The sequence below is a fragment of the Coffea arabica genome, chromosome 1c, assembly GCF_036785885.1.
Source record: "Coffea arabica cultivar ET-39 chromosome 1c, Coffea Arabica ET-39 HiFi, whole genome shotgun sequence".
In the NCBI taxonomy this organism is placed as follows: Eukaryota; Viridiplantae; Streptophyta; class Magnoliopsida; order Gentianales; family Rubiaceae; genus Coffea; species Coffea arabica.
Window position 1 is genome coordinate 58868317 of NC_092310.1, and position 53939 is coordinate 58922255.

Genomic DNA, 53939 nt, shown 5'->3' on the forward strand with positions numbered 1-53939 from the left:
TGATTTGTAATATTTTGTCATTCATTGGACATATAATACAAAAGACAAATTTGGTAAAAAATTCCAATTTCACTTCCTAAAACAATATTTTAATCGTTTGGACTGAATTTGCAAAGGATTAGTAACCTCAGGGGAGGTTGGTGTAATTTTTCAAATTGTAGGGGAGGTTAGTGAAAATGTCAGAAACATCAGGGGAGGTTTCTGCAATTATCCCTAAAACAAGTCAAAAAAATTGCATAATGGGAAAATACCATTGAAATGGTTGCTCAAGAAAGCGACAGGTTCCAAATGGGCTGTCGTTTTGGACAGTGTTGGCTGAGAGTGTGAGGATTATTGTTAATTGTTTATAATGCCTGTTGGCCGCTGACCAAATGCGCATCCAATAAAAAAAAGGCTGGTACATCGACATTGAAATCGATGGCGGATTTGAAACTTCCGGTCCGCTTGTGGGATAAGACGGGCAAATTTGATTTGGGTTAGCGAAAATCTTCAATCTTGCATTAATTTTTTTTTCAATAATAAAATTTATATAATATAATCTATTAATATCCTATTTCATAAGAAGTTTAAAGAAATTGTATAAGGAATTAATAGAAATACTTTCAAATTTTTTTTTATTATAGGTGAGATTCAAACTCCCCGGCGGTTTCAATCTGGCACTAACACGTTGTCCACTTTTTGTTGTGTGTGAATAAAGATTAAAGATTGGTGGAGCCAGACGGAGGGCCCCCCAGCCCCTGATGTTTTAGGTTCTCTCTGCCTATTGTATTGCCCTTGGTTTCAATTTTCAAATACTTCTCCAGGATTTCGTTTTTGTATACCTCCACAATCATTCAAAAAGCAAAAAAAAAAAAATATATATATATATATATATATATATATATATAGAACTTGTTAAAGAACTTTACTACTATTGCTTATTCCACTCTGGATTCTGGATATCATTTTTTTTTTTGAGCTAGAAAACCTAAATTGAGCTTCTCTTGGCCCAATTTTCAAATTTATTTGGCAAATTTAAAAAGAGTTGAAACTCAAGAGCAATAGCTGTTGATTTAAGTGGTAATTTCTTATTTCAAGTTGTACGCGGGATGCCATTCTCTTTCCTCTCTCTTTTTTTTTTCCCTTTTCCTTTTCTTTGTGTGCGTGTGCGCACGTGCGTGCGTGTTTTCTTTCCTTTAAGGGATAATTTCAGAAACCTCCATTGAGGAGGTTTTTTGACCATTTCACTCGTCTCTCTAGAGGTTTCAATAATTACATAGACCTCCCTCGGTCCAATCAAATGACTAAAATGTCCTCCAATTAATAGTTAATTCATAAAAGGACATTTAAAGTCAAAAAATACATCTTATTATTCTACTTGTTATTTCCTAATCTCAAAAAACAATCTCCATCAATTTTCTAATTTTCATTTCTTCCCCTCTTCCTCTCTCCCTCTTTCGTATTTTCCTTTTTTTTTCTCATACAACCGCTTCTCTCTCTCACCAAATATCACACTCCATTATTACCAATCACACAACTATCAATTTTTTTATGATCTCCAAAATTTATTTATATTTTTTGTCTTCCTGTCTCTTTCTTACTAAAAAAATTTTAGACACTTTTTTTTCAATAGTTTTACTCTTTACAAATGTTAGCCAATTGAAATTATCAAATTGACAAGGTGTAGACTGTGAATTTTATTGTCAAATTAGGGGAAGATAAAAAAGGTGGTAGTGATATAGGGAAAAAAATGAAATTGAGAGTTGGAACATAAAGAAATGACTATTATGTTTGTTAAGCAAAAAAGTCTATCAATTACTCATTGGTTCTCTCTCTTTTATTTACCTATTGATTGTGGTTTTACTATAAAAGGTAGAATTTTGTCTCTATTTCTAAGAGTACTAGAGCAATGATGAACTATATTTTTAGGGACACGGAGGTATTTCTTAGTTTAGTATTGGAAGTAGCAGTAGTGAGTTGCATTAGGCAAGAATTAACAAGTAATAAATTTTGAGATGAGTTTGACTCGCGGGTGTTTTGTTTTTTATAGTGAGTATGACACATACAAGAAATTAAAGATTAAAATCTTGTTTTGTTTTGTCTTGTTCTCTAAAGAATGGTCTTTTAGGATATTTGTGAAAAATTATAGGCTATTGGGTCTATGTTGTTACATAAACCTTAAAAGCAAGAGAGGTACGTGTAATTTTTAAAACTTGAGAGCAGTTATCTATAACTGCTAGAAACCTGAAGGGAGGTTTCTGAAATTATCCCTTGCTTTAATGCACTCTAAGTGCAGATGCCTCCCCGGGAGCACCCAACAGCTTTATATACATCAACGTCAAATGTTATACTAGCATTTACGCCGCCCTACAATGGCACATTGGAGAGTCCCCTGATCCACTTACATAACTATAATATTAGCGTATCCAAAGACATCACACGCAAGAAACTCTCTATATCATCATGCCTGAGCTGAGCAAAGTTGGAGTTTTTCTACGTAGCAAATTAGAGAAACTCTGTGGGATGCGTTTAATTGTCCCAGATTAGTATGAAAGAGATAGCATAAACCACCATAGAAGTTTAAGACAACATTAGTTTAAATGCTTGGGAGGGGTTGACCGAATTACATGCCTATCTTCCTTCTTGTCATATCTTTTTCCTTTTAATGCTTATGTACTTACCATGAGTGGAACTTGAATTCCCATACATTTTATATGCATTATTATTAGTCTTAAAAGTGACAAAGGTGGAGAATGAATAATTTATAAGGCTAAAGCTGAGCACCAAGGAATTGGTGGCCTTGGGTGCAATTAACAATACGGAATCAACAAGGAACTATTCTTCGACAACGATCTACTTGAAAATTCAAAGCATTACGCAATGACGAACTGAACTCACAGAGAAAAGAAATTTTAACATTTCCAATTCCATTATATATATAAACAGGATTGTCTGCGAGGTTCTTTAAACGAGTATAAGAAATGATAGAACTTATACTCAAATGGGGTGCAGAAATAGAGGAAGAAGGCCTCAAGGTGCTCAATGACCAGCCTGCAGCCATCGCAAAACCAGTAGAGAATGATTGTAGGGCATTTTGTTTGCCCCGTTTTGTAAATTCAAGATCTTAAACTCCATATTTTGCACTGGATCTTGTACTGACTATTTGAATTTTAGTAACTTCTTTCTTACAAAAAAAAAAAAAAAAAAAGAACTTATACTCAAATAAATTCAAAGAGAAAAAAAAATCAGAGAAAGAGAGCGAGGGACGGAGAGGTAGTAATTCTACAACTAGTAGAATCTAACAGATCCTTAAGATGATACTATATTAATGAACCTTGTTAGGCTAATACTAATAATAAAGCCAAGGACTTTCGCAAAACATGAAATGTTTGTGTTTGAATAGGAATTATTTGCCAAAAGTTTATTTGCTTACATCACAAACACATTTTTTAATACATATTTTTATCTTATCGATCACATTTTTATTTTACATACATCACATCATAAAAAGCGTTACAATAATTATTTCAAATGATCTCTATCCAAACACGTCTTTTTTTCCCTTTTCTTACTCAATATGACAAATCTTAAGAGTTAGTTTGGATTGCTATTTTTAGAAATATATATATATATATATATAAAGTATACTCCAGCAATTTGTTAGCATGTAAAGTTAAAAAAAATGATTGAAAAATATGTTCACTAAAAATACAAAAAATTTTCTCCAAAAAGCACTTCTTTTGTCGTACCAACCGAACAATGGAGAGAGAGAGAGAGATAACACTAATGTGAAAGTTGCAAGCCAATGTACCCTTATCTTATATATCTAAAATTAAGCACATCGCTGGGAATTAAAAATGCTCGTGTTTTCTTCGTGGCATAGAATCTCTATCGTTTTATTTGCAGTAGGGTAAGAAGATAATTGAGAAGAAGCTAAATGCCAAAACCAACATGCTAAGAGAGAATGATGAAACAAGAGAGTAATTCACTAATAATAGCCGCCGTGGATTTAGCTTCATGCTGCTCCAATTCCTCAATGATTTACATCAGTCTCAAAAAAGTATCACCAACGTGATAAGAATGTAACCTATGTACCGCCAAACGTCATCAGACTAAAACTTGCCTAGACCTTGATGTGAATTCCTAGAATAGGCATCGCAGGCTGCAATGTTAAACTGTCGGCCGATATACAAGCTTGAAGATCCTCAAGAACCAGTGTCATGAAAAGAGGACCTTGCTAACGGGTGTGAAAACCCAGTAATGATATCCGCATCAGGATACTCCAATTCCACTGACAAAGTGAACATGTATCACAGAGAAGAGAGGAAACTTGACCACAAATTCCCTTTCCTCACCTTTGACCAGAAAAAGCAACAGCCTTGAAGTAGAATGTTGATGCCAAATGAGCTGATGAAATGTTTATATCCACATGGTTCCTCACGATTTGCCTCGTATCATCTGAATTGACATTGCCTTCACTTTACGCGACTTGAAGATAGACTAACTAGGTGCCTTGTGTGTCTGTGTTTTCCCTCTCATTTTTTCACATCTGAAAGAGAGCAAAACACCCTAAGCTGTTACATGTCTGATATTCAGGAGCAATTTATTTTTAACGGTATTGAACAGACTTTGTCTTTTATTACATGGCTATACAAATGACTCAATTAGAGCAAAGTCGGACAATTTGAGCATAATGATATCAAAGACAAGAGTAGAAGCCATCAATGAATACTATGCTTAGAGAGGCAAAAGAGTATAACTCAAAGGAACTTATGGCATCACATATACAAGAGAAAAGATAAAAGACTTCAGATGGCAGAGGGTCTCTTCAAATATTTTCTCAGCTTCTATTAGCCACAGTTTTTTTAAAGGGTCACTTACTACAAAATAGGATTAATTCTATGTATATTGAGCTGTTATTAAGAATAAAGAACTAACACATTTAACTGTAGCCAAGAAAGGAAATCAGAGAATAAACAGTCAGAAAAGCAACTAACTTCTTAACAATCGAAGGATGCAGAAGCACATTCACTCCAATTACATGTGCTTTATGCCTTATCTCCACTAATGAAAACAGATAGAACAGAAGTTATACTCTACCTAGAAATCTGTCAAAAGGTTCATAACACGCTAACCAATTTTCCCTGTTCAGTGTAGATAAATTACAAAACCAGATGGTTATTCATGTTTGGATGAATGGCTGTTTTACCAAGGTATACAGCTGTTTTACCAAGGGAATCAGTTAGTGTTCATAGTTCTTTTCTGCCTTTAGTCCATAACAAGAAGAATGTTCAAGCATTTTCTGTTCAAGATGCAAATAACAATTCCTCCACACAGGATAAAATAGAATCAAATGTTATACTTGATGAAAAAGACAGAAACATTAAAATTTTTTAATAGCTTCATTTAAATACAATAACCTTGTAGGTCAAAAACAACACAAGGTTAACAGCTAACAGCATTACCTTTGTCTTTAATGCCAGCGGAAAAATTTGCATTCCCGGTTAAATTATTCTCCATTGAGCTGCACCTTATAGGTGCATTAGATGGTCTAATTTGGGGTGGGGAGCATGGGTCAGTCCTACTTGGGTGCTCATTTGGGAACTGATGCCCCATCTGATGGTTTAAGTAGACGTCCAAGCTAGTCGTTGGCATCGTTCCTACCTTTCTCTTGCTCTTAAACCTTCATCTAACAGAATTATGAGGAATGGAGAAGAGAATAGAGTGCTTGCATTTCTTATCCCTTTCTGGTAAAGTATCAAATAGTTATCTACAGTACCTGTCTTTCCGCTTCTCAAGATATCTTTGAACTGAAGCCTTTCTGCTTGCTGGGACATCTGCTTCATGAAAATTTAAAAGTTAAAAAATAAAATAAAAATAGGGCTGAATATTAATTCAAAGAATAGATGACAAAGCTTTAGTCATTTTTAATGCATTTTAATCTAGTATGTGGAACTAATTAATCCAAATGCTTGCAAGAAAAGTTCAATCTCGTGAACTACATTAAGACAAACTTGGACCAGAGACCAAGGTAATTGGCTTCAGCACAATCTCAGCTAAAACAAATTTAAGCAGTTGCAAACCCATGATTTAACAATAGTATGCATTGAAGATGAGATGTTAGGACAAGATGTCTGAGCACATGTTTAAAAGGAAAGTCCATTTTCTAGGTTGAAGAGAAGCATTGGAGCTGGGGTCTCTTTCTATTATTTTTGCATATTCCATTGTACACACTTCCTCCTCAATCCCTGCTGAACATCCATGCGGCCAAAACATCAGAAGGTTAATTGTATTTCTTTTGGCTCTAAACATAGGTTTCTTTTCTCTCTCAACAGTCAAAAAACAAAACAAGTAGTACTCCTGGTGAAGGTTAACTAGATAATATCAAGATATCAGGACAGAGGAAAATCAAACAGAATTATTCAAAAAAACTGAAAACAAACCAAAAAGTGCAAGCAAATTTTCCTTCCACCCAGGTGGGTGGACGAGGAGATTCAAGTAATATGGCTGCAAGAAAAAGTTATTTCTCATGTGAGATGGAGCTAGATAGAGAAAAACCAAGTAGTAAAAAATTGTCACCCATGATATACTGATGCTATATACCATGTAGTGATCTCAAGATGGACATGGTATAAAGCTACTAAAAGATAAAATTGCACTGCATATCAACTATGAACAATGTAAAGCACAAGGATAAGTAAACTGGTTTTTCTTGTTAATTGAGAATGAAAACTATTTGCTTCAGAAGTTTTACTGTCGTGATTAATCACTCAAAATGTCCCAATGTTCCATTCACAGAGAAGAGAAGCTCGCGTAGCTAAAGGCACCTACCAGGATTGTCTTCAGGAAACTTGTATTCTTCTCCATGCAGCCGAGTGCTCTCATTCATTTTAACTGTATAGAAAATCAAGACAATTAAATCAGGAACCAATTTAGCGTGATCCATAGTTTATTACTTTATTACATAACTATGACTTGCATTGGTTTCACAGTCATAAGTCAACTCAAGCTGTTTGAAAAGAAGAGCTATTGAAACTTTGTTTAAGCCCAATTTTCAGGTCTGTGTTGATTTGATTTGTACAAGTCATAATCATGTAGCATTAAATCACACTCAACTACCAGAGAATCTATAAAGTCCAAACCAACTAAATAACAAATAAATTATAACCAGGATGCTAGAATGACAATATAACCTGTTTGTGTATTTGGCAGTAGTATAACAGCAGAATCTGGACTTGCTTTTACACTTGTTGCCTGTAGGTGGCGTGTAGAAAGCAGCGCCAGAGAACTGTCAATGAGAGGTTCCTGAGGCAAATGAAGTGGGCTTGCAGCAAGATGCAAAAGTGCTTGTGCCTAAAAATGCATAATTAGGACAAGTCAGAAGCATAAGAATCACATTAACAACAAAAATCATAAACTTTCAGTGAAAAAAAATCTGAAAACCTTGTCAGCTGGGACATCATCATACACGTTCACTCTACCACAATAGAAGATTGTCATCTGTCCTACTGGAGTGTTTGAGGAATCTGTATTCCTGGGGATGTGGAGGTGAAATGTCTTAGGTGATATGCTAACAAGGATTAAAGAGCATTGATCAATTCAACTAAAGTTCATTTAGCCCATTGTGGATTCACATCACACAAGCTCAAGTTAAAAAATTCCATAACATAACAGATTGGTGTGAAGCTCTAGTAAAACATCTACCTTGACATAGTAGTTGAAATTATAGGTAACACAAGCTGTAAAAAGCCCAAATTAGACAGGCAAGAAACTCCTGAAACTATGACAGACTACATGGTGGGGCCCTTGTGTGGTGTTTTTTTTGGGGAGGGGGGGGGGGGGGAGGAGCTGCTAAGCACATTCATTTTTATTGCCCTTCTAATGAAGCAGTCTCAAATTTTCTAGCCCTCAATCTGACAGCAGGAACTACTCCTGGATTTAAGCAGCAAAATAACTTTAAGTTGAAGCAGGATGATGGGATGAGAATTAATGTCTACTCACAAACATCATCATTTTTAAAGGAAAACAGAAAGAAAACTAAATCCAGTTTCATAACAAGGGTTTACATCTTTGCAAGTTTCTGTCTGTTCAAAGACTTGATCTTTCCATTAGGCCTCGGATACAACACCTCATGTTTATTTTAATTTTCTTACCAAAAAAAAAGAAAGAACGAAAGTTTGCAATTAACCAGCTCAAGCCATCCTGCCATTGAATAGACCAAGAATGCACAGGAAAACCTTAGCTATACATAATCTGACTGTCAAAGCATCCGTGAAACTCAGATAGTACAGCAATGCAACCTACATATATGAAACCTTCCCAAGCCCCACAGGATGACAAAGACATTCAAGAAGATGAAAAAAGAAAATTAAGCAAAAATGAAAAATCCACTTGTTACTCAAAGAACATAGCCTCAAGCATCAAAATTGGCCGGCTATAAACAAGGAGTCGACCATGGAATTCCTACAAATGTGAAAGGCTAATAACCTTGGGGGAGTCGAGTCACTGTCCCCCACAAGGAGACGGCCAGAAACATCAGGCTTTTCTACATCCTTCCCACCCTCATACGGCACTGCTTCTTCCGCCGACTCAGAAACTTCAGCATCGGCGCTGGTTCCCCTGGTTGCCTACATTTGGTTTCGATAAGTCATTAAACAAATCGAGAAAACAATTAATAAGTGCAACTATGGCAGGCACTTTGTTTACTAACACAGTAAAGAAATACAAACAAAAGAGGTAAGAAGGAGCTAAGCGAATGATGCTTAGAAATAATAAAACAAATAATAGTAGTAATAACAATATTATACTAGCAGAGACAAGGAGAACAATGCAGTCCGGGGAAGAATTATTGAAACGCACACTGTTCAAAGAGGGATTATCATTTTTGTTGTTGTTGTTGTTGTTGAGATTATCAAAACGGGGACGGGGAATGTAGCGCTTCTTGCAGGTGCCAGCGGCGGAGTCTGAATCCGATGTCGGGGGCTCTAGGAGCGTTTTAAGTGATATAACTTGCTGGATCGCCTGTGATTTGTTCCAAGACGGCCGTCTCATCCCTGTATGGACATCATCCTCGTTCACGTGGGTCTCTCTTTTTTTTTTAATTTTTCCAAAAATGTATATTAAAGGGGGGAAAAAAAGAGAAAAAACTCATGGCACCATTACTTTATTATCCCACTTTCCACTCTACAAACATTTTTAAAAAATTAATAATAATAAACGCCTATCGTGAGAAATTTTCCACGACTACCTTTCTCCTTGAGGTAACGGCGGCAATCTTCTCGAGTGAGCTGAGAAATGTCGTCTTCGGTAAGTTGTTGGAGAGGCTTATCGAGAGGTGACTTGGAAAGGGGTTCTTCCGGTGGCATGGCGGAAGAAATTCCCCTGAATTTCTCACCCGGAATTTGTCCGATATAATGCTTCCTTGTTCTGGCGCAAGGAGAGATCGATCGACGGCTATGGTGAAACTCAGAGGCAGTTGCAGCAGCAGCAAGACTAGTGAAGAGAGTGAGAGTGTGGTTGGGTTGAACTTAGAATTGGTGGCTGAGTGAATGTTAGTGTGTGAGTGTGTGTGCGCCTCGGGAAATTGGCCGCGGCGTCGCCGCTATGTTTTCGGGGCTCTTTTATTCAAGGAATGGTGGGCATGGGGCTGGGGGGCATTCAAGCCTACAACCCCGGGACGCCACGTACTTGCGTTCCTCGATTTTACAATTTTCTCCTCCCACATGTCCACAATTCACTCATTTCTTGCTCTTCATAATAGCTTTCATTTTTTGCCTCCCTCCAATTTTTCTTTCCCACCTCCATACTCTCAACGTGTAGTCTGTGTTCACCGTCCGCTTTTTTTTTTTTTTTTTTCAATCAGGTACCCATACTCTAACTTATTTTAAGGAAGTCCAACTGGGTCATGAACTGATGAACGGCAACTAAAGTACCATCAGATAAATGAATACACTTTGCACTAGTATGGACTTGAAGAAGCCATGGTGACAACATTTTTTTTTTTTGTCAATCAGGTACTTCTACTCTAATATATTCTAGGGAGGCCTACCTAAATTATTCGAAAAATCGACAAAAATTAAACTAGCATCGCATCAGATGAGTGCACCATGCATTATATGAACTTGGAGAAGCCACGTACTAGTAGGGTTGCAAACGAGTCGAGCCGAGTCGAGTTTTGAGCTAATCGAGCCGAGTCTCGACTAAATTTTACCAAACTCGAGCTTGAGCTCGAGCTCGACGAGCTGGCAATTTTCGAGCTCGAGCTCGACTCGAATCAAGTCGAACCGAGCTCGAGCTCGAAAAAAATAAAAAAATTATTTTATTTTTAAAAAAAAATAAATAAAAAAATATTTTTTTCTGAATAAATAATAAAATATTAAGGATATATACGTAATTTCACTATGAAAATAAAAAAATAAAAAATATATATATAATATACATAATTTTATTATTAAATAAAAATAAAATATATATATATATATATATATATATATATATTCAAGCTCGCGAGTTTAATATTTTGAGCTCGAGTTTGACTGGAGCTGGTTCGAGCTCGACTTGAGCGGCTCGCGAGCGGCTCGATTCGTTTGCAGCCCTATGTGACAAAGGGATGGAAGGTAAAATTTGTTTCCTTAACCTCCCACCCCTCAAAGATTTAAAGTCTCTTGTGATGGCCAACAACCAACGAGCAATTGGTTCGTTCTATGTAGTTATTTACCTTTTTCCATATTTCAAAAAGAAGGGTCTTGTTCAGGTTGCTAATTTCACAAAAAAAAAAGAAAAATATTTAAAAAGTCCAGTATATTTTTGTCAAATGAAATTTTTATTCCTTGCATTGAAATTTTGATTTTACATTCTTACAAAATCAAGTCGATCAAATTTTGTCCTGACTGAGGTTTTTTATCATTGTTTAACATGAATACACAATGTGAACTACATGAGATTATTTTTTTAGTGCAAATATGTCGGATCTTATTTGCAGTTAAACAAATTATCCAACCCACATTTATTTTTACTCCTATAAAATATTTGCAACCAAATAAATTACCCAACTCATATCTATTTTTGCTCTTAAAATGAGATTTGAAATTTTTATACATAAAAAAAATCTCATGTGGACCACATTATAGATTTAGGCTAAAAAATGATTGAAAACCTAAGTTACGACCAAATTTGGTTGACTAAATTTTATAAGGGACAAAAAATCAGTGTTTTAAAAGTTAGGAAGGAAAAAATTTAGTTGGTAAAATGTAAAAAACATTTTGAACGATTTTTTTGAAATGAAAAAATAATAGCTATTTAAAGAAGGGAAGAAACAAATTACAAGAGCTCAACACAAATATCTAGTAAACCAAAACACCTTAGGTGAGTTAACCACCAAGTAAGGAGCATGATGCAATTTTGCCTGCAAATCAATCAATGATTCAAATATTTGCACTTCCAATTAAATTTGAAGGATGTATAATAATACACTCATCTAGTCTCATTTAGTTTAGAGATAAAAGAGTAGTCTTGATTGCAAGTCAAGGATTTAACTCTTGCACTTGCATGTATAGTACTACACCTTCTTATTTTGACTTTGGGGTAGGGCTCTTTGGTGTAAGAGTAGTATCAACTACAGCCTCTCTAGTTTGGAGGTGTAAGAGTGGTTCTTATTGCATGTAGAAGGGTTTAACCCTTGTATGCTAGAGGTGGTGCGTTCCTCTCCTTCTAAGTCCCCTAATTTATATCTATCTTGTATATAAAAAGAAAGCCAAGTTACTGTAGCTAATGATCTTTTTGACACATGTATTATATATATTTTTGACAAGTGGACCTTTGATTATTTTACCTAAATTTTTCCTTCCCTTTTTTGATTCAATTGGGCTAAAGGATTAAAATATTTTTTCTTCTTGAGAAAATCAACTCCATCTCTTCTTTTTCTTCTTGCAGTAACTGCTGTCATCCCTCACATTTTTTATTTTTTATTTTTTAAAACTAATCTAACTAAGATTGTTGCCATGTTCTTTTTTTTTTTTTTTTGTCAAGATGATAACTACTTAGCAAAAAGGATTCTTTATTATTTTTTATCCCATTTTACATTTTCTTTTCTTCCTTTTTTCTTCATCTATAATCTCGCATGTTTGCTCTATTTTTTTATCATAATGTTATAGCCAACTAGCATTTGTTTGTTAATTTTATAGGATGATGTTTTATTTGGTAGTTCTTCATGGATAAAAGGTGAAATTTTAAAATATGTAAAAAAAAAATTAGAATTCATTTTATACCAATGATCATTTTCTATGAATAATAGAACAAAAATTAAGTCTTTTATTTTCTTCTCATATGATTTGATTTCTTACTTCACATTTTGTTTCTTTTTCTTTGTTTTTTGGTTACATTTTGTAATTATCTACAATTTTGTGTATTTGTTTAGGAGAAAGATATATCATGTGATGTTTCCACCAAGATAAATCTAGTTAGGCATTCTTGTACCTCCGTTTTTCTCCATTTCTTTCTTTTTGCAATTACTCTATGGCCTGTTAAATTTAATTGAATGATCCAATAAGATTTTGTATATAATTAAACTAAAGTTAATTTTGTTTGTTTTTTAATTACTCAAGTGTTGTGGTATGAATTGGGTTGGTATACAAGGATTGCACTCGGTGGTGGAAATCACAATTGAGGCTTTCAGCCTGGAGTGTGAGTTGACAAAAAATTGTTAGAAATTTCAATTTTGATTATGAAGATGTTTTTGCTATAAAAAAAATAGTTCAATTCTAATTTGTATATGTAGACAAGAAAACATGGTAATTCATATTTTTATCTAACATTGCTATTTATATTCAGGAATAACAGGATAATATTGTTATCTTTAAGCAGAATTTAAATAGATGAACTGGATTATTTTATCAAAAGAAAGAAAAATATGAAAGTTTATAGTAAGCTATATTGATGTTGAAGATTGTGCCATGTTTTAGAAGTTTTCTAAACTTTTTCTCATTATCAAAGTACTAAAAGTATTATGACTGCTTTTGATTTAGTTTTAACTAAAACTATACTACTATTAATATACCAATGCACTTATAGTGTATTAAGTTTCTCTCCCTTTTAGGTATCATCATAATAATGGTTCAAAAATCTTTATTCAAATCACAATAAATAGAGAGGTTGACTTCATAGATGGAATTTCTCTTCACAACAAATTTTGAGAGAAATTTTATTTATACTCCATATTATGTTAATTGTGTTCCTACAATAAACAAAAACTATACGATAAAAATAATAATGAAAGTATGATTAACAAAAATGAGAGTTCAAATAATATTTGTCAAATTTAATTGCTTTAATGCTCAAATTTTCTCTTATATTTCTATTCATTCATCATGTGTCAAATAATTTGATGCTATGCATTCGACGGATAGTGGGCATTTTGGTCATTTTACACAGCGCGTAACTTTGATTGCACACGGCGTAACTTTGTTTGCACAACGTGTAATTTTAATACAAAAATTTACGAGCCCCACACACGTTGTGAAAATTGATATACAACTTGCAATCTGGACCGCACATTTTTTTTTTGGCCAAAATCTAGCCGTTGACTGTTCAGGTCCCTGCCCCTTATCCGCATTCGACTAAATTTCTAGGGGATCCAAATTGTGTTTTGCACAGTTCAAGTACCTCTAGTTACTAATACAGGATTAGTGCGTAGATACCCAAAAAAGATGACAAGCGTCTGGTCGTGGGACCATGTATACGATGGAATTTGGTGGTACATCCTGTTTCGCCACGCGTTAAGCTATCCGAATTCGATAGCGGTCTGACTCACACAAGAAGAGTGAACCGCGGAGTAGGTGATCAAACTAACTCTCGACCCTTGGGCTTTCCAATCTGTCATTTTTTCATTTTATGACCCAGGGGCCCACTTATCCGGCATAGCACGGGTAGATAGGGCCACGTTGCATCCTTGCAATTGAACCATCCCGTCCCACGGTCCATTCCTCGACCATAGTTCGCATCGTAGGGCCATTTTGTTGCTTAAATGAGTATTGTTCGTGTTCTTTCAAACCCCACCCAGGGCCCCACCTCCCTACCCCGCCACCAACCCAAAAAAAAAAAAAAAAAAAAAACCTCTAGGACTTTATCTTTTAAATTCACCTCAACGGACGGTCGAAGGATGTATGGCGTAATATGGAGTATAACACAAAAATGTTTTGAGCGGAAGATCAAATGCCAAAATTCTACTCATGAGATATCCAAGATAATTTTCATATGCATTAATAATTTTTTTTTCTTGGTGAAAGCAGGAACTCACATGCCTTGAATAGTACTTTAGTTTATGGTATTTACCCTTTTTTCTCTTGGGATTGGAATGCGTGGGAGGGGAGAACCACTTGAGATCCTCGGTGACATGTTTTCTATGTCAATCCAATGCCACCACTAGTGTTGCGCCAAGTGTTATGTTATTATTTACACTTGTGTTAAACCAAGCTAAATTGAATTATTAGAAAATTAAAGTGTAAATAATAACATGACACTTGGCGCAACACTATTGGTGGCATTGAGTTGGTATAAAAAACATGTCACCGAGAATCCCAAGTGAGGGGCGCACATGATGCACCATGAAATAAGTAGTGAAAAAGCTCGGATCTGACTGAAATTTCGGGATAAATCCGCAAATACAGCCGGGGCCAAAGGCCTAGGAAACTGAAAATTTGATAAGTTTTTCAGTTTGGACCGATATTTTTACAAATTTTTGTAAAAATATATATTATAGTAATTTGATATATATATGAAATAAAAAATACATTCCTCGCAATCCAAACAAGGGAATGAGTGGAACTCGCGGACTAAACATAAAGATGCTTGGGTTGAAGATACATCAATCTGTGTCACGAAGGAATGGCTCTGTAGCTACGCTGGGGAACTTTATGAATGGTAGCCCAAATAAGGTCAAAGTACAAAGGAAATTGGGCTATAGCAAACAAGGTGACGGGCAAGCAAGTCACTGCATAAACGGGGAAGGCCGCGAACTTGAGCTTATCTTTGAGCACAAAAAAGTGGCCGGAGCAGAATGAGATGAGAATGGAAGCTATGGATACAAACAGCGAAGTTAAGCCCAACAGAAGCTTGCTGGGCAAGCTGGTGCCAAAATCTTTTTCTTGGTACCTGGACGTGAGAATGGCTAGAAACATGACTAAGGAGGTGACCGAAAAGCAAAGTGCAACGAGGGATGAAATGGCGAAGCAGTCAAATGCCGGCTCGTTCTCCAGCGTTGGCGTACCGATGTCTTGCTTGACACCGCCTGGAACGGTGGTTGATGTTGCAAAGGCAACCGTGGCTATGAGTGCTGCCACGACGGAGCATGATTGGGAGGTGTTGGTCAGCCACTGTCCCCCGCTCTTCACGAGCTCCTGGTGAGTTTCAGTGAACACGTCCTTGGGGATCCTTCCTTCCTTGTTAACGCGTGCAAAGAAGTGCTGAGGCATGGACTTCTTGACATACTGCATCCACAACATCAATTGGATCAATTTCTTCGCAAAATAAATGTCTCTGGAATTTCGTATATGTTAAAAGAGAAGTTCGGGTTTCAATATCTCTTACCTCATACCACTTGATCTCCCATTGCATTTGCAACGCAGCACCTGGGATGAGCCAAGGTCGATATTCTCCTAGCCTTGCTGCAAGATGTAATGCAGTATTGCCATCCTTGTCAACTTTTCGGAATATGGAGTCTCTCATTATTTTCATGTCGAGTAAAAGCCGGTAAACATAGGGCTGTCTGTTCTCAACCGCTAACAGAACTACATTCTTCTTATCGGAATTCATGTCGTGAACTGCCACAGGAAAAAGTTGAAGAATTTTGTACACCATCTCAACCACACCATTCTTTGCAGCAATCAGTATAGGTGTCTCCCTCTTCCCCGTTTCAGTGTCTTGCCCATTCCCTCCTGCCCATAAAGATTTCTGTCTAGTCAGCTCACTAAACAAAGAAATTGCCTTCAGTAGTCCGAGTGCAATGTCTCAACAAGAAAATTATTTGTCTAAGAAACGATCGATGAAAAGTCTGTGCTGAGACTGTGGTTAATTCAATTCCATATCCGTTTTATTGCCAGGCAGAGTTGTGCTGTGGTCATGCCAAAAGAATTACCTTCTGCGGGTGGCGGCGGAATTAGCGCCCCATCCATTAATGAATAAGGCTTTGTTCCGTCGTCTTTGAGTAATTGTGCATCTGCTGGATTCTGTCCATTATCTTCATATTCATGTCTAGAAGTGCGCTTAAGAAGTTCATCTAAGACCTGGACCGACCATACGTGCTTCTGTTTTCTATTCTGCAGCTTAACTATCTCCATTGAACCTGTGCAAAATGCTCAAGCTAATGACTGGAAAGCCTTCAGAGTGCCAAAACACTTGGTAAGTGCATAATGCAAGGTTTTGCCTTATGTACCTAAGCCGAAGATAATTAGCATTGCCTTGGACATGAACTTAATTGCATCAAAGCAAGTAACATAAATGGCCGGAAAAGCAGGACGCCCTTCAGCTCTTTGCCTTTGATGCAATGCTGATAAAGAAGCGATACAACAAATCAGCGACTTGGGAGCAAGATTGGATCCATGAAGATCCTAAATTCACTGTATACGGATCCTTTTCAAGTTTTTATGTATTAGAAGCAACATATCAATTCATAATGTACTCCATTTGCTCAAGCACTTCATGTGCAGCTTCTTCAGTATCTGCAACAAAATAAGGAAAGTCCACAAAAAAGGTCCCTTTTTTCTTTAATAGATGCGCTTTCACGGATGAATACGAACAGGGGTAAATTAATCGTCAGTAGTTTGTCAAAATGTTGAAGAACTACATGAAGACATGGACAGCTTCTGTTCTTTGAAAAATGCTAGACTTTAGCGTGTCATCTTCACATGCAGCATAGAAGGTCTATATATCATCATGAGTTTCTCCTAAATACTTGACCTTTTTGTTCGCTGTGCTTCCCATCGGGGTCCTCAGCATCTGCTTGTTGGCCGCCATCATTCTTTCCCCTACCTAGTACTGTCCATTGTAAATGAAAAATAGTTTAGCTTCAGCATTTCGGGCATATAGATTCGGATGAATATATATGGACAAGTCTTTGGCAACATGTATGTTCAATGTTGCACTAGAAGCATCTTTTAAATTTAAATCACCATCGAATAAATGGAGTCAACAAAACGAGTTACAAAATTTGAATTGAAGATGAACAGCGCACTGGTATTTGATCTGCCAATAGATCCTCTACTCACCAAGTAACTGAAAAGCTCTCCCAATTAGCCAGCCAAAGTTGGCACAGCTTTGATAATTTTCTGGATATTTGGCATTCTCGCTGTATTTGAGCTCTGGAAACAGTGGTTGACGATAATGAGTCCGAGGCTCCAGCTTATCGATGATTATGACTTGAAAAATATTACTTATGTTAGTCATACAAAAGTATAACTCTGTTGCACAGATCTCAAAAGTAATGGAGCAGAGTTTTTCCCAACTTGCACAAGTTTTGTGAATCTCATATTTCAGACAGTTTTGCCATAAATTCACCATGGATTTGAGAGGGAGCGAAGAGAGACTTACAATGATAAATAATTTTGTAATATCCTCTGATACTGCTTCCAGTTTTGAAGGCTGAAGGCTTAGTGGCTAGAAGGTGGAGTGGGGATAAGCCTTGTTCGTTGACGCAGCTAACAAGATCCTCATATAGATGAATTATCTGGAAGGCCAACTCTGTGAACAACACCGATGAAAAACTCGATTAAGCTTCAGGTAGAAGTAGATAATACTACTAACTCAGCCCTCAAGGCATACTAGTACCAATACTTGAGTGACACAAATAGGGGGTGCAATATCGATGGATCAAGGAAATTGTTCCGCTGAACTACTATACATATATATATATATATATAGTAAAATTTGCTCCAGCTTACAAAGGTAAAAGCAGCAGAACGGAAAGTTACCAAAATACTCTCCTGCTATGGCACAGTGAAGAATGGTCTCGCCATCATTCCTTCTGCAGAAGGAATAGCCTTGATCGCTTCCGCAAAAGGAATGCAGACAGAGGAAAGCATCTTTCCTGCCGTGAAGAGCAGCTAAGAAGAATGGAGTCTCGCTATCATGGTTTCGACGGCCCATGAGTTTGGTGTCTCTGCTAGCAATGAAATGGCACATCCGAACATTTCCCAGTGATGCTGCTAAATGGAGAGGTGTGTTCCCTCGCTCATTCTCTGCCTTAAGGGCCTCCATTGCTTTTATCTCCGACCTTGCAACCATCAATTGTATTAGTCGTTCGACTGCGCGCTCTTGCCCGTCTGAGATGGCAATATGCAATGCTGTATCCCCTGATCCTGTTATTTTGGCCGTGTGAGTCTCGGGATGGTTCTTGTACATTTCTATGACTCCTTCCCAATCAGCTTTCATGGCAGTGTGGAACAAATTTTTCTTAATATCCTCGAGTCCGATGGGCGACCCTTCCGACGTAGATGTCATATTTCTTTCTGTGTATCGTTGATAGTGAATAATGGAGTGGTAAACGACTGCAGACCCGCGCACCTAAACTTAATTCGTTTACGCAAAGTCTGTGAAATATGCTTTTACTGCCCCAAGCGAGGAAGTATATTTGCAAATTCAAATCTGACTCTTTAAGTTTCTTTAGTTGCCATCTTTAGTAATGTCTTAAGCAAAGAAGATTCACAAAGTCTGGATATCTTTACTTTTAAGCTGAGATGAGAGACAACTGGAATGAGTTAAAAATAATTAAGGATATACATCTCGCCAAAGCATCACTATTCCTGTTTCCAGGTGAAGGGGTTTGCTATTTCTAGACTGAGTAATCAGCCATTCGATCGATTCAGATGCCTTGTTCCAGACGACAAGAGGTCTTCTGTTATACTTATACAATGGGGCATCACACACTCTAATAGAACACAAAATTGATAATGTAATATTTTTTATGATAAGATAATATAATCCTTCTTGTTAATTAATCTTTTGTGGTTCAACGATAAAATTGTTTATTATGAAAAAAAGATTTTATGTAATATATCAATTATGTAAAGAAATGAGTTCACAAGATCAAAATAATTTTTAAACTTTATTTTTTTAATGTATGACAAAATAATAGTTGCTCTTGATTAATCACAAGAGTCCGATCTTTATTTTTTTTTTCCTTCTAGATTTAAGAAACGAGGAGGAGACGAAGAGGGTATTAGAACTCAGAACCTTTAATTAGAACTCAGAACCTCTAATTTTTCTTGGTTTCAACTTTGGCCAATAGACCAAGGCTTCCTCGGCACTGTAATCTTTACTTGCACCTACTTTACTTCATAAATTCAGTTTAGTGTCTACCTAATCTCGGAGATGAACATCGAAGCGCCCACATGAAGTTACAAGAATTCAATCACCAATTAGCTGAAAGGACAAAGGACACAAAAGCTTAATCAGGAAACATAAGCTTGTAATGCAAAATTAATCAAATTGAAGAAACGAGGAAGTTTTTTAAGTAGTATTGCACCGCGCGATGAATTGTTCTGGACTGAAGGACATTTGCTTGCTTATTGCTCCCTTCATATTTTGTCGAAGATAATCAGGAATCTGACATGCAGAAATCAGATATACGTGGTTTCCGTGAAATCTAGATAGGGCCCCGTGAAATCAATATATAAATTGTTCAACAATTTAAAATTACGCAAATACATCCAGCCAGGAAACTCGCACGTAAATGCAACGATAGTGAAACATAATAAACACAAACAGCATTATTATTCTCCGGGGATTATGATCCACCCTTGCTGGTCTCGATCAGATTCTACATACATATTTATGTACGGCCGGAATATCTCAGGCGTTGACGTAAATGACGGGGTCAAGCGTTATGGGAGCGCTTTTGGGATTATTAATGACTGCCAGGAGATCAGATTCATTGTTTTTCAAATAAGACTCCATAAAGGCCACGACAATGCCGGCGACTGCCTTTCTCATCAGATACCTGGGCTGGGAGCCTTTCTTGCACGCGCAGTTTCCCAGCTTGGCAGCCCCGTCATCCAACATGCCCGTATGGCCATACTCCTTGGCAAGAAAATAGCAACAAGGGGGCTTACACTCGTTAAAGAACTCGGCATGGTTCACACCCTCGGGGGCGCATGGTGGTAGCAGAAAATTCTTTTTCTGGCTGCCCAAGCCTGTTCCGATAACGCCAACGGGAATTTCTAGATCGAATGATCGGGGGATGTAGGTCAGAATGTCTGGTTTGCTCCTCCATAGTGTGTTGACTCCTGCCACAGGATCAATGCCTATCAGTGCTTTAAAGTTGACGGTTGTTTCGGCCTTTCCCAGTGCCAGGCAAAACGCCACATATCCACCCCTGCCGTGCCCTGCAACGCCTAGATTGTCGAAGTTCGCGGTAACATTATCAGGAAGTAGGGCTTGAAGTTCTGTGGCCATCCATTTTGTGACCTCGGCTGCGTCTGTGATTTCTTGGGAGACCGTTGCAAAGATGCCGGGGTTAGTCTAGGGAACATATAATAATATTAATTGGTTAGCAAGCTAGGAATTAATAATCATCAAAAAAATGTTGCTTTCAAACTAAAAGTTTTTCCTATTCTATTAATGCTAGCTGCTTTCTCTTACACGAGCAAGCATGCATGCCCAGATGCAAGAAACACGTACGGAAGCAGAAGCCATTCTACAATATTTATATACTACTACTACTACTTGTGTGAGCAAATGCATATCGAGAAAGGGGAAGAGTGTATATAGTGTATGTATATGTATATATATATATGTAGAGAGAGAGAGAGAGAGAGATAGACGCGGGGGGCGGAAGATTCAAATAAAGATACACCTACCTGAGGAGCGACGACGATGAAGCCGTGGGTTGCAATGTGCTGCAAAAGCTGACGGTAGGAAGTATTTGAGCACATGAAGCCGTGAATGAAGAGGATAACAGGGTAGGTGTTTAGTTCGGTAGGTGTAAATACCAACAGCGGCCTACTTTTGGAAGAGACCGCTGATGACTCCACCGGGAAACTCTTAACACTCAAATTTCCCTCCTCGAAAACAGATGATACTTTCATTGCTTTGGAGGTAGGCATGGACTCCGGGACTACTACTGCTGCAGCCATTGCTACTGCTCTTACAGGTTACTAACTGCAATACGGATACTGAGTTTGTTCTGCTAGCTAGAATTTATGCATGACATGTTACGTTATATTTATTGGCAAACTTAGCAACTGTGAAAGCTGAGAGCATCGATCGGGTAACCTCCATCGGTCTTATATCGAATCGTACGACCAGACGTAGACATTGCAAGAAGGCCCTTGTTCTTGTCGTTTTGTCAACAGGAAATTTCCAGGTGAAAAAAAGACGCACTTGCGTATTTCAGGGACGAAGTAGCGCTATTTTGTTTGGATGTATACAACAAAAAAGAAATGGACGGACCGCTCGTCTTTTATTTTCTGGACAGAGGTCATTTTATTCGGAAAGGAAAAAGAAAAAGTTTTTTTCTTTTCCTTGCACGCCTCTTGTTCTAACGACCTAAAATTAGCTTCGTTTTATAATCACTTTTTCTTATATTTTAAATTACTTTTTTGTTTAATCCCACGTACATCTGTGAATTGATGTACAGTGCTACTCAACAAAAAAAAAATTTTAAATTATTTTCAACCTGAACAACATTTGACGATCGTGTCTTGGATGCATACGACAAAGAATAGAAACCCCGGGAAAGTCTACCTACTGACCATTTTGTGTATTGGGAGTGATAACTTCATTTATTCGGCCAAGCAGGTAACTAACAATTCCTTGATCATTTACTAGGAGCGTTTTACGAAATTAGATTCTACTTTCACAACTCATGACATATTAAATCAAGGTTCAAAATTAGAAATTTTCATATTATTATTTAGTAATTTTATTGAAATCAAATTATAATAGTTTTATTGTTTAAGGGTGTGTTTGATAAAATTGAAATTTGAAAACTAAAATCTGAAGTACGAATCCATTAAGTTATTGGATCGTTAACTATTAAATCCAATACATTTAAATATATATCACATTCAGTGATAAATGAATAGTTTATCACTTATTTTTTGAAACAAGTTTTACTAAGAAAATTCAATGCCATTTAATTAATTTAGATATTCAAATTTTGGTTATTAAACGCATCCGAACATGTTAAGATTTGAATCCATTAAATTCAAGTATTGAATTAAATTATCAAACATGGCTTAAAAATTACTATCTTATTAGAAAATATGTTATGATTATAAGACTTATTTATCAAGTCATCTAATTTATAAATAAAGAGTCATATTATTGTATTTAGTTGAGAAGAGAGAATGATTGAGAGTTTTGTTCTTATGATGTGAAAAATTATGGTTGGTATTATTTCTCTTCCCCCATACATATTTTTATATGTGTAAATTATCTCCACATATATATTAATTTTATGAAATATATCTCCTATATATTTTTTTATTCTACATTTGATATCAGAGTTTTAGATTCAAGATGTTGATTTTGAGGTGCCTGTAGACATTGAAGAATTGACCTGATTATGAGGGTTAATTGTGAATTTTTTTTCGCTGTCAGAGTTAGAGTATAAAAATTGTTGCGGAAAAATTAGTTGATCGAGTTAGATTACAAAATGGTCATTGAGTGTCTAATTTGTAAGGATTGGATCATAAAATTGATTCTAGAATTATCAAATTAATTGCTTGTGAATATTACGATAGAGATCGGAAAAGAATCCTATCAGTTAGATTGTGATTATGAAAATCACAAAGTGGATTGTTAATAAATTAACATCAAATTGGATGATGCAAACAGTCTATCCAAAAAGCATGAATAAGTTGAACGATGAGATAAATCTGTTCAAGTGCATGTAATATCGCAGCAACAAAAATCAAGGGAGATTATCGTGATAGTGATGAATTTGATTCAAGGGGAAGCTTGATTTAAGGGAGACACTGTTGACACACTAAATCAAGGCTCAAAATTATAAATTTTAGTAGTATTTTAGTCAAATTATGGTTTTAGTAATTCTATTGGAATCAAATTATGATAGTTTTGTTGTTTAAGAATTAGTATCTTATTAAAAAAAAATTTTATGGTTGTAAGACTTATTTATTAAGTCATCTAATTTATAAATAATGAGTCATATTATTGTGTTTAGTTAAGAAGAGTGGAGGATTGAGAGTACTGTTCTTATGATGTGATAGATTATTGTATTTAGTTGAGAATAGCGAAAATTGAGAGTTTTGTTCTCATGATGTGATAGAATATTCTTGGAATTATTCGTCTTCTCTCACACATATTTTTATGTACGTAAATTATCTCCACATATATATTGATTTTATGAAATATATCTCTTTGATGATTTTTTTTAATTCTACAACGACAAAGGGAAAAAAAATTCTTTTGTCGTGATGTGCAGGGCCCAATAAAATACTAGCGGTAGTTTCATTGGAAAGAGTTATAGTTGTTGGTACTGCAATCAAGGCCCATCAGGAGGCGGAGAAAGAAAAACACACATCACTGTCCTTACTACCGCCGAGAACCTATTCTGACCAAAGCCCTTAAGAATGGGCCGAAGGCGAAGCCCAATTCAATTCAATGCATTTTTGTCGAATTTACCAGGCTAGTCCTTACTCTTCCTTCTTCTTTCTTTCCTTGCGTGTATTTTTACGATTTAAGGAAAAAGAGTAAACTTGTTTACACACACACAGGAATCCTAAATTCTGGGAAGTCCAGAAGTTTTTGTCCAGTCACTCGACGACCGCAAAAATAATTTGTCTCGTTTATTTGGAAAGTCAAATCCTTGTGTAAATCTAAACAAGTACCGTGTCCAAATCAACTATTTTCTTGTCAAAAGTCTAATTTTTTTTTTTTTGGGATTCAAGGGAAGGCTCTAAATCTAGCCTCACATTTTTTTGTTGATTCATCAATAGATTCCACACCTAACCAGAAAAATGTACGTTTTGACCAGAATGAATGAATTCCACACCTAACCAGAATAATGTACGGGAATGAATCCCACACCTAACCAGAAGGCACCACTTAGAAGCCAAAAACCATTTCGAGTAAGCAAACAAAATCACACTTTTCGATTGAGGTAATCATAACATTTTGTTGAAGCACAGTATTGAACAGATAGTTGTGTCATTTGTAGTTAGTTTAGTGGATTCAAATGAAACAAGAATGAAGTTTTCTTTGATGACATGATGATGAGTTTTAGTAATAAACTTATATTTCTCATTATTAATTAATAAGTCTTTATCCCCTCTATTGCATCGCTCAATAATCCCTTTATACAACAAAAAAAAAAAAAAAATCTATAACAAACCATTATAGTTAGTATAAGTTATCATAGCAAAAGATAAAATTCATAACAATGTAGAAGTATAGTAATTTTACATAGAGTATACTAATTTTAATAGGACGAGTCATTTTTAAGGAGAAACTAAGCCCATGTTTGGATTGCTATTTTTTGGAATTTTTTTTTTACATACATTTAAAAATTTTATACACATTATAATATTCTGAAAAATATACTACTATAATAATATTTATTTTTTAAAAACTCTTAAAAAATTGCAATCCAAACAAAATCACGAGCATCTCCTTCCATTGGCCCATACCAATTAGAGCCGGGGATGAGGAACGCCTGAACAGCGTGGCATTTCGTTGGTAGATAATCGAACTTAGGAACGAAGCAAATCCCAACAGGCAATTAGAGAAGTCTCGAATGTGCGAGATTGGAATTGGATCATCTTTCGCATTGTTCCCACGTGCGAAGCCCTCTCCGCACGCTTTGCGATGGACGACTCGTGAAGTTTCTCATGCCTCCGAGCCAACTACTGCTCCCGTTTCGCCAGTCGCCACCCCCTTCAAAATAATAATAAAAGAAAAGAAGAAAATCCAAACTTTCCGCATGCGTATAAATCCTCCTTAAGTAGCTTCCGATCAAAACCGCCGAACGTTCCTGGTCTTGACAGTCTATCTTCGATTGGAAGGAAGAAAGAGAGATTAGTAAAGGTACTATGTGGACCCAACAGTACCGGAAAGATGACTTGGAGAGCGGCGCAAGGCCGTTGTACCCTATGATGCTGGAGAGCCCTGAGCTCCGTTGGGCTTTTATTCGGAAAATATACTCTATCATCACTGCTCAGTTGGTTTTGACCGTTGCCGTGGCTGCCGTCGTCGTCACCTATCATCCCATCGCCCGATTCTTCACAACCACCGGGGCTGGACTGGCTCTCTACATTGTTCTCATCATCACCCCTTTCATTGGTATGCCTCTTTTCCCCTCTTCTTCTTTTTCCCATCAAATTGTTTGGAATTTTGGAGTTTTTTTTCCCCTGAAGGGAAAAAAAAAAAAACCCGTCGGTTGGTTTCTTCTTCTTCCTTTTTTGGGTGGGAATATGGGTAGTTGATTCTAATTTTCATGTACTCCCTTTCTTGTCGATGCAGTTTTATGTCCCTTGTATTACTACCATCAGAAGCATCCGGTGAATTACTTACTTCTAGGAGTGTTTACTCTGACCCTAGCCTTCGCCGTGGGATTGACTTGTGCTTATACTGAAGGTAACGCATATCGTTTGTTTGACTTTATTCTCCTTGCTTATAATCTTATCCTGTTTGACAATTGTGGTTCATTTTCTCAAACATGTTGTTGAATTTGTGCAAAAATTGGTTATGAAAATGAAAATTGCGAAATTGGCAATGAAGCTCGAAGTTAACGCAGTTATAAATAGGGAGAAGAATAGTAAAGGATGAACAAGATGAATTGCTAAGAATGAATGCATTCGTGTGTAATACTGGTAATCCTTTTCGGGAAAGATGCTTTACTCAATGGACATTCCCTGTTCTTTGTGCGGCTACTCTACACTCATGCCATTTGAATCATCGACTGGAGAAATTTTGTTGCTTCGGAGGATAGTCATGCCAGTAACTAATGCCACGATAATGTATACTCAATATGGTGAATATGGTAAATTATCGACAGCTACTTGATTATACTACAGAATTTTTTTTTTAAATAAAAATGGGGTTTAAGCATCCTGTTTGATCCTTTCCGTGTCCACAATGCAATGTGATTGCGAAGCATGAGCAGTTCTCGGTTGGGAATAAACTTCAGGCATTGTCTTGTCCAATGAGGAATTTTGAGTGTGGATACCCATATCCGCGAGAGAGTTTTTGTGCATTTGTCTGAGTTATTATATACGATATTAACGTCTAGATGTTTATTGCACTTGAAAAATCCTCCAGGGAAAGTGATACTGGAGTCGGTTATTTTGACTGGTGCGGTGGTTATTAGCCTCACTCTTTACACATTCTGGGCTGCAAAGAGAGGCCATGATTTCAATTTCCTTGGGCCCTTCTTATTTGGTGCTGTTGTTGTGCTTATGCTGTTTGCAATTATTCAGGTTTGTGGATGTTCCTCACCTGCATTTCCTTTTCTTGAGTTGTCTAACCTTTTTGGGAGTGCTTTAGGGTGCTGATTTTAATTGTTTCCCTTTTGTAGATTCTGTTTCCTCTTGGCAGGATCTCAACGATGATTTATGGATGTCTCGCATCAATAATATTCTGCGGGTACATTATCTATGACACTGACAATCTGATCAAGCGCTACACCTATGACGAGTATATTTGGGCAGCTGTTGCATTGTACTTGGATATCATTAATCTCTTCCTATCTATACTGACTATTTTCAGAGCTGCTGATAGTTGAGATGATTGCAGAAGCTGAACCATTCTCATGTTGTAGTTCTACATGAAAAGTTCTTTACTTCCCTGTTTTTTTTTTTTTTTTATAGTTCTTAGATATTATCGTTATGGTACACAATTGTTAATTTTCTTGTCACGAATGATGGAATTGTATCTATCTATGATTTGAATTTCATTACTTTGTCAGTATCTCTCTCTTGCGAGGTTTATATATGCTCAGTCTTTATGTTCGGATATGAACCTGCCCTTTTTTTGTTTTTCCCCCGAGCTTGGAGTTCTTACCCGCCATCTTATATAGATTTTGGTTTTGAAATCAAAATTACTTCCAGGGTGAATCCTGCAAACATGGTGATCTGGCCTTCAAGGCCGCCTACTAAATAGATCTGTTCATCGGGCTTTGTTATAAGATGAGTATTTCAATAAATGTAGCCAATTCCTTCTTCTTTGTGGCTTGGTCTGCTATCGAAGCTGTATAAATGACCCTGGAAATGTCATTCCCCTGCACATAGGGGTAGATAAGATGTTTGGGAAGGATGCATATGTTGTTTTTTAGTCGTGCATGTCTTTGACTGGTATTCCATTGGGCAAAGGTTGTTTTCTCTTCTGAAATTTTGTACTCGTATTTTCATGTGCAATTGTTCTCTTTTTCTGCACTTAGCATAAAATCAGTTGCCAAACCATCCAGGAGCGGATTTTCTTGAGTACAGGGTCTATATTCTAACGCCGTTTTCATTTTCTTGATATAAACCAAAGTAGGACGTGCACAGTTTTCGGTTTCTGAACCGGCTGGATTCTTTAAACACCAAAAGTGAAGATGGAGTTACAAGTTACCACATTGTTTGCAGATTAATGTGGTACTTTTGCAGATTTTGGAACAAGTTTACCCTTGGCTAATGAAGCACATTCCACAAGGTTCCTGTTCTACCTTGATGTGAATTGAGCTGGTAATTAATTCTTCGCCCCTGCATCCGCTCCACCATTTATAATCTTGTTATCTACTTGTGAAATCTCTTTTTCGTCTCGGCCACAATAGATAGAAGCCTTGAAACACCTTGAGTCCAAATGTCATACTCCTTCTGATTCCTGCATTCAAACTCCACGATTCCACGCACTTCCGTCTTCAGGCCAAAGTACCTCCTTTGTTCTCCATCCTCGAACAGGTGCCTCCCTGGCCACGCCGGCATGTCTTTACAAACATCTAACACTACGTCTGCAGTCAGATTCAAAAGAAGTGATGTTCAAATTTTAGCATTCCCGGTTTGTGTTGCCCTGTAATTTAAAAGGGACCTAGTAATGCAGAAGAAGTTTACTTTTTTTCTTCTTGGTTATGGTGCTGGCTACGTGTTTGCTCTTCATTTTCAGCATCACCTGCCCCGTTCTATGAATGTAAACCGAGACAATCTTCCAGTGCAGATCCCCTGAACCATCAGAGAAAGGTCAAGCAACTTTTTATTTATTTAAAGTCCTTGCTCGTACTACATTCATACAAAACGACTGAGAAACTGGGGGTTACCCTGCCGGGTTCGCTTGAGAAGCTCTCTTCCCCGAGCAAGCAATTCTTGGTTACAAACGCCCAAAAAGTTCTCTTCTGGAACAAATCCTTCACCATAGCCACCGAAATTAACAAAATCGTTATTGTTGTTGTTCCGGACGCTACCGCCTATACCAATCCCTCTCTCCACAGGAATCACCGTTGCAATATTCCATACTTCCTTTAGAACTCTTGCCTTCAACGTAGCCACCCCTCGCAGAGCTGCAGAACCAACACATTTTACAACCACACCAAAAGAGAACAAGTATGATTTGAGAAAAATTGCAAAACTCGTTCATTCTGTTTAAAACTTTTCCTCCCCTCAAGTGGTTGGAAATATTAATCCCGTTTGTTATCATGCTCAAAAAGTCTCAAACCGCGTTCAACTGCCTGAGTAATGTTAAAGTCAGGTTGTGATGAAATTCACTGCAGTTAAATAAGGGAAGTGGGGCTTTCTGCTGGTGGTAAACCTGTGGCGGCAGCAGCAGTAAGAGTTGAGATATCTCCATGGGAGCGAACATTAACGGCAGAGCTAATTGCTGAGATCAAGTGTTCGCGGTCAGCTCCCATAGCTTCTGCGGCTTCCACGCACTGAGCAGCTACCAATGTTGCCGCTGAAGCAACAGCCATATCCGTTTTGGCGACCTGTTCGTCCTTTCCCGTGGTGGAAGATGCTGCTGCGGTGGCGGCTGCAATGGCGGCTACAGCTGCAGCCACTCCAGCAACTGATACAGCAGCATGAAGCTGAGCATTCTGGGTTCTGCTTTCTTCTTTCTTCTTCTCTCTCCTCTCCTTCAACCACCTCCCAACTGTCTTGCCACCAGGTGTGCTAGCACCACCACCACCACCACTATAACCATTCCGGGTGCCGCCCGTAAACAACGGTTGCAGACTGTTGTTTACGCGTAGATACTGCAAGCATACTTCTAAGTTAGCAACCCAAATTCTTTAATTTAATTATCAACCGTGTTTCTCCAACCAAAAAAAAAAAAAAAACAAACAAATGTAAGTAGGAGAATCGGGTAGGACTGATCAGTGAATAATGATGATATGATCTTCTGAAAATTGGAATTATCTGCTACTACTAGTACTCTCATTTATGATACTTGCCATACGGGTGGGTGTACAGCATTTTTAAAATTTTTTTTTTTAAACGACTGATAGATGAAATTTAAGAAACGGGGAGATGTAAATATAGTAACATCTTTGATTTTTGGAGCTTCGATCCTCTCATTAAAGCAGCGTAGCTTATCTTGTTGTGTCCCAAATCAACTCCTGAAAAAACATTCATGAACCCTGCCCAAGCCCAAGTCCAAGTCCAAGTCCAAATCCTTCTACTTTTGAGTTTTGAGTCCATACAATGTGATGGGCTTCCAACTCAAATCTTTTTTGTGCTGTCAGGGGTGTGTCCAAGATTTGGCCTTTTAGTTCAACGTTTTATGTTTTGTTACCAAAAAAAAAAAAAAAATTTGTTTTTTTTGTCAATAATGTGTGCGCGTGCCCGGGTAAAAAATAAAAACGTCTTAACATGTGAGGTTACCAATTTTTTCTTTTTCTTTTCCCGTTTCCACAGCGAATTGATATACTGCTAGTAGTGTACTTCCATTAGCTCTAGTGTCTAGGAAGTCAAAAGTTGGGGCATTTGGACGCCTAAAGCATTCTTGCAAAGAAAGTAAAGTATATCGGGAGTACCCAAAAAAAAAAAAAAGGCGCCCTGTGTGATCCCCACCTGTATTCTAGACGCTAGAGATCAAAAGTTTGATCCACAATCCCAACATCATCATCTGCTAACTTTTTAATGCATTAACAGACGCTGTGATTGACTAATGAGTACGTTCAGAAATCATTTCACACTAGTAGATTCTCCTAGCCGACTAGCCCCCGCCCCCCAAACTGTTAGTGCCATGCACAGTATAGAAAACAAAGAGAAGGAAGAAGAAACGGATCCAAGAAAACATTTGTTAATTATAGATGAGAATACCAGTGGTAGTAGTAGTAATATTACCTTAATGACGTCTTCGAATTCCTCAGAAGGTGAAATGGGAGGGCTGTCAGTTTCATCAGTCAGGCAAACGTTCAGAGGTCCGCTACTGTGCGATAGCCTTCCTGAAGTTAGAGGCGATACTTCCTGCACCCATGACATGCCCATTGTCAAGTTATTTGTGCCTTTCAACTAATTATGCGTAGCTAACAGTAACAAAGTACGTCAATGAGTTGAGCAGCCGGCAAATTAATTAAGGAACTAAATCAACAGTTGCATAATTCTTTTGCTCATAACATAATGAAAATTCGGGTGGGTCGAACATATTTGGACGGACTGTACTGACGGTTTGAGCCATAATGCGTTCGAGGACCAGTTGAGAAGTCGCAGATGAAGCAAAGGAGAAAGTGTTGCCAGAAAGCTTAGCAGAATCCTCCGCCTCCTCCTGGATGGGGTTCATGTTTTCAGCAGCAGCAGGGGCGGCATTGCAGGCGGTGGAGTTAGCAGCAGCAAAGCCAGCGCCTTTGGGAAGCAATGATGGGGTTTGACGAGCTGCTACAGCCTTGCACACCTTCATGGCTGAGGCGCTCCATGACCTCGACAGGAACTCCATCGGCTGTCTTGGACTTTCCGGCAGCTGAAGTCCTCCTCCTGCACCTGAATTCTGTTCTGCCCACATGTAATCCATTTTTGAACACGCTAGAGAAACAACGACAATTGAGCCCGATTTTGCCTTCCACCAGCTCCTCTTCTTCTTGGCTAAGAGTCAGACTGATGATAATACTACTAGTATATATCTGTCACTCGCTCTGGCCTTAATACTTAATAGCTAGCTAGCTAGCACTACTTAATTTGTCTCCGACTTTCTTTCTTTTTATAAAAAAAAAAGGATGACGGGGAAATTGTAAAATTGGATTGTCTCTGCCTCGCTGGCACGGTTTCTCTTTTGATAATCCTTTTTCTTTCTTTTTATTTTTTTTCCCCCTCCTTTTGTTTTGTTGAAAACAGAAACAACGACAGAACCTATTATTGGTGGTGGCGTCACCAGAGTTACAGACTTAACGGAGGAATAATACTCTATTATTAGAGTCTTAAACCTAAACTTAAACACTCGCAACTCGCAGCTTTGCTGCGGTCGACAGGCCTTGTTTGACGTGCGGTATCTAGCCGCGTACGAAATCTTTTTTCCGTTTTAGAATCTCTCTCTGGTAGTACATGTTTTCTGGGAAATGGAGAAAGTTTTGTAAGGTTAGGGAAATTTAGCTGGCTATGAGAACCCTTTTTGGGATAACCCTACTTGGACTTTTTCCTTTACTCCTTTCTTTTTTTTCTTGGTGTCTTTTGCCTCCTCGAGTGTGTATTATTGTTTTTGTTGTACTATAATTTTTCTATGAGCAATCCTCTACAGTCAATAATTCCGCTTTAAAGTCATCATTTAAGCTATACCCAGAATATAAAAATCAAATCCGGAGAGCATTGAACCAAAAGAAATGAGATAATCTTAAGCTATACTTTCTTCTTCTTTTTTTTTTTTTTCACTTTTCTCCTTAGTTGAGAGTCGAGACACGTTGTCATGGAACGTGGTGCATGCATCACTTTCTTATAATATCATGGGATGAAAATTGAACCACCATCAAATCAGCATTCGTATGAATTTAGAAGAAACACATATATATTGACACATTGATAAGAGGTAAGATTTGAACCATTAATTTTTCACCCCATAATTTATGTGACGGCCAACTCCTCCTCCTCCTCCAGAGGAGGTTGGTTAAAAAGGAGGGGTGCAGCCAAACTGATGAATTGAATCCACGTCTTTTGATAAGCTAATTCGTGTGGATGCTTATTTGCCATATAGCTTTGTCGTCAATGAATAACGCACACACCATAATGCTTGACACAATCTCATAGTTTGAAAGGATAGGCATTCCGTGCTCTGTCCCTTCTCCCTTCCCTTCTATAACATCTATGGTGACAGAGAGAAAAGAAACCCCGGGAGAGAAGGGAAGGGAAGGGAAGAGAGGAGCGAAGAAGGGGGAGGGGAAAACCAATCTGGCAGTGGCAGGTAAGAGTAAATTGCCCTCTTTCCACTTCCGTTTACTGCATGCCGTATGGACAGGACGTTTTGGAACTGAAACTGATAAATGCAACATTTCTTTCTAGAATATCGAGTTACAAATGAAAATGTCGGGCCACCACAATGATGGAGATGCTTACCTCCGATAGATAGGACTGTTATACGGTGAAGTGACAATTTACTTCACATCCATGCCCCCAGCTCGCCGAGCATTGTGGATTAACACATCCACATTTTTAGTCACGGAGACTTTCCTCAACTGATTTTTTTTTTTCTCTTCTAGAGGTGAATTCTTTGAAAAATGAAATTTAATTCGTTCCTTAGAAGAATAGAATCTGGTCAGCGGTCAGTTGTGACTGTTCATGATCTGATGACATTGACAGTTTTGACACCCCAGAGGAGGGCAAAATCAGTAAGCCTCTGTCACAATTATTTCCAGTCTCTAACGTAAACGACACGATCGTATGCCGGTCGTGTCTCAGGTAATGGCAACGTCAAAGCTCGATCAAACGCTAAGAGGTCCACACAAAAGTTATACCCATACTAAGAAGGCTGTGCGGATTTTGTACCCTGCAAATTTTGAACACTTCACTGTCACAAGGCGTGCCTGAAGACGTCATCATCTGCCCTCCTTTTACGTCATCTTCCACAGCCCTGGTTCTGGTTGTCTTCCTTTTTCTCTTCTACTGCAAAGTGTATGCTGTAACAACAATAATGAAGCTTTACTGCAAAACGGAATAGTTGGGAAGGATCAGCTTTCTCTTTTAAGAGCTTTCTGCATCTCGTTATACAAAGCCCATTGGCAGGGACCATCACTCACTGAATTTTGTCCATTAAAGAGGCACCTTTATTCCTTTTGCCTCGACTTCAAAATAATCAGCTCGTCATCTCCTTTTCATTCCCCCCAAATGCTTTTCGTTTTTTTATGTTTTTGAACAAGTCCCTCTTTTGTTCTTTGCGCCTACATTTTTGCTTCATGATCCAAAGCACCGATGGAAATTTCCCATGGAAAGAAGACAGGAAGTTTCCCACGGAAATACCAGTCTCCATCTCACAATTAATACCCGTACCAAATCAGGCTTTGAAAGCTTAAAGCCATTTTATTTCTTTTCTCCAGAGCAATCCTTCAACAAGCAGTACAACTCCAAAGAGCCATCATGTTTTAGAAAGCTAACCAAGCGTCATTCTGAACCCTAAATCAAGAAATGGCCTAAATTCCGCAAGTACATCACTTGCTAATAACAAGGATAGACAGCTGAAAAATAAGATTTCAACCATCCCCAAAGTGGGTAGCTAGTAGTACTATGTAGGTGGAACTCACTGGAAGAAAATACATACATGCACATGAAAAGACCATAGGACAAAATTACATTTAAGCAGAATATTAGAAAGCAAAGTAAAAATGAGGACTATCATACAGACAGGACCGATCAGAAATAAGTGATCTACAATGTGGTAATACGCTATCCTGCCGCTTTCCAAATAAAACAATCATCTTGAGATCACAAAAGTGGTTTTTTTTTTTTTTTAATTGCTTAATCTTCCACTATAGGAGTAGTTTATGTACTCAGCAATCAGTCTATCCACTTTCAAGGTTGAGAATTATCCGGTGTACTTCTGAATTTTGTCCCTAGTAATTCAGTGTTATCTAGTTAGAAGCTAGACGTTGGGGCTTTAAGTTGATTTGGTGTAGTGAACTTTAACAGACAAAGGTGCATGACAAGTAGCAAGAAGCAAAACTACTCATCATAGTTGACATCCCTATCAATTGCTCTGGATGATACTCTTAGATGAAGGTCTCAACCAAAAAAAAAAAAAAAAAAGGGAAAGAGAACTCACACAGTTAAAACAGGCAAAACGAAAATTGGTGGTTAAGCAAATAAGGAGAATATGACTGTCTAGCACACCAGATCTGACTAACCCTTAAAGCATGTGAAATCAAGCCAACAAGTTTTGACCTGCAAGAAATAAAATAACACAAGTTGCATCATGAACCAGAAGTACAAGAGAGGGAGATCAAATGAGGCATGAGAGGAACAGCAGTTGATTGCTCCATTTATGTTATCCTCCGGCAAAAAGCATCATAAAATGTAAGTGAACTAAGAAAGATACTCAAATACCAATTACTTTCCTTCAGCAATATTACCCACCAGAATGTTTCTGGTATACATCATAGTACACACAAACTGCAGGCACACGCATCATCACCAGCTAAGTAATCAAAGAAATTGAACAAATCAGTTAAAAACTTCAAATAATTATTCCTTGAGTAGCCTAGTTGAACAACAATTTATGCATGTAAAACACGAAGACTACCAAAAGAGATGATTGTGATACATCAAATTATAAGCTAGTTAACTGATCCTTTGAGGAACTTGTGATGAAATTCTCAATTTAGAATCTTCAATGTTGGAGACATTAAGTATTCTAAGTAAACTGACGCAATTGTCGAAATATCCTATAAAATTTTACTGCGATCAGTTGATTTCAAGCACTTTGAAAAGCCCAAAAAGGGCCTTGAAAACAAATCCAAGACCATAACTTGCAAATTTCACCTGAATCAAAAAAAAAATATTAGTAGATTTCAGAGTGCAAGATCCGGTACAGCAAAGATGATCAATTCTAGTGAGATAATAAAAACTGAATTAAATAGCTGTAAAGCAAGTAGTAGATCAGTTGATTCAGTTCCTCTTGTAACCATGATTCAAAGACTCGGCCGAGTCGTCACCCGAACGGAGTTCTCCGATACGATATCTGGACGAGATGACTCCAAGATAATGGATCGTTGAGAACTTAGCCCGAAACGTCTTCGAGACAGATAGAAATGGCCGAATCATCCCGAACTAACTCGAATTTTTATTATTTTTGCTAATTTTTTATCGTTTTTGTTTATCGTATTTTTTTTCATTATTCACAATTTTTAAAATATTAAATGTTTCAAAAATTTGCACCGATATGTCAAGATCGATAAGTAATGGTCCGGACCACGTCTGCAATTTTGAACCATACTTGTAACAGCTTCAATAATCATAAAGACTTAGTTTAGTTGAGAGCATTGGAACATAGACAAAAGGGAAAACGGCCTGCCAGTTTCCTATCTCTTTGACTGTAAACCACTACCACCATAATACTGCTTTGTAGTTTCTCGTGAAAATTCCGCAAATGTCATTCCATGTCTCATCCTTAAAGAAAGAGGTGGCACTATGTTATGAATCTCTCGAAATAAATCCTTTGGTTCCAGCTCTGCATCGTGATTATCCTTAGCGGACAAGTCAGCTTGTTGGTACCCTGATTTTAAGCGCTCCGCAGGGTAATCCAAGAGGGAGAAAGTTCTGCTCCAAGCTGGCTGCAAAAAGACAACAAAGGTTTCCCTGCTCAACTCTACCAGGTCGACCGGCTTACAAACACAATGAAGGGTGGCCCGAAGCATCCCTTTTGACAATATATCAGCTGCTTCCCCAACCTGAACGATGACACTTTCGGGAGGCGCCTTGACCATAAACACAGAATCCTTTTCTGGATGAAATATCTTCAAATATGTATGCCCACTAGGAGAGGGGAACTCTTGATCACTACTCAGTATGAACATTGGATCTGTTAAAACCGTAAATATTCCATAATCATAATGCCATTGTTGCCATAAATCAGCCCGGCCACCACATGATGATCTGGCAAGAGCCCTCTGTAAACTTGCTTTTGTTGTCCCATTAGCTGGACATCTGCCGTTAGACAGTCCCTTTCTTTTAGCAGCTTGTTTGATTATACAATTATCAACAGTGGAATGATAGTGTATCAGCCGCCCTTTTGCGGTGCAGGATTCCAACAAGCTCTGCTCAAGCTCTCGGCTACCAATAACCCCATCACAAATTCGTGCGAGACAAAGTCCAATCTCCATCAGCCTGATCCCTAGCTCCTTAAAGTCATGTTGGAGATTCTCAAATTCTGCAGACAACTCATCTTTATGCCTCTCTATGTCATCATTCACGACTATCGCCTCACCCTCGGTGCCATCCATATCTGTTCTATTATAGTTTAACTGTGAGGCAAAAGACGATACTATCCTATCTAAGTTCTTCAATGGAACATCACTCCCCAGATTATGCTCCTGTAAGTTCCCAAAATTTTCAGAAAACGTACTCTCTTTTTTTTCAATATTTTTTTAAAATTTTCCAGAAATATTCTTAATTGGAACAATTAGAGAAAAAGTTTACCTTGAGGATGCGGTTTTGATCCTCGTAGTTGAGTAGAGCGAGTTTGCGGGCTAGAGGAAGAAGACTTCTGCGAAGATTGGATGCAACGGGGACGGACTTGACTGCGATTAGGCCGGGTCCGGTGGGGCCTAGGTTTTCCATCACGGTTTGGGTGATTAATTGCAGCCGTTGGATTTGTTGAAAAGATGAAGAAGATGAGTCTTTGGCAGAAGATAAGAGGATCAGATCAGAGTAATCGAGTTGGTAGAGTTCCAACGCTTGTCCTGCCTCCTCCATTGCGGGCAGCCCCACCCTCTCACTCACTGTATCGGGACCCTGGAGACGGTTGTCGAAGACGAATTTCGGGCGGGTTTTATTCGAAAGACGCCCTTAAATTATACAGCCGGGACGCGACGTCGTATTTAGGCGATTGAAGGGTTTGTTTCCACAGGGTGTTTATAAAATATTGCTACTGAAACAATAATATATTGCAAATGTGTTTTGTGAAAGAAAAATATTTTATTTTCCTTTTTGGTTAGATAAAATATCTTTGAAAATTTTCAAAAGCATATATTTCTGAATGTAGCAGAGTAGTGTATAATCAGTTTTTAGAATATGAAATGATTTAAAATTTTTGCAAAATAGAAACAAAGCTACGTCTGTGTAATCAGTATTAATAGCTACGTCTGTCTGTAAAGGGGAAGGGGAGTCAACAAGAATCCCATCGAAGGAAGCTACCTGAAGGAGGTAGCCATGGCCAGTTTGGTGGGGGACGATAGCTACGTGGTAACCGTCTTACCGCCACCACTAGCTGCGAGGCCATGGAACTGCTACTAACCTAACTGATCCATATGATAATCTGCTCAACTTTACATAGGAAGAGAATATATTAGGAATTTCCATAGAGAAACAGTTCATATTGAGACCCAATAACGATAGAGCTGTGAATATAGAGAGACTCGATATTGGCTTTATAATAAACACACAAAACGGGCTTACACTTGCATCAGTAACCGAGAATGCGATCGAAACATGTGTGTGTACAAGTTTCCGAAAATCGCTCCCCATTGACGAGTAAAGTCTAGATTCCCCCTTGCATTCTTCAAGAAGAACGGGTGGAAACCTAGACCGCCAAACTAGCACCATTCTGACAATCAAGACGACTTTACCATCAGAATGTTACATGTAACAAGTCAATCAAGGAGGAGAGTTGCAGAAAACAGCATAAGAGTAAAATTTCTCCAACTACTTGTCACGAACAAGCTGGCTGTTCATTGAGGATTGAGGAAACGTGCATCTAAACTCTAATATCCCATCAGCCAGAGACTAGAGTTGCCTGCTATCAGGCAACGTTCCCCTTGAAGCTCTTTGTCAACCAAATAGCAGTTTCTCTAGGAGAAACCTTCTCTGGTCCAAATGGCTTCAGTAACACTGCAAGTTCTTCGAAGCGTTCTTGCTGCATTAATTGTGCACTAAACTCGAGCAATCCTTCCAATGCTTCAGCTCTTTGCTGGAATGATGATGTGTCAAACCTACGCTGCCGAGAATCTGAAGACGATCGGCTTGAAGCAACAGTTGCTTCATTATGCTCCGAACATTCACTTCCATATTGTTGAACTCCAAGAGTAGGCTCGGCAATTCGTGGTGCCGCTGAAAGTGTTGGGCCAAGTATTTGGATTGTGCATTTGTCTTTGGTGATTGAAAGGTCGCGACTATATGGTGAGGCAGGAGAACACTGAGCAGATGTAGATGAACATCTGCGGATGGGGAATAGATTATCCTCAGAGGAAATCAAGGGAAATTCTACCATTCTGTCAATACGTGGAGCATTAACTGAAACATCCAGTGAGTCCAGACTGTTTTGGAGGCGAGTGTTGGGTATATAAGGTGCCTCCAACTTTACAGCTCTCGATGAAATTGGAAGAGACACTCTACGTGCTGATCTAGATGGTTTATTTGTTGGGGCATGTGATACAGGAAGCTGCACATGCATGCACCATGCCATAAGTCTACCATAAGAAGGCAGAATTCGAAAGTGTATGCAACATAACTACCAGACCGCAACAAGATTGAAATCAAGAACATTAATAATTTAGTGACAGAATAAACTCACCAACTCACGAGTTGAACCAGGATTGGGTATCTTGGATGGAACTGTATGTATCCTAGGAGTGGAAGAGACTTTTGCTGAAGTCAATTTGGGTGTTTTGACAGCAGTTGAAACCTTTGAGGGCATAGGCAAGGCCTTCTTAACCCCGAAATCATCACTGGTACTACCAATAGACAAGCATGAGAATTTCTTCTCCATATGGCTCGTAAAATATTTGACTTTTTCAGAGGAACGAGGAGAGTCCATCTCAGTTCCAGAAATACTAGGATTCAGGGCTCTGTTATTGCCAAAAGATTGCCTTCTTTCCTTATCAGAAAATGGAGGAACAGGTTCAGGCTCCAAAAATCTGGTCTTTGTCAAAAGGTTGGAACTGGGCCATTCAACTGGAATGGTGTGTCGTCTAGGACAATTAGATTTCAGATGGATCTTTAGGACATATGGCTGAAGATGTGGGTGTCTGAGCAAATCTGCAGCCTGAAATAGGGATAAGGGAGGAAAGTCCACGTGAGCTTAGCCAAAGTAAGCATGTAAAGTTCCGACATGCTGAATACAATTCTAACGAGAAGCAATCCTCCACATAAAGACAAGAAATGAGTTTAAGCAAACTAGCAAAATCCAATTTTGTTATGTATGTGATTCTGTTCCTGTGCATAATAAAAAGATTTATCTTGAATACTTACACTAGGTCTGAGTTCTGGGTTTTTTCTCAGCATGCTCTTAATTACGCCGCGACTGGAAGAAAAGTAGGGAGTTAAGAAAGAGTAAAGAAAGACAGGGAGGAGGGGGGAGTCAAAGCAACTACAAAATTCTTCACAGAATTGTATGTTAAGAGGATGTGACAAAGATAAGTAACTCACAATGCACCAGAATACATAGTAGGAAGCGGTGCGACAATAGATTTGTTTATTTTATTAATCAAGCCTTGCATGTCCTGCACATGAAAATCAGGAGACAATCAGACAATAGTTACATAAACAGATCACAACCAATGATAACAATTTGCTTTTCAACCACAGTGGCTTCTCAGTGAGATAACAGGAAGCCCAAGATGGCCAGAACTGACTCCAATAACAAAAAAGTTAAGAATGAAGGTCTAACAGAATACAGAATTAGTTCATATTCTTGCTTTCTGACCATAGAATTATTTTCCGAACTACTCCTCAGCAAACGGTAATTATGATGGACAGAATTCTAATTGCATTGATCTTTCAAATAGGTAAACACTAGCGCGCACGCACACACACACTTATATATATATATATATAAAGTTATAAAAGCCCATTTTAGAGCTAAATTCTAACTACAATTTTAAAATTTCAAATAACCGAAGCTCCCAAACTTGACAAAATCCAAATTACGACTTACAAAAGCTTTAAATGCAGGCTTGTACGCAGTCATTTCATACATGCAGCATCCTGAATAACCCAACAATTAGCAAGGGAAGAGATTCACAAATCAAGACTAGAAGACAGCAAAACATCAAAGGCTTACCCAAAGACCAGATATCAGACTTGGATCCATAAGGTATATCTGCAAGAAGCTCTGGGCACATGTAGCTCGGAGTGCCAACGACCTGCATTAGGGAAACATAGAAAGTGATCACCTATGGTATGAAGAAATAGGGGATAAAAAATCAAGTACAATAATAACTGGCCACTAACTGAGGAAGCAAGATCATCAGAAGTCAATACTTTAGCAAGACCAAAATCACCTGCAAACAAGAATACTAGTCTGAGAAAAGTAGCTACCCAAAATGGGTATTATTGGCTGCTAAGTCCTAAATGAACGGAAAAATCCATAAAGATAGCAAAATCCACCAATGTCTCATTTACCTAGACGAATGTCTTGATCTTTGGTCAAAAAAATATTTGAGCACTGAAGTATATAAATATGTCAGTACAAAGTAATAACTGTGATAATAAATGTATAACAAAGTTTTCTCAAACTTTCAACATAATGCAGATAAAGACGACTTACCTTGACATCGCGGTGAAGAATATAATTACTATGCAAGTAATCAAGTGCCATCAGCAATTGAACGAGCCATCTGCAAAGCTTCTGCTCGCATTTCAACTTTTAGATATGAGACTATACTTCTTATGATGGATAAACATAAGATGCATCTGAAATTGTAACGTCAGACAGGAATAAGTTAGGACAGATAACAACCTCCTTGGGAAAATGAACACCATTTGCCTTCTTAATAGCCTCCGCCCTATTATGAGGAGATGGTAATAGCAAAAGTCACATAAATCACACGTACCATGATCAGAGAAATAGTCCAATACATGTAAAAGAGTTAACCAACATACATGTCTCCTCCTTCACAATATCCTATAACAATGCACACGTAACAACCCTGCAAAAACACAATAATCTCAAAAAAAATTCACTAAACAAGCAATGTGATCATGCAAGTTTTACCAAAGATAGAAGCCATTGCAATACACCTTTGTTTGTGATTCACATGACAATTATAAAATCCTTTATCAAGATGATGGTGATTCCACATGAAACTAGCTTCCATGAGTTGAATTTCTGCATACCTTTTCTACCCAGGAATCTTTGTACTCGACGATAAATGGGTTTCGTGCTCTAGAAAGAAGCTCCATCTGAAAGTAAAAATTTGTGGACATACTCACCAAAAAGAAAAAAAATGAAATGAAAAAATAAAAGCACAGTATATCCATGTGAAATTAAGAAACACTTTATATTAATAAAATCTCGCTTGACTGCATTTTTTTTAACAAGTAAGAAACTTCAAGAGCTTCGAGTTAAATTTAGAGAAATCAACTGAAAAAGTGTCAAGTTATGATTTCAACCTATGAAATCCATGATAAGGTGTAAAGGCTTAAAGCCCAATGGAGAGATTTTAGCTTGCTTAATAATCAAACACCCTACGGTTACTGAAATGCCTTTTGAAAGGTATGCCTGAGGTGCCATAAGTAGAGTTGGAGCTTTTTGTATTCGTTGACTGACCTCCTGGTGGGCAGACCTGCGCGTTCTGTCGGTTTGGCGAGCAAGACGTATCTTTTTTAAGACATACCTTGAACATTAAAAAATAACAACAGCTTGAAAACTATGCGATCCACAACTAAAATAGTAACACAAAGTACAAAAAATGGGTTGACAAACGGCATATGTAACTTGGCAGCCCATTTAAGTTTGAATGAAAAGTGCGCATAAATGGCAGAATACTGGAAACTTCCTGACCTTTTTTTTTCAAGTTTATGCCTCACGAGTAAAGCCGAACCAAAGGAACCTTTACCAATCTGCTCCAGTATCTCGTAATTTTCCATTTTCTGCGCTTCCAATGCAACAACACCTAACTTCCACCACTAAAGATGACTCCAGTTACAGTTGCAAGAATCACATTTCAGTTACCTGCACTAGAAATTTGCCAGCGAGAAAAATTAGCAAGTGGAGTATGAAAGACAAAGATGATTAGAAAGCCAAGCAAGCAAACATTGGCATCAACTCCTTCAGCTCGTGTGTTATCGTATAAACTTTCATTTGCCAAAACTAGGTGATAGGCCCGCAAATTCCAAATTTTGGTCATCTAATAGCCAAAAGCATATATATATATACACTAATTTTACTGTTATTCCAAGAGAGTGAGACGATACAGTTAAATATGCAATATATCCCAAATCCCAGATACCAGTGTGGAGCAGAAAATGGTGCTTTCTTTACAACTAAGAGAGGAAACAAATCTTCGATAACCAAATAGTAAAAGGGAAAAAGACTTAGATAGCAGTGCAAGCCACCAAAGAACCATCAACTATTAAAAAACGGAAGAAAAAAAAAACCAAAATAATTCGAGACATCAGGGATTTGTTAGAGCATAAAGCTAATAGCAGAAAATGGCAGAGTTAAACACATACAAGAAACATGATAATCTCAAACCATGACCAACCACAAAAGGTAGAATAAGTGAATGAAAAAGGAACTAAACTACCTGAATTTTGGAAATACAAGGTTGTAGCTCAAGCTGATAGCATGCCGTATGTATATGTTCGTGGAGAAAAATAATAATGCTATGAGAGGATATAACAAAATGACACAGAAGAGCCTACATATTTAGCTGCAAAAATGAACAAAAAGCCCTGGATTTTCCTCCGCTGATGTCTACTCCTACTACTATTACTATATCAATTATTTTAAGCGCCAAAGTATTTTAGAGTGAGAGAGACGAAAGGAACAGCAGAGAGCGGCGAAATAATTTGCTCCAATTCTTCCAAGTAAAGCGAGCGATGCCACGGGAAAGGCGTGGGGTGGGACACGAGTAAAAAGAGAGTGGAATATTAGTACTACTATATGTATTTTCCTCCAGATTTCAAACTTTCAAAATTTAGACAGCGGTCCGACCCACCCGGAGCCCGAGGGGTTCCGGACACAGAAACAGAGGAATAAGCCCTCACCATACGACGACCGTCCCCGTGTTTCATGATTAGGAGATCTTCTGTCTCATCTCATTGTTACTGGGCATTAAATTCAGTATCAATCTCCCTCTTGTTATGTAAGAATAGAAAAAATTTGAATAAGTAACATATGATAAGTTAAATTAACAGAATATTTTGTATAAATATAGAAAAAAGTGGCACTGAGAATCCCACGTGCATGATCATGATTCATACGTTCGTGGAAATAGCGAGATATATATTATATGTATTTTTTATGTTTCGCAATTTTCATGCTTAGCTTTTATATTGTCTATTCTTCGACGAGATGAGTTAAAGTACTCCCTCCTCAACAAAAATAGGCTTTACTTTTTAATTGTGTTCGTGTCATATTATGGCCCCAATTCAAGTTTAAAATCAGTTGATTAATATGTTGATATTCAATGCAGACATTGTTTGGATAATGAAATTATCCCAAATAATATTTCGCTTGCATCATAAACACATTTTTCAACCAATTTTTTTATATTTCCAACCATTTTTTTTATCTCACATACATCATATCACAAAAAGTACTATAGTAATTATTCCAAATAATAGTCTATCCAAACAATCATGTTAACTGTATTCAACACCAGGGCTTCCGTCTTCTAAGATATTGAGTTAAATACTTCATAACTATATTCAAAATATAAAAAGTCTCTCCATTATCTTCGAAGAGAACTAAGTATATTTGACTGTTTTAATTACATTAATTTACACATCTCAATATGTAAAAAATGAGAGTATAACGAGAGTAGGTCTACTTTTATAGGATGAAGAAATACTTGTTTTCTAATTCTGTGTTGTTGCAAAATCATTTGAGAAATCTCAAGCATGAGTATGTCCATTGATTGTACAAAATGAATGCATTTGTAACCTCCTCTCTTCAGCAACTTAGACAGACAGCGTGACGCCAATCGTTTTGTCCGTATCGAATTGGCACCACTAACTGACTAAAGCCCGTGAAGGATGATTTTGTGTTGTTGTCTTTTCAAAGAAACATTTCCCTGCAACAACCACAGACAACATCCAGAAGGAAATCTACCGGATTGGTGCAAGCGGTAGACCGAAGAAGATGTTTAGCGTGAGCCAATTCTATGTAAAATATAGGAAAGTTTGAAAGGCGAGTCCTGATTTCCGGATTTCAATCGCTAGTCATTCTCATTTAGGACTTTTGTTGTCAATTAACAACAAATCGTAATACAATGCGTATAAGGTTGACCAAAAAAATAAGAAATAAAAAAGAATTAAATATTTTATACACTGACAGTATATATATATTATCAGTGCCGAATGACTGACGACTATACAAAATTTGAATTTGAATTTGAATTCCAACTTTTTCACATGTATCATGGATCCAACGATGATGACAGTGTATACACCGTCAGTGTATACAAGATTTACTCAATAAAAAATGGGGTGTAAGTGCATTGCATCGTATTGCAATAGCCCTATAAATCTTTAGGGAAGAGAGGGGGGGGGGGGGTGGGGGATCTTGAAATTGTCCCTTTTAAGTTTCTACCCTAAGGTTGCCATGTACAGATCAGATGCATGAAAACGAATGGCAGTGTCGTGGACTGGCATAAACATGAATCTGGCAGATCTAAAAAGGTGAAGAGGCAAAAGCAGGTGGTTGTGACGTTAATAAGTTCAAGTGTGGGTAAGCAAGCAAGGTGTGATTACTATAATAAGTGGTGGGTGGGAAGATTTGACATTCTATCCGCATAAATCTTTACGTTTACCAACTTCAATTTTCCCAACTGTACATAATAGTTTAAGCAAAATGGCATAGTAGTACACTATATTGGCTACTTTATGCTGTCAAACTTATGTACCGATGCTGGGTGGAAATTCTTTTTCCCTTCTGTATGTATGTAGAAGAATATGCTCGAAGCCTTTGGATGCTTTTAATATTTTTCAAATATTATTTAATTTTCATCATAAATACTAATATTTATAAAAAAAATGTATTTTTTTTTATAATGAGAGTGTTTGCCCACGGATGAAAGTTGTCGGTCTGCAACCCAACCCCAAAAAAAAAAAAAAAAAGAGGAAAAGGAAGACCGATGGCCGCACAAAAGTGGACTCAAGGAGGAGTGCTTTTTCGGGTCATAACTGGGCCTAAATTAGGATTGTTGGACTTGCATCTCTGGGCTAAAGGAAAGAAATTTGGAGAATGACATTTCCACAATGGGTCGTTCGCTTTGTTATCTCGTCAAGGACCATTTATTATTATCTTTAATTTTTTACCAATTGGAGAGGTCAAACTGAGTAATTTTAACCAATTGGAGAGGACTGTCAATGATCAGTCCTACTCTCTAACTTTTTAGCCTTGAGAATTGAGTGGCCCGTGGGCTTGGGAATACGAAACGGTGCCCAGGCATTTAACTTTTGTCTTCTCCTAACTTCTGCTTTCCCCTCGCCGAAGATGGAGCCCAATTTCTACCAAGACAACGTCTAGGCCACATTTTTCTTCTTTTCAAAAAAAAAAAAAAAAAAAAAATCGTTTGTTTTAAAACAGAAGATGAGAACGCGACATTGGTATCTCATTCTTGGAGTAGTAGGGTGAAGGGAATGAAGAAAAGAAATTAGTGAAAATTGATATATATTATACCACAAAACTTAGTGGGTCGGAGAAGCATTATTCATTAATGGGTTCCACATGTAAAAAAAGAAAAGAAGATGCTGTGACTCCTAACCTACTTTCGAAAAGCTGATATGATATGGCAATTTGAAACGGAGTATCAAATTCATACTCAAACACATGATGTGGATACTTAATTTGTTAACGACCCCGCGTTTGTCTTTCAACTATAATAACAGGTACCGTCCTCAATCTCCACAGGAGCCTCCTTCCTTGTTCCTTTTTGTTTCGAATGCCTGTACTTTATCTCCTTTTCTTTTCAGATTCCCGCCTTTTGTTTCTTCTGCTCTTCTTTTTTTTTTTTCATTTATTTGGAGATTTGTGCAGGAAAACGCAATTTCTTTTTGTATATAAAATTGCACGAGTGAAATTACATTATTACAATGTCACCCACGGTATTGCATTCGTTCCTGCCAAGTTTCATAAGCCACGGAGCTCCACGATAATTAATTCAGCTCCTTCGTTTTCCAGTGGGTCATTTTTGTGGAGTACCGGTGGGATATGGTATGATCACGGCGGATCCCAGGACAGGCCTGAGTCGTCCCTCACGAGGCATGGTTGGCACCGGCCGGCTTCGATGTTGATTCTCCACTTTCAGTATTGCGTAATCTTGGACCACCGTCCTTTTAACTTCTGCTCCACATTTTTCGTCCGGTGGCTTCATCCTGCGAATCTAATTAGCAACTCGTGTTTGGTGGGTGGGTCAGCACGATCATACCCGCATTTATAGTGAACTTCTAACACAGCAAAAAAGTTCTATTCAGCGGTTTTTTTTTTTTTTTTTTCGGGTGGGTACGACTGGATATCTACAACTCGATCTCTTTACTATCAGTTACAGGCATTCCATGTATAGATTAATTACTCGTGACATTTTACCATGTTTAGAAAACAAAGCTGAAAATCAAAGCTCCTGCTTGTAAAAAAAAAATGCCAAGTCTTTTTTTGAATTGTAGGTTGGAGGTTCGAATCTCACGTATAATGAAAAAAATTCAAAAGAGGTGTTAGAGCGCTCCTTTGACCTAGTCAGATCTCTCCTTAGATTAGATTCAAAGGAGGTGATAGAACACCCTTTTGATCTAATCAGATTTCTTTAGACTCTCATTATAGAGTAGGATAGATTAGATTATACAAACCCCACCTATAGTGAAAAAAATGCAAAGGAGTTGTTAAAACACTCATCCAAATGAGGTGTTAGAACACCCCTTTGACGTAAATAAGTCTCTTTAGACTTTCATTGTAGAGTAAGATAGATTAAATTATACAAATGTTATGTTGTTGGAAAATTGCTAGCTGAAAAGCAGTCGGTGACTTTAATTATTCTCTTGCCTGTAAGCCAGCATGGTGGCATGCGGGACCATCTCCCTTTTCCCTTTGCCCTGTCCCTGGGTCGATCCCTGGGTATGACTGTGTTTTAATATTCGGATCGGATCGGTCGGCTCGATCGGTCGAATCGGAAACCGGTCAAATATCTGGTCCGAGTTATGTTTAAAAACCGGATAAGTAAAAATCGGGTTTGATCGGGAAAAATCGGATTTTTCGGTTCAAACAGTTTTTTCCAAACTTTTTCAATATTATGTTTTGACCCCTAGATTGTTAAAAATTATTAATATACCTCAAATATTTCATACTTTATCAATATTTTCTTAAAGTTTGGTATTATTTTTCAATTAAGTCCATAATTTTAATTCTAAACTTGTTAATGCTCATTAAATAATATAAATTGTTACTTGATTGTTCTAATTTCTTTGAATTTTTTTGTTAAATATATTTAAAATATCAAATATATATGAATATACCTTTATTAATATTAACATGTTATTAGATATTTTACATATAACATTTTAATTTTTAAATAATTTTTATTTATGACATCATCCAGTTCAATCCCTATCGAATCCGGTTAAACCCATTGACCCCTGACCCCTGAACTTGACCGAGTCGATACCCGGTCCGGTTCTGAAAACATAGACTCTCAGAGCCGCGCCCTCGCTTTATTCTTTCCAGTCCGCAAAACTTCAGTTATATGAGCTGAGAAATCGCCTATCTTCTGCTCTAACCTACCCCTATCCTTCCCATTCCAACAAAAGAGTTCTACCACCCATTCCAACAAAACAGTTCTACCACTAGAGGAATGGGGCCATGTCACATGCCTTGCCCACTCAATCATAGAGAGACCAATAACTTTTTCAAGTCTCAACTCTGATCACCTTGTACCTTGGGATCATCAAAACTCAACACTTGCTCAGGCAGGACATTCTTGAGCATTATTAGTGATTCCTGCAGACTATTGGTCGACCAATGAGCTGATTTATTCCCCGTGGACACCAACGGAAGATTTCTGTGGGGCTGATGTTCTGATATACTGAGTATAAACTCACTCATGGTGCCTTCCAAAGTTTTCCATAAAGTTCCCAGCAAAGTCGATCAATAATGCCAGAAAGAAGAGATCTCCGAGTCAACTGCCTAACAAAATTCTAAAAGGAATGGTTGACTCCACAACTTACTCTCAAATTGCATTTTGTTCAAACAGAGTCGATCGTGACTCACTCGTAAGCCGCAACAATAAAATACTACTACTTCAGTTTAGCAAGTAATTAAACAAACGATCGCGCGATGTTCTAATGATATGACCCGATGGATAACTAATCCAAACTGGTCGACGACGCTGCTACGTACATCTGCACCGTGCTAGTGTAACCTAAACGTCAACCGTCCCAACATCACGAAGAAAGTAACGTTTATCAAATTTGGATTCATTTTGCGGACTTGCCGCAATTATATCCTTCTCTTTCGGGCAACAGGCGAGATTGCGCGAGGGCAGTTTCAACAGGAGCAGGTATTTCTGACAAAGGAAGCTGAGCTAAGTTGATGAGAAAAGTTATGCTGCTACGTATATATTATAGTAAGCTTTAATTTACGATTCAGAATGCTGAGAGTAAAAATCAACCACTGAAAGAATAATTGGAACCTCTCAATGGATTGAGTACTATAATGCAGCTCATTATTCTGTTTCACCACAATAATTAATGCAGCCAGATTCTAACTTATTGTGGATGTCGTGAATCGATCTGCAATAGAAAACGTAATCCCGAGAACATCCAAGCGTGCATGTTAGAGTCGTATTGAGTGCGAGGGCGAGTACCATGTTGATGGAGAATAAGGAAGCCCTTTACCAGTAAATGTGTCCGGTCTTTTCCACAAAATATGGGGTACGTAGTTGATGCCTTAAAAGTTAGGTGTCATGGCTTTCGAGGGCTTATGGTGATTTCCTTGATTATCTGAGGGGAAAGATGAAAGATTTTTTAACATTGAGAGACAATATAGATGCTTTATACATAGGAAGGGAAAAGATAATTTTCGGCCAACACATACGTGTCACTGTTCAATCATACAATGAAGGGACAATCCGCAGTCGTAAAGAAGGACAAAACAGAAATTATAGTTTGTGGACAAATCAGAACCAAACATATTCCAAGGCTTGGCAGCGTAAAGAGGTTGACGAATGAGTTTTTCTTTCCCCCGATATGATAAGACTATTCTACCATAAGAGAGGAGGACCTAAAAAGATTCAAGAGTAATCTGGAGGGGACTGAATCATCACCGAATCAAATAGATATATTATCTGAATTTTTTAAACAGAGCTATTTAATGTGGCAATTGACGGAAGGCATGGTATAAATCCTTAACCTTCCATCTTATCAAACTTTAATACTTTGATGATGGCCACCAGCATTTTGACGAACGAGTACTTGATCAAGTATCGATTAAAAGATCTTCAGTCTTCTGAAACATGTCTGACGGACAACAATGCAAATATAGTATACTACTAAAATGCAACAATTTGTTTGTTTTCAATAATCGCCGCGCCCGTTATCTATTCTGAACAGTTTGATCCCCTCCTTTTTGTTTTTCGTGATCCGGAAGAAAGTCAAGAAATTGTCCAATTTTCACGCTTAAAACTTGCCGGGGCATCTATTATTGTTTTGTCCTGAGGGAAGAAACCTTTGGCTCGTGATGATTCTGTCCCTGACACGGTTCTTTAGTTTAATCATCGGTTCCCTCTTATCTTCCTACGCTTGGTTTACTGTTTTATCTTTATACTTGGCTCTTTCCTTTTTCTTTCCCCCTCTTTGTTATGCTTGGCTTCTACACATGCATGAGTCAGAAAAACAAAAAAATGCGGCTCAGATCGCTTTGTTACGCTTGTCCCTATGATTAGATGGAATGAATGGATGATCAGATGTCGAGAAGCCTGCTTAGGTTCCAGAAAGTTCCAAATTTTCAATTTTGACCTCACAAAACAGGTGAGGTGGACATGTGCATTATCTGGTGCGAATCGGGTGGACCTATTCTTCTAAATTTGAGAGGGAGTCGGCGCAACGGATCTTCTGTCCCACACCCTGTGTCACTCTCTGTCCCATTTTTTATTATATTGCTATTTCTCCTACATAAACATCACGTTTAAGTTCTTTTTTGTTTCCTTAAGATCCAATAACTATTAATTAAGTAAAATATAAATACAGTAGTTTAAAAAAAGCAATATATAATAGAAAATTAAAAAATATAGCAGAAAATTCATAAAAAATCTCATTTTTTATGCATTTTGGTTTTTTGAGTTTGTTAAATTTTGTGTATTACTTAATTAATAGTTATTAGATCTTAAGGAAACAAAAAAGAACTTAAACGTGATGTTTATGTAGGAGAAATAGCAATATAATAAAAAATGGGACAGAGAGTGACACAGGGTGTGGGACAGAAGATCCGTTGCGCCGACCACAACGGATCTTCTGTCTCACACTGTGCCACTCTCTGTCTCATTTTTTATTATATTGCTATTTCTCCTGCATAAACATCATGTTTTAGTTCTTTTTTATTTTCTTAAAATTCAATAACTATTAATTGAATAAAAAATAAATATAGCAGTTTCAAAAAAGCACAATATAATAGAAAATTAAAAAATATAGCAAAAAAATTCATAAAAAATCTCATTTTTATGCATTTAGATTTTTTGAGTTTGTTAAATTTTATGTATTAAATACAGTAGTTTCAAAAAAATAATATATAACAGAAAATTAAAAAATATAGCATAAAATTCATTAAAAAATCTCATTTTTTATGCATTTTGATTTTTTGAGTTTGTTAAATTTTATGTATTACTCAATTAATAGTTATTGGATCTTGAGGAAACAAAAAAGAACTAAAACATGATATTTATGTAGGAGAAATAGCAATATAATAAAAAGTGGAATAGAGTGTGGGACAGAAGATCCGTTGCGCATTTAGTCCCATATATCCATTCCCACTTTTTATGGACTTTTTCATAATTAATTCTGATTTTTAAAATGTCGAAATTAGTATCTCCGATTTTGACTCTTTCTTTTTTTTTTTTCTTTAAAATGAGCAGAAAGCAAAAGCTATTGATCCCTCGTTTGGTACGTAGCAATGGTCCGGAAAGGAAAGACTTTTCCAACTTTTTCATTTCGTTTCAGCGTTTGCTATGATTTATTTAAATGGAAAATTTCTTTCCCCTAAAATGTTCATTCCAATCTTTTTTCTTAAATCCCATTCTTTAAAAATATTTGGGGAAAACCTTTTTAACCTTTATCCTAGAATGCCTAAATAGTATGATGTCAAATTTATCTTTATAAAATTTTACACTGCATCATGATGTCTTAAACTATTTTTAAATTCAACTAATATTGCAATGTAATTTTCTTGTATTTAAAATAAATTCTTTCTTTTTTACTATGAAACAAATATTTTAATATACTTTATTCTTTGACTTCATGTAATTTATATTTTACGTTGCTAATTATATTGCTAGTAAATGCAAACTTTCAACTTAAAAATCTATATATATTAAAATGAATAGAGTATTATAATTAAAGAAATTTGTATCAATCGTCATTTATTTTCAAAGTAAAAATATCAAAATTTTACATAAACAAACAAATGCTATTACAGAACAAATAAAAAAGTAATAAGATATATTACGTCCTATAAACTATAGTCTATTTCATTCTAATATCTAAATTTTGATTATATCAAACATTAGAAACTAAATAAATGTTCTATTTTGAACCCTGTTCAGTTACCAATTGGCTGAATAGTGGTTCTTTGTGGATCCCCCCTTAGATTGCTTTTGAGCCGTTCTTCGATTAACTCCTGCGTTTGTTTAAATTAGGTGGGTGTGTGTGTGTGGATTATGTATCGATTTCGATAAAAAAGACTTGTCTACTAAATATTGGAATAATAAAATTTTTTCCTCCACCATTATGGGGTCAAAATGTATTCTAAATGGAAAGATTTTTTTCATTCTGAGCATTCCCTCCTACTAAACGAAGGGTAAGAACGCTCAAAAAATCAGTTGAGATTAGGGATGTAATCGAACCGAGCAGCTCGCGAGCTGCGAGCAGCTCGGTCAAGAGCTTGACTTGAACTCGGTCAAACCGAGCTCGAGTCGAGTTTCGAGCAGCTCGATAAGGTTATCGAGTCGAATTCGAGCATCCAGAAGTGATGCTCGAAGGCTCGACGAGCCTTATCGAGTATTTTAATTTTAATTATTTAATATTTTAATTATTTAATATATTATTATTATAAAATTACCCTTATACCCAAAAGAATTGTCGAATTTACGAAATGTTTCAAGTCATATAAAAATTTTAAAAGGGTAATAATGTCTTTTCGCTCAAAAATTATCAAAAAAATGAAATTTAATAACTTGAACTCGAACTCGAACGAGCGAGCTCGATAAGACTCGAATGAACTCGAGCTCATACGAGTCGAGCTCGAGTATTGCGAGCAAGCTTCGAGCTCGAGCTCGAGTTTCAATAATACTACTCGCTCGAGCTCAAGCACCCCTATCTGTATGTCGAGTCGAACTCGAGTATCTAGCTGAGATTGTAGCTTGTATCGCTAGGGAATCGAGAATTATGTATTCGCGGGACCAGGACCGCAACGTTGGCAAATCCCTTGACATCAGCTTCTACCCCACGGAAGTTGAGTCCCCCGGGAATGGATGAGCTGCCTCTTGGGGTCCCCAGAAGAGACCTGATGTAATTGACGTGATTTAGCACAGATTAGTATCATAATTACCATCGAGCTACAACAAATATCAGCCTATGGGTCCGGTTTCCTACCTATTATAAATGCTCCATTTTCCCCATTGTTAAGGCAACTGAACCTTGTCTAGTTTCTTTAGCCAAATTATTTAAATACTTTTGAAACTAACTTAAAGTATGAGAGTGATATGATATGGGAGGCGACAAGTGCTTTCTTCTGGTTACAATCGCAGGACCTTGGGCCGACATTGTCAAGATACCGGCAAAGTTCTTTGCTCGCGCAGTATTCCCTATTCAGATTCCCTTAACACTGCATCAAGATAAAGATATTTGAAGAGATCTCCGGGGATGATCTTGATGAAAACCGGTGTGGAATCAGTAATTACTAGGGATTTTCTGTCTCGAAAGTATCAGTTTCTTCGACACGATTAGCCTAAATCTCGACTACTGTATATTCACTAGCCGAGAGGATTGGGGAATCCCATATTGAACTTCTCTCTAACCCAAGTACCATTTAGCCTTGCCCAAACAATAAACAAACAAGCACCTAAAAACTCTCAATTAGATAAATTATCGAATCAGATGATTCTCTGCCTTTCCTAATTGACAAGCACATGCTCAATTATCAGCTTTGCCGAGTATGAAGCTAAAGCCGGGAAGTGGTAAAACCCAAATAGTACCCAAATAAAAAGGAAGGAAAAGAATGAATGCAGGATTTAGCAAGTCCCTCTCCCCTTCTTAATACTCTTACAACTTTTCTTGTTACAGCTACTCAAGAAGCTGTAATAGAATTGGACGGCAGTCAATAATAGTCAACCATGTCTAAGTGGCAGCCACGTAGGAAATAAGTCATAACCGGGTGCCCGATTAATCAGATAAAGATACAACGAAATAATGTTTACTTAGGATGGGATGCATACAACAAGATTAAAAACAAAACCCCACCGAAAAAAAAAAAGGTTCGTCACAAGACTCACAACCGGCCACTTTTCTTCCCGATTTTAACTGCTGTTTCTGTTAGCTAGCAGGCCCTCCCCCCCCCCCCCCAACCCACCACCACCACCACCACCACCACCACCACCACCACCACCACCATTATTACCCAAAAAAAAAAATAATAATAAAAAATTGCACTTGCCTGCGGTCGACATCCTCAGTAAAATGTTTGTGCTACTAGGCCTAATTGTGACATTA

At 37.5% G+C, this 53939-nt stretch overlaps 7 protein-coding genes across 14 annotated transcripts; 1 reads left to right on the top strand and 6 right to left on the bottom strand.

Annotated features, from left to right (window-relative positions):
- Positions 1-3944: 3944 nt before the first annotated feature.
- Positions 3945-9685, bottom strand: LOC113733166 (protein TIFY 4B-like). Of its 3 annotated transcripts, XM_027259367.2 has the most exons (9): positions 9227-9685; positions 8839-9032; positions 8467-8606; positions 7423-7513; positions 7173-7332; positions 6811-6873; positions 5759-5816; positions 5445-5662; positions 3945-4528 (listed from the first exon to the last, which is right to left on the bottom strand). In XM_027259367.2, exons 1-9 carry the CDS (start codon positions 9342-9344, stop codon positions 4515-4517), a joined length of 1056 nt encoding a protein of 351 aa, XP_027115168.1. In that variant the 5' UTR covers positions 9345-9685; the 3' UTR covers positions 3945-4514. The 3 variants fall into 3 exon arrangements, with proteins under 3 accessions (XP_027115168.1, XP_027115176.1, XP_027115184.1); XM_027259375.2 differs by lacking the exon at positions 5445-5662 and having other exon boundaries at positions 9227-9682; XM_027259383.2 differs by lacking the exon at positions 3945-4528 and having other exon boundaries at positions 5446-5668; positions 9227-9682.
- Positions 9686-14592: 4907 nt separating this feature from the next.
- LOC113733182 (uncharacterized) lies at positions 14593-18966 on the bottom strand. The gene is made up of 8 exons (XM_027259396.2): positions 17940-18966; positions 17560-17709; positions 17238-17387; positions 16930-17007; positions 16406-16519; positions 16109-16315; positions 15562-15908; positions 14593-15461 (listed from the first exon to the last, which is right to left on the bottom strand). The coding sequence occupies exons 1-8, from the start codon at positions 18466-18468 to the stop codon at positions 14850-14852; spliced, it is 2187 nt and encodes a 728-aa protein (XP_027115197.2). The 5' UTR covers positions 18469-18966; the 3' UTR covers positions 14593-14849.
- A 634-nt stretch (positions 18967-19600) lies between these two features.
- Positions 19601-21206, bottom strand: LOC113733189 (chlorophyllase-1). The gene is made up of 2 exons (XM_027259409.2): positions 20826-21206; positions 19601-20487 (listed from the first exon to the last, which is right to left on the bottom strand). Exons 1-2 carry the CDS (start codon positions 21099-21101, stop codon positions 19819-19821), a joined length of 945 nt encoding a protein of 314 aa, XP_027115210.1. The 5' UTR covers positions 21102-21206; the 3' UTR covers positions 19601-19818.
- Positions 21207-24701: 3495 nt separating this feature from the next.
- On the top strand, positions 24702-26881 carry LOC113733198 (protein LIFEGUARD 2). The gene is made up of 4 exons (XM_027259421.2): positions 24702-25269; positions 25450-25563; positions 26248-26405; positions 26504-26881. Exons 1-4 carry the CDS (start codon positions 25020-25022, stop codon positions 26708-26710), a joined length of 729 nt encoding a protein of 242 aa, XP_027115222.1. The 5' UTR covers positions 24702-25019; the 3' UTR covers positions 26711-26881.
- Positions 26882-27328: 447 nt separating this feature from the next.
- LOC113733206 (VAN3-binding protein-like) lies at positions 27329-31150 on the bottom strand. Its single transcript, XM_027259434.2, has 6 exons — positions 30565-31150; positions 30243-30365; positions 28708-29149; positions 28220-28459; positions 28017-28124; positions 27329-27916 (listed from the first exon to the last, which is right to left on the bottom strand). Exons 1-6 carry the CDS (start codon positions 30904-30906, stop codon positions 27702-27704), a joined length of 1470 nt encoding a protein of 489 aa, XP_027115235.1. The 5' UTR covers positions 30907-31150; the 3' UTR covers positions 27329-27701.
- A 4136-nt stretch (positions 31151-35286) lies between these two features.
- Positions 35287-37347, bottom strand: LOC113733242 (uncharacterized). The gene is made up of 2 exons (XM_027259504.2): positions 36507-37347; positions 35287-36400 (listed from the first exon to the last, which is right to left on the bottom strand). Exons 1-2 carry the CDS (start codon positions 36780-36782, stop codon positions 35390-35392), a joined length of 1287 nt encoding a protein of 428 aa, XP_027115305.1. The 5' UTR covers positions 36783-37347; the 3' UTR covers positions 35287-35389.
- Positions 37348-37421: 74 nt separating this feature from the next.
- On the bottom strand, positions 37422-42984 carry LOC113733210 (serine/threonine-protein kinase Nek2-like). Of its 6 annotated transcripts, none has more exons than XM_072083199.1 (15): positions 42554-42984; positions 41809-41979; positions 41497-41641; positions 41142-41207; positions 40908-40954; positions 40765-40810; positions 40573-40653; positions 40428-40470; positions 40287-40306; positions 40087-40168; positions 39961-40010; positions 39453-39526; positions 39276-39327; positions 38599-39069; positions 37422-38466 (listed from the first exon to the last, which is right to left on the bottom strand). In XM_072083199.1, exons 2-15 carry the CDS (start codon positions 41892-41894, stop codon positions 37828-37830), a joined length of 1902 nt encoding a protein of 633 aa, XP_071939300.1. In that variant the 5' UTR covers positions 41895-41979; positions 42554-42984; the 3' UTR covers positions 37422-37827. The 6 variants fall into 6 exon arrangements, with proteins under 6 accessions (XP_071939300.1, XP_071939293.1, XP_071939297.1 ...); XM_072083192.1 differs by having other exon boundaries at positions 40257-40306; positions 42554-42982; XM_072083196.1 differs by having other exon boundaries at positions 40257-40306; positions 41809-41984; positions 42554-42982.
- Between the last annotated feature and the right edge of the window lie 10955 nt (positions 42985-53939).

Coding starts and splice junctions, on each gene's coding strand:
- LOC113733166 (XM_027259367.2), bottom strand. CDS start 9,344: ATGCCACCGGAAGAACCCCTTTCCAAGTCACCTCTCGATAAGCCTCTC. Junction 8,607..8,838: donor ATAATCCCTCTTTGAACAGT/GTGCGTTTCAAT, acceptor AACCAAATGTAG/GCAACCAGGGGAACCAGCGC. Junction 6,874..7,172: donor ACTGCCAAATACACAAACAG/GTTATATTGTCA, acceptor TTTTCTATACAG/TTAAAATGAATGAGAGCACT.
- LOC113733182 (XM_027259396.2), bottom strand. CDS start 18,468: ATGACATCTACGTCGGAAGGGTCGCCCATCGGACTCGAGGATATTAAG. Junction 17,008..17,237: donor GAGAGCTTTTCAGTTACTTG/GTGAGTAGAGGA, acceptor TACAATGGACAG/TACTAGGTAGGGGAAAGAAT. Junction 16,520..16,929: donor GAAGCACAGCGAACAAAAAG/GTCAAGTATTTA, acceptor CTTCTTTATCAG/CATTGCATCAAAGGCAAAGA.
- LOC113733189 (XM_027259409.2), bottom strand. CDS start 21,101: ATGGCTGCAGCAGTAGTAGTCCCGGAGTCCATGCCTACCTCCAAAGCA. Junction 20,488..20,825: donor TCATCGTCGTCGCTCCTCAG/GTAGGTGTATCT, acceptor TATGTTCCCTAG/ACTAACCCCGGCATCTTTGC.
- LOC113733198 (XM_027259421.2), top strand. CDS start 25,020: ATGTGGACCCAACAGTACCGGAAAGATGACTTGGAGAGCGGCGCAAGG. Junction 25,564..26,247: donor GACTTGTGCTTATACTGAAG/GTAACGCATATC, acceptor AAAATCCTCCAG/GGAAAGTGATACTGGAGTCG. Junction 26,406..26,503: donor TGCTGTTTGCAATTATTCAG/GTTTGTGGATGT, acceptor TCCCTTTTGTAG/ATTCTGTTTCCTCTTGGCAG.
- LOC113733206 (XM_027259434.2), bottom strand. CDS start 30,906: ATGGATTACATGTGGGCAGAACAGAATTCAGGTGCAGGAGGAGGACTT. Junction 29,150..30,242: donor AATTCGAAGACGTCATTAAG/GTAATATTACTA, acceptor GTATGCTTGCAG/TATCTACGCGTAAACAACAG. Junction 28,125..28,219: donor TCTCAAGCGAACCCGGCAGG/GTAACCCCCAGT, acceptor CTGATGGTTCAG/GGGATCTGCACTGGAAGATT.
- LOC113733242 (XM_027259504.2), bottom strand. CDS start 36,782: ATGGAGGAGGCAGGACAAGCGTTGGAACTCTACCAACTCGATTACTCT. Junction 36,401..36,506: donor ATCAAAACCGCATCCTCAAG/GTAAACTTTTTC, acceptor GGGAACTTACAG/GAGCATAATCTGGGGAGTGA.
- LOC113733210 (XM_072083192.1), bottom strand. CDS start 41,894: ATGGAAAATTACGAGATACTGGAGCAGATTGGTAAAGGTTCCTTTGGT. Junction 41,642..41,808: donor CATAAACTTGAAAAAAAAAG/GTCAGGAAGTTT, acceptor TTAATGTTCAAG/GTATGTCTTAAAAAAGATAC. Junction 38,467..38,598: donor CTGGTTCAACTCGTGAGTTG/GTGAGTTTATTC, acceptor ATGCATGTGCAG/CTTCCTGTATCACATGCCCC.